Here is a 71,296-nt window from a genome sequence, read left to right on the forward strand (position 1 = left end):
TTGAGTGAGGAGCTCCATGTTAGTTTTGTGTGGGTTCTGAAGCTGCTTGATTCCATCCCACTGGGCTCAATGGGCATGGGACCGGAAGTGACCCAACAGGGTTTCCTAGATAGCTGCCAGGACAGCTGATGGTATGTGAAGTTCATGAGGCAGTTGGAGTTGTTTTGGCAGTGGAAGAGCTGTGCTGCTGCTTCGGGCAGTTGCCATTCACCAGCACACTCCCTTCCCTAGGTGTCATATCCACTTTCACACATATGTGCTGCCAGAGCACTTGGTTTCCATGGCAGCGGGAAATGGCTTAGGCACTGAACTTGTCTTTCGCCGTGTAGTTTTGAGCGCCTTGAGTGAGGAGCTCCATGTTCGTTTTGTGTGGGTGCTGAAGCTGCTTGATTCCATCCCACTGGGCTCAATGGGCATGGGACCGGAAGTGACCCAACAGGGTTTCCTAGATAGCTGCCAGGACAGCTGATGGTATGTGAAGTTCATGAGGTAGGTGGAGTTGTTTTTTGCAGTGGAAGAGCTGTGCTGCTGCTTCGGGCAGTTGCCATTCACCAGCACACTCCCTTCCCTAGGTGTCATATCCACTTTCAGACATATGTGCTGCCAGAGCACTTGGTTTCCATGGCAGCGGGAAATGGCTTGGGCACTGAACTTGTCTTTGGCTGTGGAGTTTTGAGCGCCTTGAGTGAGGAGCTCCATGTTCGTTTTGTGTGGGTGCTGAAGCTGCTTGATTCCATCCCACTGGGCTCAATGGGCATGGGACCGGAAGTGACCCAAAAGGGTTTCCTAGATAGCTGCCAGGACAGCTGATGGTATGTGAAGTTCATGAGGCAGGTGGAGTTGTTTTGGCAGTGGAAGAGCTGTGCTGCTGCTTCGGGCAGTTGCCATTCACCAGCACACTCCCTTCCCTAGGTGTCATATCCACTTTCAGACATATGTGCTGCCAGAGCACTTGGTTTCCATGGCAGCGGGAAATGGCTTGTGCACTGAACTTGTCTTTGGCTGTGGAGTTTCTAGGGCCTTGAGTGAGGAGCTCCATGTTCGTTTTGTGTTTGTGATCAAGCTGCTTGATTCCATCCCACTGGGCTCAATGGGCATGGGACCGGAAGTGACCCAACAGGGTTTCCTAGATAGCTGCCAGGACAGCTGATGGTATGTGAAGTTCATGAGGCAGGTGGAGTTGTTTTGGCAGTGGAAGAGCTGTGTTGCTGCTTCGGGCAGTTGCCATTCACCAGCACACTCGCTTCCCTAGGTGTCATATCCACTTTCAGACATATGTGCTGCCAGAGCACTTGGTTTCCATGGCAGCGGGAAATGGCTTGGGCACTGAACTTGTCTTTGGCTGTGGAGTTTCTAGGGCCTTGAGTGTGGAGCTCCATGTTCGTTTTGTGTGGGTGCTCAAGCTGCTTGATTCCATCCCACTGGGCTCAATGGGCATGGGAACGGAAGTGACCCAACAGGGTTTCCTAGATAGCTGCCAGGACAGCTGATGGTATGTGAAGTTCATGAGGCAGGTGGAGTTGTTTTGGCAGTGGAAGAGCTGTGCTGCTGCTTCAGGCAGTTGCCATTCACCAGCACATTCCCTTCCCTAGGTGTCATATCCACTTTCAGACATATGTGCTGCCAGAGCACTTGGTTTCCATGGCAGCGGGAAATGGCTTGGGCACTGAACTTGTCTTTGTCTGTGGAGCTTCTCGCGCCTTGAGTGAGGAGCTCCATGTTCGTTTTGTGTGGGTGCTGAAGCTGCTTGATTCCATCCCACTGGGCTCAATGGGCATGGGACCGGAAGTGACCCAACAGGGTTTCCTAGATAGCTGCCAGAACAGCTGATGGTATGTGAAGTTCCTGAGGTAGGTGGAGTTGTTTTGGCAGTGGAAGAGCTGTGCTGCTGCTTCGGGCAGTTGCCATTGACCACCACACTCCCTTCCCTAGGTGTGATATCCACTTTCAGACATATGTGCTGCCAGAGCACTTGGTTTCCATGGCAGCGGGAATTGGCTTGGCCACTGAACTAGTCTTTGGCCGTGGAGTTTTGAGCGCCTTGAGTGAGGAGCTCCATGTTCGTTTTGTGTGGGTGCTGAAGCTGCTTGATTCCATCCCACTGGGCTCAATGGGCATGGGACCGGAAGTGACCCAACAGGGTTTCCTAGATAGCTGCCAGGACAGCTGATGGTATGTGAAGTTCATGAGGTAGGTGGAGTTGTTTTGGCAGTGGAAGAGCTGTGCTGCTGCTTCTGACAGTTGCCATTCACCAGCACACTCCCTTCCCTAGGTGTCATATCCACTTTCAGACATATGTGCTGCCAGAGCACTTGGTTTCCATGGCAGCGGGAAATGGCTTGGGCACTGAACTTGTCTTTCGCCATGTAATTTTGAGTGCCTTGAGTGAGGAGCTCGATGTTAGTTTTGTGTGTGTGCTGAAGCTGCTTGATTCCATCCCACTGGGCTCAATGGGCATGGGACCGGAAGTGACCCCACAGGGTTTCCGAGATAGCTGCCAGGACAGCTGATGGTATGTGAAGTTCATGAGGCAGGTTGAATTGTTTGGCAGTGGAAGAGCTGTGCTGCTGCTTCGGGCAGTTGCCATTCACCAGCACACTCCCTTCCCTAGGTGTCATATCCACTTTCAGACATATGTGCTGTCAGAGCACTTGGTTTCCATGGCAGCGGGAAATGGCTTGGGCACTGAACTTGTCTTTGGCCGTGTAGCTTTGAGCGCCTTGAGTGAGGAGCTCCATGTTCGTTTTGTGTGGGTGCTGAAGCTGCTTGATTCCATCCCACTGGGCTCAATGTTCATGGGACCGGAAGTGACCCAACAGGGTTTCCTAGATAGCTGCCAGGACAGCTGATGGTATGTGAAGTTCATGAGGTAGGTGGAGTTGTTTTGGCACTGGAAGAGCTGTGCTGCTGCTTCGGGCAGTTGCCATTCACCAGCACACTCCCTTCCCTAGGTGTCATATCCACTTTCAGACATATGTGCTGCCAGAGCACTTGGTTTCCATGGCAGCGGGAAATGGCTTGTGCACTGAACTTGTCTTTGGCTGTGGAGTTTCTAGGGCCTTGAGTGAGGAGCTCCATGTTCGTTTTGTGTTTGTGATCAAGCTGCTTGATTCCATCCCACTGGGCTCAATGGGCATGGGACCGGAAGTGACCCAACAGGGTTTCCTAGATAGCTGCCAGGACAGCTGATGGTATGTGAAGTTCATGAGGCAGGTGGAGTTGTTTTGGCAGTGGAAGAGCTGTGTTGCTGCTTCGGGCAGTTGCCATTCAGCAGCACACTCCCTTCCCTAGGTGTCATATCCACTTTCAGACATATGTGCTGCCAGAGCACTTGGTTTCCATGGCAGCGGGAAATGGCTTGGGCACTGAACTTGTCTTTGGCTGTGGAGTTTCTAGGGCCTTGAGTGTGGAGCTCCATGTTCGTTTTGTGTGGGTGCTCAAGCTGCTTGATTCCATCCCACTGGGCTCAATGGGCATGGGAACGGAAGTGACCCAACAGGGTTTCCTAGATAGCTGCCAGGACAGCTGATGGTATGTGAAGTTCATGAGGCAGGTGGAGTTGTTTTGGCAGTGGAAGAGCTGTGCTGCTGCTTCAGGCAGTTGCCATTCACCAGCACATTCCCTTCCCTAGGTGTCATATCCACTTTCAGACATATGTGCTGCCAGAGCACTTGGTTTCCATGGCAGCGGGAAATGGCTTGGGCACTGAACTTGTCTTTGTCTGTGGAGCTTCTCGCGCCTTGAGTGAGGAGCTCCATGTTCGTTTTGTGTGGGTGCTGAAGCTGCTTGATTCCATCCCACTGGGCTCAATGGGCATGGGACCGGAAGTGACCCAACAGGGTTTCCTAGATAGCTGCCAGAACAGCTGATGGTATGTGAAGTTCATGAGGTAGGTGGAGTTGTTTTGGCAGTGGAAGAGCTGTGCTGCTGCTTCGGGCAGTTGCCATTGACCACCACACTCCCTTCCCTAGGTGTGATATCCACTTTCAGACATATGTGCTGCCAGAGCACTTGGTTTCCATGGCAGCGGGAATTGGCTTGGCCACTGAACTAGTCTTTGGCCGTGGAGTTTTGAGCGCCTTGAGTGAGGAGCTCCATGTTCGTTTTGTGTGGGTGCTGAAGCTGCTTGATTCCATCCCACTGGGCTCAATGGGCATGGGACCGGAAGTGACCCAACAGGGTTTCCTAGATAGCTGCCAGGACAGCTGATGGTATGTGAAGTTCATGAGGTAGGTGGAGTTGTTTTGGCAGTGGAAGAGCTGTGCTGCTGCTTCTGACAGTTGCCATTCACCAGCACACTCCCTTCCCTAGGTGTCATATCCACTTTCAGACATATGTGCTGCCAGAGCACTTGGTTTCCATGGCAGCGGGAAATGGCTTGGGCACTGAACTTGTCTTTCGCCATGTAATTTTGAGTGCCTTGAGTGAGGAGCTCGATGTTAGTTTTGTGTGTGTGCTGAAGCTGCTTGATTCCATCCCACTGGGCTCAATGGGCATGGGACCGGAAGTGACCCCACAGGGTTTCCGAGATAGCTGCCAGGACAGCTGATGGTATGTGAAGTTCATGAGGCAGGTTGAATTGTTTGGCAGTGGAAGAGCTGTGCTGCTGCTTCGGGCAGTTGCCATTCACCAGCACACTCCCTTCCCTAGGTGTCATATCCACTTTCAGACATATGTGCTGTCAGAGCACTTGGTTTCCATGGCAGCGGGAAATGGCTTGGGCACTGAACTTGTCTTTGGCCGTGTAGCTTTGAGCGCCTTGAGTGAGGAGCTCCATGTTCGTTTTGTGTGGGTGCTGAAGCTGCTTGATTCCATCCCACTGGGCTCAATGGGCATGGGACCGGAAGTGACCCAACAGGGTTTCCTAGATAGCTGCCAGGACAGCTGATGGTATGTGAAGTTCATGAGGTAGGTGGAGTTGTTTTGGCAGTGGAAGAGCTGTGCTGCTGCTTCGGGCAGTTGCCATTCACCAGCACACTCCCTTCCCTAGGTGTCATATCCACTTTCAGACATATGTGCTGCCAGAGCACTTGGTTTCCATGGCAGCGGGAAATGGCTTGTGCACTGAACTTGTCTTTGGCTGTGGAGTTTCTAGGGCCTTGAGTGAGGAGCTCCATGTTCGTTTTGTGTTTGTGATCAAGCTGCTTGATTCCATCCCACTGGGCTCAATGGGCATGGGACCGGAAGTGACCCAACAGGGTTTCCTAGATAGCTGCCAGGACAGCTGATGGTATGTGAAGTTCATGAGGCAGGTGGAGTTGTTTTGGCAGTGGAAGAGCTGTGTTGCTGCTTCGGGCAGTTGCCATTCAGCAGCACACTCCCTTCCCTAGGTGTCATATCCACTTTCAGACATATGTGCTGCCAGAGCACTTGGTTTCCATGGCAGCGGGAAATGGCTTGGGCACTGAACTTGTCTTTGGCTGTGGAGTTTCTAGGGCCTTGAGTGTGGAGCTCCATGTTCGTTTTGTGTGGGTGCTCAAGCTGCTTGATTCCATCCCACTGGGCTCAATGGGCATGGGAACGGAAGTGACCCAACAGGGTTTCCTAGATAGCTGCCAGGACAGCTGATGGTATGTGAAGTTCATGAGGCAGGTGGAGTTGTTTTGGCAGTGGAAGAGCTGTGCTGCTGCTTCAGGCAGTTGCCATTCACCAGCACATTCCCTTCCCTAGGTGTCATATCCACTTTCAGACATATGTGCTGCCAGAGCACTTGGTTTCCATGGCAGCGGGAAATGGCTTGGGCACTGAACTTGTCTTTGTCTGTGGAGCTTCTCGCGCCTTGAGTGAGGAGCTCCATGTTCGTTTTGTGTGGGTGCTGAAGCTGCTTGATTCCATCCCACTGGGCTCAATGGGCATGGGACCGGAAGTGACCCAACAGGGTTTCCTAGATAGCTGCCAGAACAGCTGATGGTATGTGAAGTTCATGAGGTAGGTGGAGTTGTTTTGGCAGTGGAAGAGCTGTGCTGCTGCTTCGGGCAGTTGCCATTGACCACCACACTCCCTTCCCTAGGTGTGATATCCACTTTCAGACATATGTGCTGCCAGAGCACTTGGTTTCCATGGCAGCGGGAATTGGCTTGGCCACTGAACTAGTCTTTGGCCGTGGAGTTTTGAGCGCCTTGAGTGAGGAGCTCCATGTTCGTTTTGTGTGGGTGCTGAAGCTGCTTGATTCCATCCCACTGGGCTCAATGGGCATGGGACCGGAAGTGACCCAACAGGGTTTCCTAGATAGCTGCCAGGACAGCTGATGGTATGTGAAGTTCATGAGGTAGGTGGAGTTGTTTTGGCAGTGGAAGAGCTGTGCTGCTGCTTCTGACAGTTGCCATTCACCAGCACACTCCCTTCCCTAGGTGTCATATCCACTTTCAGACATATGTGCTGCCAGAGCACTTGGTTTCCATGGCAGCGGGAAATGGCTTCGGCACTGAACTTGTCTTTCGCCATGTAATTTTGAGCGCCTTGAGTGAGGAGCTCGATGTTAGTTTTGTGTGTGTGCTGAAGCTGCTTGATTCCATCCCACTGGGCTCAATGGGCATGGGACCGGAAGTGACCCCACAGGGTTTCCGAGATAGCTGCCAGGACAGCTGATGGTATGTGAAGTTCATGAGGCAGGTTGAATTGTTTGGCAGTTGAAGAGCTGTGCTGCTGCTTCGGGCAGTTGCCATTCACCAGCACACTCCCTTCCCTAAGTGTCATATCCACTTTCAGACATATGTGCTGTCAGAGCACTTGGTTTCCATGGCAGCGGGAAATGGCTTGGGCACTGAACTTGTCTTTGGCCGTGTAGCTTTGAGCGCCTTGAGTGAGGAGCTCCATGTTCGTTTTGTGTGGGTGCTGAAGCTGCTTGATTCCATCCCACTGGGCTCAATGGGCATGGGACCGGAAGTGACCCAACAGGGTTTCCTAGATAGCTGCCAGAACAGCTGATGGTATGTGAAGTTCATGAGGTAGGTGGAGTTGTTTTGGCAGTGGAAGAGCTGTGCTGCTGCTTCGGGCAGTTGCCATTGACCACCACACTCCCTTCCCTAGGTGTGATATCCACTTTCAGACATATGTGCTGCCAGAGCACTTGGTTTCCATGGCAGCGGGAATTGGCTTGGCCACTGAACTAGTCTTTGGCCGTGGAGTTTTGAGCGCCTTGAGTGAGGAGCTCCATGTTCGTTTTGTGTGGGTGCTGAAGCTGCTTGATTCCATCCCACTGGGCTCAATGGGCATGGGACCGGAAGTGACCCAACAGGGTTTCCTAGATAGCTGCCAGGACAGCTGATGGTATGTGAAGTTCATGAGGTAGGTGGAGTTGTTTTGGCAGTGGAAGAGCTGTGCTGCTGCTTCTGACAGTTGCCATTCACCAGCACACTCCCTTCCCTAGGTGTCATATCCACTTTCAGACATATGTGCTGCCAGAGCACTTGGTTTCCATGGCAGCGGGAAATGGCTTGGGCACTGAACTTGTCTTTCGCCATGTAATTTTGAGTGCCTTGAGTGAGGAGCTCGATGTTAGTTTTGTGTGTGTGCTGAAGCTGCTTGATTCCATCCCACTGGGCTCAATGGGCATGGGACCGGAAGTGACCCCACAGGGTTTCCGAGATAGCTGCCAGGACAGCTGATGGTATGTGAAGTTCATGAGGCAGGTTGAATTGTTTGGCAGTGGAAGAGCTGTGCTGCTGCTTCGGGCAGTTGCCATTCACCAGCACACTCCCTTCCCTAGGTGTCATATCCACTTTCAGACATATGTGCTGTCAGAGCACTTGGTTTCCATGGCAGCGGGAAATGGCTTGGGCACTGAACTTGTCTTTGGCCGTGTAGCTTTGAGCGCCTTGAGTGAGGAGCTCCATGTTCGTTTTGTGTGGGTGCTGAAGCTGCTTGATTCCATCCCACTGGGCTCAATGGGCATGGGACCGGAAGTGACCCAACAGGGTTTCCTAGATAGCTGCCAGGACAGCTGATGGTATGTGAAGTTCATGAGGTAGGTGGAGTTGTTTTGGCAGTGGAAGAGCTGTGCTGCTGCTTCGGGCAGTTGCCATTCACCAGCACACTCCCTTCCCTAGGTGTCATATCCACTTTCAGACATATGTGCTGCCAGAGCACTTGGTTTCCATGGCAGCGGGAAATGGCTTGTGCACTGAACTTGTCTTTGGCTGTGGAGTTTCTAGGGCCTTGAGTGAGGAGCTCCATGTTCGTTTTGTGTTTGTGATCAAGCTGCTTGATTCCATCCCACTGGGCTCAATGGGCATGGGACCGGAAGTGACCCAACAGGGTTTCCTAGATAGCTGCCAGGACAGCTGATGGTATGTGAAGTTCATGAGGCAGGTGGAGTTGTTTTGGCAGTGGAAGAGCTGTGTTGCTGCTTCGGGCAGTTGCCATTCAGCAGCACACTCCCTTCCCTAGGTGTCATATCCACTTTCAGACATATGTGCTGCCAGAGCACTTGGTTTCCATGGCAGCGGGAAATGGCTTGGGCACTGAACTTGTCTTTGGCTGTGGAGTTTCTAGGGCCTTGAGTGTGGAGCTCCATGTTCGTTTTGTGTGGGTGCTCAAGCTGCTTGATTCCATCCCACTGAGCTCAATGGGCATGGGAACGGAAGTGACCCAACAGGGTTTCCTAGATAGCTGCCAGGACAGCTGATGGTATGTGAAGTTCATGAGGCAGGTGGAGTTGTTTTGGCAGTGGAAGAGCTGTGCTGCTGCTTCAGGCAGTTGCCATTCACCAGCACATTCCCTTCCCTAGGTGTCATATCCACTTTCAGACATATGTGCTGCCAGAGCACTTGGTTTCCATGGCAGCGGGAAATGGCTTGGGCACTGAACTTGTCTTTGTCTGTGGAGCTTCTCGCGCCTTGAGTGAGGAGCTCCATGTTCGTTTTGTGTGGGTGCTGAAGCTGCTTGATTCCATCCCACTGGGCTCAATGGGCATGGGACCGGAAGTGACCCAACAGGGTTTCCTAGATAGCTGCCAGAACAGCTGATGGTATGTGAAGTTCATGAGGTAGGTGGAGTTGTTTTGGCAGTGGAAGAGCTGTGCTGCTGCTTCGGGCAGTTGCCATTGACCACCACACTCCCTTCCCTAGGTGTGATATCCACTTTCAGACATATGTGCTGCCAGAGCACTTGGTTTCCATGGCAGCGGGAATTGGCTTGGCCACTGAACTAGTCTTTGGCCGTGGAGTTTTGAGCGCCTTGAGTGAGGAGCTCCATGTTCGTTTTGTGTGGGTGCTGAAGCTGCTTGATTCCATCCCACTGGGCTCAATGGGCATGGGACCGGAAGTGACCCAACAGGGTTTCCTAGATAGCTGCCAGGACAGCTGATGGTATGTGAAGTTCATGAGGTAGGTGGAGTTGTTTTGGCAGTGGAAGAGCTGTGCTGCTGCTTCTGACAGTTGCCATTCACCAGCACACTCCCTTCCCTAGGTGTCATATCCACTTTCAGACATATGTGCTGCCAGAGCACTTGGTTTCCATGGCAGCGGGAAATGGCTTCGGCACTGAACTTGTCTTTCGCCATGTAATTTTGAGCGCCTTGAGTGAGGAGCTCGATGTTAGTTTTGTGTGTGTGCTGAAGCTGCTTGATTCCATCCCACTGGGCTCAATGGGCATGGGACCGGAAGTGACCCCACAGGGTTTCCGAGATAGCTGCCAGGACAGCTGATGGTATGTGAAGTTCATGAGGCAGGTTGAATTGTTTGGCAGTTGAAGAGCTGTGCTGCTGCTTCGGGCAGTTGCCATTCACCAGCACACTCCCTTCCCTAAGTGTCATATCCACTTTCAGACATATGTGCTGTCAGAGCACTTGGTTTCCATGGCAGCGGGAAATGGCTTGGGCACTGAACTTGTCTTTGGCCGTGTAGCTTTGAGCGCCTTGAGTGAGGAGCTCCATGTTCGTTTTGTGTGGGTGCTGAAGCTGCTTGATTCCATCCCACTGGGCTCAATGTTCATGGGACCGGAAGTGACCCAACAGGGTTTCCTAGATAGCTGCCAGGACAGCTGATGGTATGTGAAGTTCATGAGGCAGGTGGAGTTGTTTTGGCAGTGGAAGAGCTGTGCTGCTGCTTCGGGCAGTTGCCATTCACCACCACACTCCCTTCCCTAGGTGTCATATCCACTTTCAGACATATGTGCTGCCAGAGCACTTGGTTTCCTTGGCAGCGGGAAATGGCTTGGGCACTGAACTTGTCTTTGGCTGTGGAGTTTTGAGCGCCTTGAGTGAGGAGCTCCATGTTCGTTTTGTGTGGGTGCTGAAGCTGCTTGATTCCATCCCACTGGGCTCAATGGGCATGGGACCGGAAGTGACCCAACAGGGTTTCCTAGATAGCTGCCAGGACAGCTGATGGTATGTGAAGTTCATGAGGCAGGTGGAGTTGTTTTGGCACTGGAAGAGCTGTGCTGCTGCTTCGGGCAGTTGCCATTCACCAGCACACTCCCTTCCCTAGGTGTCATATCCACTTTCAGATATATGTTCTGCCAGAGCACTTGGTTTCCATGGCAGCGGGAAATGGCTCTGGCACTGAACTTGTCTTTGGCCATGGAGTTTTGAGCGCCTTGAGTGAGGAGCTCCATGTTCGTTTTGTGTGGGTGGTGAAGCTGCTTGATTCCATCCCACTGGGCTCAATGGGCATGGGACCGGAAGTGACCCCACAGGGTTTCCGAGATAGCTGCCAGGACAGCTGATGGTATGTGAAGTTCATGAGGCAGGTGGAGTTGTTTTGGCAGTGGAAGAGCTGTGCTGCTGCTTCGGGCAGTTGCCATTCACCAACACACTCCCTTCCCTAGGTGTCATATCCACTTTCAGACATATGTGCTGCCAGAGCACTTGGTTTCCATTGCAGTAGGAAATGGCTTGGGCACTGAACTTGTCTTTGGCCATGGAGTTTTAGCGCCTTGAGTGAGGAGCTCCATCTTAGTTTTGTGTGGGTGCTGAAGCTGCTTGATTCCATCCCACTGGGCTCAATGTGCATGTTACCGGAAGTGACCCAACAGGGTTTCCTAGATAGCTGCCAGGACAGCTGATGGTATGTGAAGTTCATGAGGTAGGTGGAGTTGTTTTGGCAGTGGAAGAGCTGTGCTGCTGCTTCGGGCAGTTGCCATTCACCAGCACACTCCCTTCCCCAGGTGTCATATCCACTTTCAGACATATGTGCTGCCAGAGCACTTGGTTTCCATGGCAGCGGGAAATGGCTTAGGCACTGAACTTGTCTTTGTCTGTGGGGTTTTGAGCGCCTTGAGTGAGGAGCTCCATGTTCGTTTTGTGTGGGTGCTGAAGCTGCTTGATTCCATCCCACTGGGCTCAATGGGCATGGGACCGGAAGTGACTCAACAGGGTTTCCTAGATAGCTGCCAGGACAGCTGATGGTATGTGAAATTCATGAGGCAGGTGGAGTTGTTTTGGCAGTGGAAGAGCTGTGCTGCTGCTTCGGGCAGTTGCCATTCACCAGCACACTCCCTTCCCTAGGTGTCATATCCACTTTCAGACATATGTGCTGCCAGAGCACTTGGTTTCCATGGCAGCGGGAAATGGCTTGGGCACTGAACTTGTCTTTGGCTGTGGAGTTTTGAGCGCCTTGAGTGAGGAGCTCCATGTTAGTTTTGTGTTTGTGCTGAAGCTGCTTGATTCCATCCCACTGGGCTCAATGGGCATGGGACCGGAAGTGACCCAACAGGGTTTCCTAGATAGCTGCCAGGACAGCTGATGGTATGTGAAGTTCATGAGGCAGGTGGAGTTGTTTTGGCAGTGGAAGAGCTGTGTTGCTGCTTCGGGCAGTTGCCATTCACCAGCACACTCCCTTCCCTAGGTGTCATATCCACTTTCAGACATATGTGCTGCCAGAGCACTTGGTTTCCATGGCAACGGGAAATGGCTTGGGCACTGAACTTGTCTTTGGCTGTGGAGTTTCTAGGGCCTTGAGTGAGGAGCTTCATGTTCGTTTTGTGTGGGTGCTCAAGCTGCTTGATTCCATCCCACTGGGCTCAATGGGCATGGGACCGGAAGTGACCCAACAGGGTTTCCTAGATAGCTGCCAGGACAGCTGATGGTATGTGAAGTTCATGAGGCAGGTGGAGTTGTTTTTGCACTGGAAGAGCTGTGCTGCTGCTTCGGGCAGTTGCCATTCACCAGCACACTCCCTTCCCTAGGTGTCATATCCACTTTCACACATATGTGCTGCCAGAGCACTTGGTTTCCATGGCAGCGGGAAATGGCTTGGGCACTGAACTTGTCTTTGGCTGTGGAGTTTTGAGCGCCTTGAGTGAGGAGCTCCATGTTCATTTTGTGTGGGTGCTGAAGCTGCTTGATTCCATCCCACTGGGCTCAATGGGCATGGGACCGGAAGTGACCCAACAGGGTTTCCTAGATAGCTGCCAGGACAGCTGATGGTATGTGAAGTTCATGAGGCAGGTGGAGTTGTTTTGGCAGTGGAAGAGCTGTGCTGCTGCTTCGGGCAGTTGCCATTCACCACCACACTCCGTTCCCTAGGTGTCATATCCACTTTCAGACATATGTGCTGCCAGAGCACTTGGTTTCCATGGCAGCGGGAAATGGCTTGGGCACTGAACTTGTCTTTGGCTGTGGAGTTTTGAGCGCCTTGAGTGAGGAGCTCCATGTCCATTTTGTGTGGGTGCTGAAGCTGCTTGATTCCATCCCACTGGGCTCAATGGGCATGGGACCGGAAGTGACCCAACAGGGTTTCCTAGATAGCTGCCAGGACAGCTGATGGTATGTGAAGTTCATGAGGCAGGTGGAGTTGTTTTGGCAGTGGAAGAGCTGTGCTGCTGCTTCGGGCAGTTGCCATTCACCACCACACTCCCTTCCCTAGGTGTCATATCCACTTTCAGACATATGTGCTGCCAGAGCACTTGGTTTCCTTGGCAGCGGGAAATGGCTTGGGCACTGAACTTGTCTTTGGCTGTGGAGTTTTGAGCGCCTTGAGTGAGGAGCTCCATGTTCGTTTTGTGTGGGTGCTGAAGCTGCTTGATTCCATCCCACTGGGCTCAATGGGCATGGGACCGGAAGTGACCCAACAGGGTTTCCTAGATAGCTGCCAGGACAGCTGCTGGTATGTGAAGTTCATGAGGCAGGTGGAGTTGTTTTGGCAGTGGAAGAGCTGTGCTGCTGCTTCGGGCAGTTGCCATTCACCAGCACACTCCCTTCCCTAGGTGTCATATCCACTTTCAGATATATGTTCTGCCAGAGCACTTGGTTTCCATGGCAGCGGGAAATGGCTCTGGCACTGAACTTGTCTTTGGCCATGGAGTTTTGAGCGCCTTGAGTGAGGAGCTCCATGTTCGTTTTGTGTGGGTGGTGAAGCTGCTTGATTCCATCCCACTGGGCTCAATGGGCATGGGACCGGAAGTGACCCAACAGGGTTTCCTAGATAGCTGCCAGGACAGCTGATGGTATGTGAAGTTCATGAGGCAGGTGGAGTTGTTTTGGCAGTGGAAGAGCTGTGCTGCTGCTTCGGGCAGTTGCCATTCACCAACACACTCCCTTCCCTAGGTGTCATATCCACTTTCAGACATATGTGCTGCCAGAGCACTTGGTTTCCATTGCAGTAGGAAATGGCTTGGGCACTGAACTTGTCTTTGGCCATGGAGTTTTAGCGCCTTGAGTGAGGAGCTCCATCTTAGTTTTGTGTGGGTGCTGAAGCTGCTTGATTCCATCCCACTGGGCTCAATGTGCATGGGACCGGAAGTGACCCAACAGGGTTTCCTAGATAGCTGCCAGGACAGCTGATGGTATGTGAAGTTCATGAGGTAGGTGGAGTTGTTTTGGCAGTGGAAGAGCTGTGCTGCTGCTTCGGGCAGTTGCCATTCACCAGCACACTCCCTTCCCTAGGTGTCATATCCACTTTCAGACATATGTGCTGCCAGAGCACTTGGTTTCCATGGCAGCGGGAAATGGCTTAGGCACTGAACTTGTCTTTGTCTGTGGGGTTTTGAGCGCCTTGAGTGAGGAGCTCCATGTTCGTTTTGTGTGGGTGCTGAAGCTGCTTGATTCCATCCCACTGGGCTCAATGGGCATGGGACCGGAAGTGACCCAACAGGGTTTCCTAGATAGCTGCCAGGACAGCTGATGGTATGTGAAATTCATGAGGCAGGTGGAGTTGTTTTGGCAGTGGAAGAGCTGTGCTGCTGCTTCGGGCAGTTGCCATTCACCAGCACACTCCCTTCCCTAGGTGTCATATCCACTTTCAGACATATGTGCTGCCAGAGCACTTGGTTTCCATGGCAGCGGGAAATGGCTTGGGCACTGAACTTGTCTTTGGCTGTGGAGTTTTGAGCGCCTTGAGTGAGGAGCTCCATGTTAGTTTTGTGTTTGTGCTGAAGCTGCTTGATTCCATCCCACTGGGCTCAATGGACATGGGACCGGAAGTGACACAACAGGGTTTCCTAGATAGCTGCCAGGACAGCTGATGGTATGTGAAGTTCATGAGGCAGGTGGAGTTGTTTTGGCAGTGGAAGAGCTGTGTTGCTGCTTCGGGCAGTTGCCATTCACCAGCACACTCCCTTCCCTAGGTGTCATATCCACTTTCAGACATATGTGCTGCCAGAGCACTTGGTTTCCATGGCAACGGGAAATGGCTTGGGCACTGAACTTGTCTTTGGCTGTGGAGTTTCTAGGGCCTTGAGTGAGGAGCTTCATGTTCGTTTTGTGTGGGTGCTCAAGCTGCTTGATTCCATCCCACTGGGCTCAATGGGCATGGGACCGGAAGTGACCCAACAGGGTTTCCTAGATAGCTGCCAGGACAGCTGATGGTATGTGAAGTTCATGAGGCAGGTGGAGTTGTTTTTGCACTGGAAGAGCTGTGCTGCTGCTTCGGGCAGTTGCCATTCACCAGCACACTCCCTTCCCTAGGTGTCATATCCACTTTCAGACATATGTGCTGCCAGAGCACTTGGTTTCCATGGCAGCGGGAAATGGCTTGGGCACTGAACTTGTCTTTGGCTGTGGAGTTTTGAGCGCCTTGAGTGAGGAGCTCCATGTTCATTTTGTGTGGGTGCTGAAGCTGCTTGATTCCATCCCACTGGGCTCAATGGGCATGGGACCGGAAGTGACCCAACAGGGTTTCCTAGATAGCTGCCAGGACAGCTGATGGTATGTGAAGTTCATGAGGCAGGTGGAGTTGTTTTGGCAGTGGAAGAGCTGTGCTGCTGCTTCGGGCAGTTGCCATTCACCACCACACTCCGTTCCCTAGGTGTCATATCCACTTTCAGACATATGTGCTGCCAGAGCACTTGGTTTCCATGGCAGCGGGAAATGGCTTGGGCACTGAACTTGTCTTTGGCTGTGGAGTTTTGAGCGCCTTGAGTGAGGAGCTCCATGTTCGTTTTGTGTGGGTGCTGAAGCTGCTTGATTCCATCCCACTGGGCTCAATGGGCATGGGACCGGAAGTGACCCAACAGGGTTTCCTAGATAGCTGCCAGGACAGCTGCTGGTATGTGAAGTTCATGAGGCAGGTGGAGTTGTTTTGGCAGTGGAAGAGCTGTGCTGCTGCTTCGGGCAGTTGCCATTCACCAGCACACTCCCTTCCCTAGGTGTCATATCCACTTTCAGATATATGTTCTGCCAGAGCACTTGGTTTCCATGGCAGCGGGAAATGGCTCTGGCACTGAACTTGTCTTTGGCCATGGAGTTTTGAGCGCCTTGAGTGAGGAGCTCCATGTTCGTTTTGTGTGGGTGGTGAAGCTGCTTGATTCCATCCCACTGGGCTCAATGGGCATGGGACCGGAAGTGACCCAACAGGGTTTCCTAGATAGCTGCCAGGACAGCTGATGGTATGTGAAGTTCATGAGGCAGGTGGAGTTGTTTTGGCAGTGGAAGAGCTGTGCTGCTGCTTCGGGCAGTTGCCATTCACCAACACACTCCCTTCCCTAGGTGTCATATCCACTTTCAGACATATGTGCTGCCAGAGCACTTGGTTTCCATTGCAGTAGGAAATGGCTTGGGCACTGAACTTGTCTTTGGCCATGGAGTTTTAGCGCCTTGAGTGAGGAGCTCCATCTTAGTTTTGTGTGGGTGCTGAAGCTGCTTGATTCCATCCCACTGGGCTCAATGGGCATGGGACCGGAAGTGACACAACAGGGTTTCCTAGATAGCTGCCAGGACAGCTGATGGTATGTGAAGTTCATGAGGCAGGTGGAGTTGTTTTGGCACTGGAAGAGCTGTGTTGCTGCTTCGGGCAGTTGCCATTCACCAGCACACTCCCTTCCCTAGGTGTCATATCCACTTTCAGACATATGTGCTGCCAGAGCACTTGGTTTCCATGTCCGCGGGAAATGGCTTGGGCACTGAACTCGTCTTTCGCTGTGGAGTTTTGAGCGCCTTGAGTGAGGAGCTCCATGTTCGTTTTGTGTGGGTGCTGAAGCTGCTTGATTCCATCCCACTGGGCTCAATGGGCATGGGACCGGAAGTGACCCAACAGGGTTTCCTAGATAGCTGCCAGGACAGCTGATGGTATGTGAAGTTCATGAGGCAGGTGGAGTTGTTTTGGCACTGGAAGAGCTGTGCTGCTGCTTCGGGCAGTTGCCATTCACCAGCACACTCCCTTCCGTAGGTGTCATATCCACTTTCAGACATATGTGCTGCCAGAGCACTTGGTTTCCATGGCAGCGGGAAATGGCTTGGGCACTGAACTTGTCTTTGGCCGTGGAATTTTTAGCGTCTTGAGTGAGGAGCTCCATGTTCGTTTTGTGTGGGTGCTGAAGCTGCTTGATTCCATCCCACTGGGCTCAATGGGCATGGGACCGGAAGTGACCCAACAGGGTTTCCTAGATAGCTGCCAGGACAGCTGATGGTATGTGAAGTTCATGAGGCAGTTGGAGTCGTTTTGGCAGTGGAAGAGCTGTGCTGCTGCTTCGGGCAGTTGCCATTCACCAGCACACTCCCTTCCCTAGGTGTCATATCCACTTTCAGATATATGTTCTGCCAGAGCACTTGGTTTCCATGGCAGCGGGAAATGGCTTGGGCACTGAACTTGTCTTTGGCTGTGGAGTTTTGAGCGTCTTGAGGGAGGAGCTCCATGTTCGTTTTGTGTGGGTGCTGAAGCTGCTTGATTCCATCCCACTGGGCTCAATGGGCATGGGACCGGAAGTGACCCAACAGGGTTTCCTAGATAGCTGCCAGGACAGCTGATGGTATGTGAAGTTCATGAGGCAGGTGGAGTTGTTTTGGCAGTGGAAGAGCTGTGCTGCTGCTTCGGGCAGTTGCCATTCACCAGCACACTCCCTTCCCTAGGTGTCATATCCACTTTCAGACATATGTGCTGCCAGAGCACTTGGTTTCCATGTCCGCGGGAAATGGCTTGGGCACTGAACTTGTCTTTCCCCATGTAGTTTTGAGCGTCTTGAGTGAGGAGCTCCATGTTCGTTTTGTGTGGGTGCTGAAGCTGCTTGATTCCATCCCACTGGGCTCAATGGGCATGGGACCGGAAGTGACCCAACAGGGTTTCCTAGATATCTGCCAGGACAGCTGATGGTATGTGAAGTTCATGAGGCAGGTGGAGTTGTTTTGGCAGTGGAAGAGCTGTGCTGCTGCTTCGGGCAGTTGCCATTCACCAGCACACTCCCTTCCCTAGGTGTCATATCCACTTTCAGACATATGTGCTGCCAGAGCACTTGGTTTCCATGGCAGCGGGAAATGGCTTGGGCACTGAACTTGTCTTTCGCCATGTAGTTTTGAGCGTCTTGAGTGAGGAGCTCCATGTTCGTTTTGTGTTTGTGCTGAAGCTGCTTGATTCCATCCCACTGGGCTCAATGGGCATGGGACCGGAAGTGACCCAACAGGGTTTCCTAGATAACTGCCAGGACAGCTGATGGTATGTGAAGTTCATGAGGCAGGTGGAGTTGTTTTGGCACTGGAAGAGCTGTGCTGCTGCGTCAGGCAGTTGCCATTCACCAGCACACTCCCTTCCCTAGGTGTCATATCCACTTTCAGATATATGTGCTGCCAGAGCACTTGGTTTCCATGGCAGCGGGAAATGGCTTAGGCACTGAACTTGTCTTTGTCTGTGGAGTTTTGAGCGCCTTGAGTGAGGAGCTCCATCTTAGTTTTGTGTGGGTGCTGAAGCTGCTTGATTCCATCCCACTGGGCTCAATGGGCATGGGACCGGAAGTGACCCAACAGGGTTTCCTAGATAGCTGCCAGGACAGCTGATGGTATGTGAAGTTCATGAGGCAGGTGGAGTTGTTTTGGCAGTGGAAGAGCTGTTGTGCTGCTTCGGGCAGTTTCCTTTCAGCACCAGACTCCCTTCCCTAGGTGTCATATACACTTTCAGACATATGTGCTGCCAGAGCACTTGGTTTCCATGGCAGCGGGAAATGGCTTAGGCACTGAACTTGTCTTTGGCTGTGGAGTTTTGAGCGCCTTGAGTGAGGAGCTCCATCTTAGTTTTGTGTGGGTGCTGAAGCTGCTTGATTCCATCCCACTGGGCTCAATGGGCATGGGACCGGAAGTGACCCAACAGGGTTTCCTAGATAGCTGCCAGGACAGCTGATGGTATGTGAAGTTCATGAGGCAGGTGGAGTTGTTTTGGCAGTGGAAGAGCTGTGCTGCTGCTTCGGGCAGTTGCCATTCACCAGCACACTCCCTTCCCTAGGTGTCATATCCACTTTCAGACATATGTGCTGCCAGAGCACTTGGTTTCCATGGCAGCGGGAAATGGCTTAGGCACTGAACTTGTCTTTGGCCGTGGAATTTTTAGCGTCTTGAGTGAGGAGCTCCATGTTCGTTTTGTGTGGGTGCTGAAGCTGCTTGATTCCATCCCACTGGGCTCAATGGGCATGGGACCGGAAGTGACCCAACAGGGTTTCCTAGATAGCTGCCAGGACAGCTGATGGTATGTGAAGTTCATGAGGCAGTTGGAGTCGTTTTGGCAGTGGAAGAGCTGTGCTGCTGCTTCGGGCAGTTGCCATTCACCAGCACACTCCCTTCCCTAGGTGTCATATCCACTTTCAGACCTATGTGCTGCCAGAGCACTTGGTTTCCATGGCAGCGGGAAATGGCTTGTGCACTGAACTTGTCTTTGGCTGTGGAGTTTTGAGCGTCTTGAGTGAGGAGCTCCATGTTCGTTTTGTGTGGGTGCTGAAGCTGCTTGATTCCATCCCACTGGGCTCAATGGGCATGGGACCGGAAGTGACCCAACAGGGTTTCCTAGATAGCTGCCAGGACAGCTGATGGTATGTGAAGTTCATGAGGCAGGTGGAGTTGTTTTGGCAGTGGAAGAGCTGGGCGGCTGCTTCGGGCAGTTGCCATACATCACCACACTCCCTTCCCTAGGTGTCATATCCACTTTCAGACCTATGTGCTGCCAGAGCACTTGGTTTCCATGGCAGCGGGAAATGGCTTAGGCACTGAACTTGTCTTTCGACATGTAGTTTTGAGCGCCTTGAGTGAGGAGCTCCATGTTCGTTTTGTGTGGGTGCTGAAGCTGCTTGATTCCATCCCACTGGGCTCCATGGACATGGGACCGGAAGTGACCCAACAGGGTTTCCTAGATAGCTGCCAGGACAGCTGATGGTATGTGAAGTTCATGAGGCAGGTGGAGTTGTTTTGGCAGTGGAAGAGCTGTGCTGCTGCTTCGGGCAGTTGCCATTCACCAGCACACTCCCTTCCCTAGGTGTCATATCCACTTTCAGACATATGTGCTGCCAGAGCACTTGGTTTCCATGGCAGCGGAAAATGGCTTGGGCACTGAACTTGTCTTTGGCTGTGGAGTTTTGAGCGCCTTGAGTGAGGAGCTCCATGTTCGTTTTGTGTGGGTGCTGAAGCTGCTTGATTCCATCCCACTGGGCTCAATGGGCATGGGACCGGAAGTGACCCAACAGGGTTTCCTAGATAGCTGCCAGGACAGCTGATGGTATGTGAAGTTCATGAGGCAGGTGGAGTTGTTTTGGCACTGGAACAGCTGTGCTGCTGCTTCAGGCAGTTGCCATTCACCAGCACACTCCCTTCCCTAGGTGTCATATCCACTTTCAGATATATGTGCTGCCAGAGCACTTGGTTTCCATGGCAGCGGGAAATCGCTCTGGCACTGAACTTGTCTTTGTCTGTGGAGTTTTGAGCGCCTTGAGTGAGGAGCTCCATCTTAGTTTTGTGTGGGTGCTGAAGCTGCTTGATTCCATCCCACTGGACTCAATGGGCATGGGACCGGAAGTGACCCAACAGGGTTTCCTAGATAGCTGCCAGGACAGCTGATGGTATGTGAAGTTCATGAGGCAGGTGGAGTTGTTTTGGCACTGGAAGAGCTGTGCTGCTGCTTCGGGCAGTTGCCATTCACCAGCACACTCCCTTCCCTAGGTGTCATATCCACTTTCAGACATATGTGCTGCCAGAGCACTTGGTTTCCATGGCAGCGGGAAATGGCTTGGGCACTGAACTTGTCTTTGGCTGTGGAGTTTTGAGCGCCTTGAGTGAGGAGCTCCATGTTCGTTTTGTGTGGGTGCTGAAGCTGCTTGATTCCATCCCACTGGGCTCAATGGGCATGGGACCGGAAGTGACCCAACAGGGTTTCCTAGATAGCTGCCAGGACAGCTGATGGTATGTGAAGTTCATGAGGCAGGTGGAGTTGGTTTGGCAGTGGAAGAGCTGTGCTGCTGCTTCAGGCAGTTGCCATTCACCAGCACACTCCCTTCCCTAGGTATCATATCCACTTTCACACATATGTGCTGCCAGAGCACTTGGTTTCCATGGAAGCAGGAAATGGCTTGGGCACTGAACTTGTCTTTGGCCGTGGAGTTTTGAGCGCCTTGAGTGAGGAGCTCCATGTTAGTTTTGTGTGGGTGCTCAAGCTGCTTGATTCCATCCCACTGGGCTCAATGGGCATGGGACCGTAAGTGTCCCAACAGGGTTTCCTAGATAGCTGCCAGGACAGCTGATGGTATGTGAAATTCATGAGGCAGTGGGAGTTGTTTTGGCAGTGGAAGAGCTGTGCTGCTGCTTCGGGCAATTGCCATTCACCAGCACACTCCCTTCCCTAGGTGTCATATCCACTTTCAGATATATGTGCTGCCAGAGCACTTGGTTTCCATGGCAGCGGGAAATGGCTTGGGCACTGAACTTGTCTTTGTCTGTGGAGCTTTGAGCGCCTTGAGTGAGGAACTCCATGTTCGTTTTGTGTGGGTGCTGAAGCTGCTTGATTCCACCCCACTGGGCTCAATGGGCATGGGACCGGAAGTGACCCAACAGGGTTTCCTAGATAGCTGCCAGGACAGCTGATGGTATGTGAAGTTCATGAGGCAGGTGGAGTTGTTTTGGCAGTGGAAGAGCTGTGCTGCTGCTTCGGGCAGTTGCCATTCACCAGCACACTCCCTTCCCTAGGTGTCATATCCACTTTCAGACATATGTGCTGCCAGAGCACTTGGTTTCCATGGCAGCAGGAAATGGCTTGGGCACTGAACTCGTCTTTCGCTGTGGAGTTTTGAGCGCCTTGAGTGAGGAGCTCGATGTTTGTTTTGTGTGGGTGCTGAAGCTGCTTGATTCCATCCCACTGGGCTCAATGGGCATGGGACCGGAAGTGACCCAACAGGGTTTCCTAGATAGCTGCCAGGACAGCTGATGGTATGTGAAGTTCATGAGGCAGGTGGAGTTGTTTTGGCAGTGGAAGAGCTGTTGTGCTGCTTCGGGCAGTTGCCATTCACCAGCACACTCCCTTCCCTAGGTGTCATATCCACTTTCAGACATATGTGCTGCCAGAGCACTTGGTTTCCATGGCAGCGGGAAATGGCTTAGGCACTGAACTTGTCTTTGGCTGTGGAGTTTTGAGCGCCTTGAGTGAGGAGCTCCATGTTCGTTTTGTGTGGGTGCTGAAGCTGCTTGATTCCATCCCACTGGGCTCAATGGGCATGGGACCGGAAGTGACCCAACAGGGTTTCCTAGATAGCTGCCAGGACAGCTGATGGTATGTGAAGTTCATGAGGCAGGTGGAGTTGTTTTGGCAGTGGAAGAGCTGTGCTGCTGCTTCGGGCAGTTGCCATTCACCAGCACACTCCCTTCCCTAGGTGTCATATCCACTTTCAGACATATGTGCTGCCAGAGCACTTGGTTTCCATGGCAGCGGGAAATGGCTTGGGCACTGAACTTGTCTTTGGCCATTGAATTTTAAGCGTCTTGAGTGAAGAGCTCCATGTTCGTTTTGTGTGGGTGCTGAAGCTGCTTGATTCCATCCCACTGGGCTCAATGGGCATGGGACCGGAAGTGACCCAACAGGGTTTCCTAGATAGCTGCCAGGACAGCTGATGGTATGTGAAGTTCATGAGGCAGGTGGAGTTGTTTTGGCAGTGGAAGAGCTGGGCTGCTGCTTCGGGCAGTTGCCATACATCACCACACTCCCTTCCCTAGGTGTCATATCCACTTTCAGACATATGTGCTGCCAGAGCACTTGGCTTCCATGGCAGCGGGAAATGGCTTGGGCGCTGAACTTGTCTTTCGCCATGTAGTTTTGATCGCCTTGCGTGAGGAGCTCCATGTTCGTTTTGTGTGGGTGCTGAAGCTGCTTGATTCCACCCCACTGGGCTCAATGGGCATGGGACCGGAAGTGACCCAACAGGGTTTCCTAGATAGCTGCCAGGACAGCTGTTGGTATGTGAAGTTCATGAGGTAGGTGGAGTTGTTTTGGCAGTGGAAGAGCTGTTGTGCTGCTTCGGGCAGTTGCCATTCACCAGCACACTCCCTTCCCTAGGTGTCATATCCACTTTCAGACATATGTGCTGCCAGAGCACTTGGTTTCCATGGCAGCGGGAAATGGCTTGGGCACTGAACTTGTCTTTGGCTGTGGAGTTTTGAGCGCCTTGAGTGAGGAGCTCCATGTTCGTTTTGTGTGGGTGCTGAAGCTGCTTGATTCCATCCCACTGGGCTCAATGGGCATGGGACCGGAAGTGACCCAACAGGGTTTCCTAGATAGCTGCCAGGACAGCTGATGGTATGTGAAGTTCATGAGGCAGGTGGAGTTGTTTTGGCAGTGGAAGAGCTGTGCTGCTGCTTCGGGCAGTTGCCATTCACCAGCACACTCCCTTCCCTAGGTGTCATATCCACTTTCAGACATATGTGCTGCCAGAGCACTTGGTTTCCATGGCAGCGGGAAATGGCTTGGGCACTGAACTTGTCTTTGGCCATGGAATTTTAAGCGTCTTGAGTGAGGAGCTCCATGTTCGTTTTGTGTGGGTGCTGAAGCTGCTTGATTCCATCCCACTGGGCTCAATGGGCATGGGACCGGAAGTGACCCAACAGGGTTTCCTAGATAGCTGCCAGGACAGCTGATGGTATGTGAAGTTCATGAGGCAGGTGGAGTTGTTTTGGCAGTGGAAAAGCTGTGCTGCTGCTTCGGGCAGTTGCCATTCACCAGCACACTCCCTTCCCTAGGTGTCATATCCACTTTCAGACATATGTGCTGCCAGAGCACTTGGTTTCCATGGCAGCGGGAAATGGCTTGGGCACTGAACTCGTCTTTGGCTGTGGAGTTTTGAGCGTCTTGAGTGAGGAGCTCCATCTTAGTTTTGTGTGGGTGCTGAAGCTGCTTGATTCCATCCCACTGGGCTCAATGGGCATGGGACCGGAAGTGACCCAACAGGGTTTCCTAGATAGCTGCCAGGACAGCTGATGGTATGTGAAGTTCATGAGGCAGGTGGAGTGTTTTGGCAGTGGAAGAGCTGTGCTGCTGCTTCGGGCAGTTGCCATTCACCAGCACACTCCCTTCCCTAGGTGTCATATCCACTTTCACACATATGTGCTGCCAGAGCACTTGGTTTCCATGCCAGCGGGAAATGGCATGGGCACTGAACTTGTCTTTGGTTGCGGAGTTTTTAGCACCTTGAGTGAGGAGCTCCATGTTCGTTTTGTGTGGGTGCTCAAGCTGCTTGATTCCATCCCACTGGGCTCAATGGGCATGGGACCGGAAGTGACCCAACAGGGTTTCCTAGATAGCTGCCAGGACAGCTGATGGTATGTGAAGTTCATGAGGCAGGTGGAGTTGTTTTGGCAGTGGAAGAGCTTTGCTGCTGCTTCGGGCAGTTGCCATTCACCAGCACACTCCCTTCCCTAGGTGTCATATCCACTTTCAGACACATATGTGCTGCCAGAGCACTTGGTTTCCATGGCAGCGGGAAATGGCTTCGGCACTGAACTTGTCTTTCGCCATGTAATTTTGAGCGCCTTGAGTGAGGAGCTCGATGTTAGTTTTGTGTGTGTGCTGAAGCTGCTTGATTCCATCCAACTGGGCTCAATGGGCATGGGACCGGAAGTGACCCAACAGGGTTTCCGAGATAGCTGCCAGGACAGCTGATGGTATGTGAAGTTCATGAGGCAGGTTGAATTGTTTGGCAGTGGAAGAGCTGTGCTGCTGCTTCGGGCAGTTGCCATTCACCACCACACTCCCTTCCCTAGGTGTCATATCCACTTTCAGACATATGTGCTGCCAGAGCACTTGGTTTCCATGGCAGCGGGAAATGGCTTGGGCACTGAACTTGTCTTTGGCCATGGAATTTTAAGCGTCTTGAGTGAGGAGCTCCATGTTCGTTTTGTGTGGGTGCTGAAGCTGCTTGATTCCATCCCACTGGGCTCAATGGGCATGGGACCGGAAGTGACCCAACAGGGTTTCCTAGATAGCTGCCAGGACAGCTGATGGTATGTGAAGTTCATGAGGCAGGTGGAGTTGTTTTGGCAGTGGAAGAGCTGTGCTGCTGCTTCGGGCAGTTGCCATTCACCAGCACACTCCCTTCCCTAGGTGTCATATCCACTTTCAGACATATGTGCTGCCAGAGCACTTGGTTTCCATGGCAGCGGGAAATGGCTTGGGCACTGAACTCGTCTTTGGCTGTGGAGTTTTGAGCGTCTTGAGTGAGGAGCTCCATCTTAGTTTTGTGTGGGTGCTGAAGCTGCTTGATTCCATCCCACTGGGCTCAATGGGCATGGGACCGGAAGTGACCCAACAGGGTTTCCTAGATAGCTGCCAGGACAGCTGATGGTATGTGAAGTTCATGAGGCAGGTGGAGTTGTTTTGGCAGTGGAAGAGCTGTGCTGCTGCTTCGGGCAGTTGCCATTCACCAGCACACTCCCTTCCCTAGGTGTCATATCCACTTTCACACATATGTGCTGCCAGAGCACTTGGTTTCCATGCCAGCGGGAAATGGCATGGGCACTGAACTTGTCTTTGGTTGCGGAGTTTTTAGCACCTTGAGTGAGGAGCTCCATGTTCGTTTTGTGTGGGTGCTCAAGCTGCTTGATTCCATCCCACTGGGCTCAATGGGCATGGGACCGGAAGTGACCCAACAGGGTTTCCTAGATAGCTGCCAGGACAGCTGATGGTATGTGAAGTTCATGAGGCAGGTGGAGTTGTTTTGGCAGTGGAAGAGCTTTGCTGCTGCTTCGGGCAGTTGCCATTCACCAGCACACTCCCTTCCCTAGGTGTCATATCCACTTTCAGACACATATGTGCTGCCAGAGCACTTGGTTTCCATGGCAGCGGGAAATGGCTTCGGCACTGAACTTGTCTTTCGCCATGTAATTTTGAGCGCCTTGAGTGAGGAGCTCGATGTTAGTTTTGTGTGTGTGCTGAAGCTGCTTGATTCCATCCAACTGGGCTCAATGGGCATGGGACCGGAAGTGACCCAACAGGGTTTCCGAGATAGCTGCCAGGACAGCTGATGGTATGTGAAGTTCATGAGGCAGGTTGAATTGTTTGGCAGTGGAAGAGCTGTGCTGCTGCTTCGGGCAGTTGCCATTCACCAGCACACTCCCTTCCCTAGGTGTCATATCCACTTTCAGACATATGTGCTGTCAGAGCACTTGGTTTCCATGGCAGCGGGAAATGGCTTGGGCACTGAACTTGTCTTTGGCTGTGGAGCTTTGAGCGCCTTGAGTGAGGAGCTCCATGTTCGTTTTGTGTGGGTGCTGAAGCTGCTTGATTCCATCCCACTGGGCTCAATGTTCATGGGACCGGAAGTGACACAACAGGGTTTCCTAGATAGCTGCCAGGACAGCTGATGGTATGTGAAGTTCATGAGGTAGGTGGAGTTGTTTTGGCAGTGTAAGAGCTGTGCTGCTGCTTCGGGCAGTTGCCATTCACCAGCACAATCCCTTCCCTAGGTGTCATATCCACTTTCAGACATATGTGCTGCCAGAGCACTTGGTTTCCATGGCAGAGGGAAATGGCTTGGGCACTGAACTTGTCTTTGGCCGTGGAGTTTTGAGCGCCTTGAGTGAGGAGCTCCATGTTCGTTTTGTGTGGGTGCTGAAGCTGCTTGATTCCATCCCACTGGGCTCAATGGGCATGGGACCGGAAGTGACCCAACAGGGTTTCCTAGATAGCTGCCAGGACAGCTGATGGTATGTGAAGTTCATGAGGCAGGTGGAGTTGTTTTGACACTTGAAGAGCTGTGCTGCTACTACGGGCAGTTGCCGTTCACCAGCACACTGCCTTCCCTAGGTGTTATATCTACTTTCAGACATATGTGCTTCCAGAGCACTTGGTTTCCATAGCCGCGGGAAATGGCTTGGGCACTGAACTTGTCTTTGGCCATTGAATTTTAAGCGTCTTGAGTGAAGAGCTCCATGTTCGTTTTGTGTGGGTGCTGAAGCTGCTTGATTCCATCCCACTGGGCTCAATGGGCATGGGACCCGAAGTGACCCAACAGGGTTTCCTAGATAGCTGCCAGGACAGCTGATGGTATGTGAAGTTCATGAGGCAGGTGGAGTTGTTTTGGCAGTGGAAGAGCTGTTGTGCTGGTTCGGGCAGTTGCCATTCACCAACACACTCCCTTCCCTAGGTGTCATATCCACTTTCAGACATATGTGCTGCCAGAGCACTTGGTTTCCATGGCAGCGGGAAATGGCTTGGGCACTGAACTTGTCTTTGGCCGTGGAGTTTTGAACGCCTTGAGTGAGGAGCTCCATGTTCGTTTTGTGTGGGTGCTCAAGCTGCTTGATTCCATCAAACTGGGCTCAATGGGCATGGGACCGGAAGTGACACAACAGGGGTTCCTAGATAGCTGCCAGGACAGCTGATGGTATGTGAAGTTCATGAGGCAGGTGGAGTTGTTTTGGCACTGGAAGATTTGTGCTGCTGCTTCGGGCAGTTGCCATTCACCAGCATACTCCCTTCCCTAGGTGTCATATCCACTTTCAGACATATGTGCTGCCAGAGCACTTGGTTTCCATGGCAGCGGGAAATGGCTTGGGCACTGAACTTGTCTTTGGCCGTGGAGTTTTGAGCGCCTTGAGTGAGGAGCTCCATGTTCGTTTTGTGTGGGTGCTCAATGGGCTTGATTCCATCCCACTGGGCTCAATGCTCATGGGACCGGAAGTGACCCAACAGGTTTTCCTAGATAGCTGCCAGGACAGCTGATGGTATGTGAAGTTCATGAGGCAGGTGGAGTTGTTTTGGCAGTGTAAGAGCTGTGCTGCTGCTTCGGGAAGTTGCCATTCACCAACACACTCCCTTCCCTAGGTGCCATATCCACTTTCAGACATATGTGGTGCCAGAGCACTTGAGTTCCATGGCAGCGGGAAATGGCTTGGGCACTGAACTTGTCTTTGGCCATGTACATTTGAGCGCCTTGAGTGAGGAGCTCCATGTTAGTTTTGTGTGGGTGCTGAAGCTGCTTGATTCCATCAAACTGGGCTCAATGCTCATGGGACCGGAAGTGACCCAACAGGGGTTCCTAGATAGCTGCCAGGACAGCTGATGGCATGTGAAGTTCATGAGGCAGGTGGAGTTGTTTTGGCACTGGAAGAGCTGGGCTGCTGCTTTGGGCAGTTGCCATTCACCACCACACTCCCTTCCCTAGGTGTCATATCCACTTTCAGACATATGTGCTGCCAGAGCACTTGGTTTCCATGGCAGAGGGAAATGGCTTGGGCACTGAACTTGTCTTTGGCCGTGGAGTTTTGAGCGCCTTGAGTGAGGAGCTCCATGTTCGTTTTGTGTGGGTGCTGAAGCTGCTTGATTCCATCCCACTGGGCTCAATGGGCATGGGACCGGAAGTGACACAACAGGGGTTCCTAGATAGCTGCCAGGACAGCTGATGGTATGTGAAGTTCATGAGGCAGGTGGAGTTGTTTTGGCAGTGGAAGAGCTGTGCTGCTGCTTCAGGCAGTTGCCATTCACCAACACACTCCCTTCCCTAGGTGTCATATCCACTTTCAGACATATGTGCTGCCAGAGCACTTGGTTTCCATGGCAGCGGGAAATGTCTTCGGCACTGAACTTGTCTTCCGCCATGTACATTTGAGCGCCTTGAGTGAGGAGCTCCATGTTCGTTTTGTGTGGGTGCTGAAGCTGCTTGATTCCATCCTACTGGGCTCAATGGGCATGGGACCAGAAGTGACCCAACAGGGTTTCCTGGATAGCTGCCAGGACAGCTGATGGTATGTGAAGTTCATGAGGCAGGTGGAGTTGTTTTGGCATTGGAAGAGCTGTGCTGCTGCTTCGGGCAGTTGCCATTCACCAACACACTCCCTTCCCTAGGTGTCATATCCACTTTCAGACATATGTGCTGCCAGAGCACTTGGTTTCCATGGCAGCGGGAAATGGCTTGGGCACTGAACTTGTCTTTGGCCGTGGAGTTTTGAGCGCCTTGAGTGAGGAGCTCCATGTTAGTTTTGTGTGGGTGCTGAAGCTTCTTGATTCCATCCCACTGGGCTCAATGGGCATGGGACCGGAAGTGAGCCAACAGGGTTCCTAGATAGCTGCCAGGACAGCTGATGGTATGTGAAGTTCATGAGGCAGGTGGAGTTGTTTTGGCAGTGGAAGAGCTGTGCTGCTACTTCGGGCAGTTGCCATTCACCAGCACACTCCCTTCCCTAGGTGTCATATCCACTTTCAGACATATGTGCTGCCAGAGCACTTGGTTTCCATGGCAGCGGGAAATGGCTTGGGCACTGAACTTGTCTTTGGCCGTAGAGATTTGAGCGCCTTGAGTGAGGAGCTCCATGTTCGTTTTGTGTGGGTGCTGAAGCTGCTTGATTCCATCCCACTGGGCTCAATGGGCATGGGACCGGAAGTGACCCAACAGGGTTTCCTAGATAGCTGCCAGGACAGCTGATGGTATGTGAAGTTCATGAGGCAGGTGGAGTTGTTTTGGCACTGGAAGAGCTGTGCTGCTGCTTCGGGCAGTTGCCATTCACCAGCACACTCCCTTCCCTAGGTGTCATATCCACTTTCAGACATATGTGCTGCCAGAGCACTTGGTTTCCATGGCAGCGGGAAATGGCTTGGGCACTGAACTTGTCTTTGGCTGTGGAGTTTTGAGCGCCTTGAGTGAGGAGCTCCATGTTCGTTTTGTGTGGGTGCTGAAGCTGCTTGATTCCATCCCACTGGGCTCAATGGGCATGGGACAGGATGTGACTCAACAGGTTTTCCTACATAGCTGCCAGGACAGCTGATGGTATGTGAAGTTCATGAGGCAGGTGGAGTTGTTTTGACACTGGAAGAGCTGTGCTGCTGCTTCGGGCAGTTGCCATTCACCAGCACACTCCTTTCCCTAGGTGTCATATCCACTTTCAGACATATGTGCTGCCAGAGCACTTGGTTTCCATTTCAGAGGGAAATGGCTTGGGCACTGAACTTGTCTTTGGCCGTGGAGTTTTGAGCGCCTTGAGTGAGGAGCTCCATGTTCGTTTTGTGTGGGTGCTCAAGCTGCTTGATTCCATCCCACTGGACTCAATGGGCATGGGACCGGAAGTGACCCAACAGGGTTTCCTAGATAGCTGCCAGGACAGCTGATGGTATGTGAAGTTAATGAGGCAGGTGGAGTTGTTTTGGCAGTGGAAGAGCTGTGATGCTGCTTTGGGCAGTTGCCATTCACCAACACGCTCCCTTCCCTAGGTGTCATATCCACTTTCAGACATATGTGCTGCCAGAGCACTTGGTTTCCATGGCAGCGGGAAATGGCTTGTGCACTGAACTTGTCTTCCGCCATGTACATTTGAGCGCCTTGAGTGTGGAGCTCCATGTTCGTTTTGTGTGGGTGCTGAAGCTGCTTGATTCCATCCCACTGGGCTCAATGGGCATGGGACCGGAAGTGACCCAACAGGGTTTCCTAGATAGCTGCCAAGACAGCTGATGGTATGTGAAGTTCATGAGGCAGGTGGAGTTGTTTTGGCACTGGAAGAGCTGTGCTGCTGCTTTGGGCAGTTGCCATTCACCAGCACACTCCCTTCCCTAGGTGTCATATCCACTTTCAGATATATGTGCTGCCAGAGCACTTGGTTTCCATGGCAGAGGGAAATGGCTTGGGCACTGAACTTGTCTTTGGCCATGGAGATTTTAGCGCCTTGAGTGAGGAGCTCCATGTTCGTTTTGTGTGGGTGCTGAAGCTGCTTGATTCCATCCCACTGGGCTCAATGGGCATGGGATCGGAAGTGAGCCAACAGGGTTTCCTAGATAGCTGCCAGGACAGCTGATGGTATGTGAAGTTCATGAGGCAGGTGGAGTTGTTTTGGCAGTGGAAGAGCTGTGCTGCTGCTTCGGGCAGTTGCCATTCACCAGCATACTCCCTTCCCTAGGTGTCATATCCACTTTCAGACATATGTGCTGCCAGAGCACTTGGTTTCCATGGCAGAGGGAAATGGCTTGGGCACTGAACTTGTCTTTGGCCGTGGAGTTTTGAGCGCCTAGAGTGAGGATCTCCGTGTTAGATATATGTGGGTGCTCAAGCTGCTTGTTTCCATCCCACTGGGCTCAATGGGCATGGGACCGGAAGTGACCCAACAGGTTTTCCTAGATAGCTGCCAGAACAGCTGATGGTATGTGAAGTTCATGAGGCAGGTGGAGTTGTTTTGGCACTGGAAGAGCTGTGCTGCTGCTTCGGGCCGTTGCCATTCACCAACACACTCCCTTCCCTAGGTGTCATATCCACTTTCAGACATATGTGCTGCCAGAGCACTTGGTTTCCATGGCAGAGGGGAATGGCTTGGGCACTGAACTTGTCTTTTGTCGTGGAGTTTTGAGCGCCTTGAGTGAGGAGCTCCATGTTCGTTTTGTGTGGGTGCTGAAGCTGCTTGATTCCATCCCACTGGGCTCAATGGGCATGGGACCAGAAGTGACCCAACAGGGGTTCCTAGATAGCTGCCAGGACAGCTAATGGTATGTGAAGTTCATGAGGCAGGTGGAGTTGTTTTGGCACTGGAAGAGCTGTGCTGCTGCTTCGGGCAGTTGCCATTCACCAGCACACTCCCTTCCCTAGGTGTCATATCCACTTTCAGACATATGTGCTGCCAGAGCACTTGGTTTCCATGGCAGCGGGAAACGTCTTCGGCACTGAACTTGTCTTCCGCCATGTAGGTTTGAGCGCCTTGAGTGAGGAGCTCCATGTTCGTTTTGTGTGGGTGCTCAATGGGCTTGATTCCATCCCACTGGGCTCAATGGGCATGGGACCGGAAGTGACCCAACAGGGTTTCCTAGATAGCTGCCAGGACAGCTGATGGTATGTGAAGGTCATGAGGCAGGTGGAGTTGTTTTGGCAGTGGAAGAGCTGTGCTGCTGCTTCAGGCAGTTGCCATTCACCAACACACTCCCTTCCCTAGGTGTCATATCCACTTTCAGACATATGTGCTGCCAGAGCACTTGAGTTCCATGGCAGCGGGAAATGGCTTGGGCACTGAACTTGTCTTTGGCAATGTACATTTGAGCGCCTTGAGTGAGGAGCTCCATGTTCGTTTTGTGTGGGTGCTGAAGCTGCTTGATTCCATCAAACTGGGCTCAATGGGCATGGGACCGGAAGTGACCCAACAGGGGTTCCTAGATAGCTGCCAGGACAGCTGATGGCATGTGAAGTTCATGAGGCAGGTGGAGTTGTTTTGGCACGGGAAGAGCTGTGCTGCTCTTTCGGGCAGTTGCCATTCACCAACACATTCCCTTCCCTAGGTGTCATATCCACTTTCAGACATATGTGCTGCCAGAGCACTTGGTTTCCATGGCAGCGGGAAATGGCTTGGACACTGAACTTGTCTTTGGCCGTGGAGTTTTGAGCGCCTAGAGTGAGGAGCTCCGTGTTAGATATGTGTGGGTGCTCAAGCTGCTTGATTAAATCCCACTGGGCTCAATGGGCATGGGAATGCAAGTGAGCCAACAGGGTTTCCTAGATAGATGCCAGGACAGCTGATGGTATGTGAAGTGCATGAGGCAGGTGGAGTTGTTTTGGCAGTGGAAGATTTGTGCTGCTGCTTCGGGCAGTTGCCATTCACCAGCATACTCCCTTCCCTAGGTGTCATATCCACTTTCAGACATATGTGCTGCCAGAGCACTTGGTTTCCATGGCAGAGGGAAATGGCTTGGGCACTGAACTTGTCTTTGGCCATGGAGATATTAGCGCCTTGAGTGAGGAGCTCCATGTTCGTTTTGTGTGGGTGCTGAAGCTGCTTGATTCCATCCCACTGATCTCAATGGGCATGGGACCGGAAGTGACCCAACAGGGTTTCCTACATAGCTGCCGGGACAGCTGATGGTATGTGAAGTTCATGAGGCAGGTGGAGTTGTTTTGGCAGTGGAAGAGCTGTGCTGCTGCTTCAGGCAGTTGCCATTCACCAACACACTACCTTCTCTAGGTGTCATATCCACTTTCAGACATATGTGCTGCCAGAGCACTTGGTTTCCATGGCAGCGGGAAATGTCTTCGGCACTGAACTTGTCTTTGGCCGTAGATTTTTGAGCGCCTTGAGTGAGGAGCTCCATGTTAGTTTTGTGTGGGTGCTCAATGGGCTTGATTCCATCCCACTGGGCTCAATGGGCATGGGACCGGAAGTGACCCAACAGGGTTCCTAGATAGCTGCCAGGACAGCTGATGGTATGTGAAGTTCATGAGGCAGGTGGAGTTGTTTTGGCAGTGTAAGAGCTGTGCTGCTGCTTCGGGCAGTTGCCATTCACCAACACACTCCCTTCCCTAGGTGCCATATCCACTTTCAGACATATGTGGTGCCAGAGCACTTGGTTTCCATGGCAGCGGGAAATGGCTTGGGCACTGAACTTGTCTTTGGCCGTGGAGTTTTGAGCGCCTTGAGTGAGGAGCTCCATGTTCGTTTTGTGTGGGTGCTGAAGCTGCTTGATTCCATCAAACTGGGCTCAATGCTCATGGGACCGGAAGTGACCCAACAGCGTTTCCTAGATAGCTGTCAGGACAGCTGATGGCATGTGTAGTTCATGAGGCAGGTGGAGTTGTTTTGGCACGGGAAAAGCTGTGCTGCTCTTTCGGGCAGTTGCCATTCACCAATACACTCCCTTCCCTAGGTGTCATATCCACTTTCAGACATATGTGCTGCCAGAGCACTTGGTTTCCATGGCAGCGGGAAATGGCTTGGACACTGAACTTGTCTTTGGCCGTGGAGTTTTGAGCGCCTAGAGTGAGGAGCTCCGTGTTAGATATGTGTGGGTGCTCAAGCTGCTTGTTTCCATCCCACTGGGCTCAATGGGCATGGGACCAGAAGTGTCCCAACAGGGTTTCCTAGATAGCTGCCAGGACAGCTGATGGTATGTGAAGTTCATGAGGCAGGTGGAGTTGTTTTGGCACTGGAAGAGCTGTGCTGCTGCTTCGGGCAGTTGCCATTCACCAACACACTCCCTTTCCTAGGTGTCATATCCACTTTCAGACATATGTGCTGCCAGAGCACTTGGTTTCCATGGCAGCGGGAAATGTCTTCGGCACTGAACTGGTCTTTGGCCGTGGAGTTTTCAGCGCCTTGAGTGAGAAGCTCCATGTTAGATTTGTGTGGATGCTGAAGCTGCTTGATTCCATCCCCCTGGGCTCAATGGGCATGGGACCGGAAGTGAGCCAACAGGGTTTCCTAGATAGCTGCCAGGACAGCTGATGGTATGTGAAGTTCATGAGGCAGGTGGAATTGTTTTGGCAGTGGAAGAGCTGTGCTGCTGCTTCAGGCAGTTGCCATTCACCAACATATGCCCTTCCCTAGGTGTCATATCCACTTTCAGACATATGTGCTGCCAGAGCACTTGGTTTCCATGACAGCGGGAAATGGCTTGGGCACTGAACTTGTCTTCCGCCATGTAGGTTTGAGCGCCTTGAGTGAGGAGCTCCATGTTAGATTTGTGTGGGTGCTGAAGCTGCTTGATTCCATCCCACTGGGCTCAATGGGCATGGGACCGGAAGTGACCCAACAGGGTTTCCTAGATAGCTGCCAGGACAGCTGATGGTATGTGAAGTTCATGAGGCAGGTGGAGTTGTTTTGACACTTGAAGAGCTGTGCTGCTGCTTCTGGCAGTTGTCATTCACCAGCACACTCCCTTCACTAGGTGTCATATCCACTTTCAGACATATGTGCTGCCAGAGCACTTGGTTTCCATGGCAGCGGGAAATGGCTTGGGCACTGAACTTGTCTTTGGCAATGTACATTTGAGCGCCTTGAGTGAGGAGCTCCATGTTAGATCTGTGTGGGTGCTCAAGCTGCTTGATTCCATCCCACTGGGCTCAATGGGCATGGGACCGGAAGTGACCCAACAGGGGTTCCTAGATAGCTGCCAGGACAGCTGATGGTATGTCAAGTTCATGAGGCAGGTGGAGTTGTTTTGGCACTGGAAGAGCTGTGCTGCTGCTTCGGGCAGTTGCCATTCACCAACACACTCCATTCCCTAGGTGTCATATCCACTTTCAGACATATGTGCTGCCAGAGCACTTGGTTTCCATGGCAGCGGGAAATGGCTTGGGCACTGAACTTGTCTTTGGCCGTGGAGTTTTAGCGCCTTGAGTGAGGAGCTCCATGTTTGTTTTGTGTGGGTGCTGAAGCTGCTTGATTCCATCCCACTGGGCTCAATGGGCATGGGACCGGAAGTGACCCAACAGGGGTTCCTAGATAGCTGCCAGGATAGCTGATGGTATGTGAAGTTCATGAGGCAGGTGGAGTTGTTTTGGCACTGGAAGAGCTGTGCTGCTGCTTCGGGCAGTTGCCATTCACCAGCACACTCCCTTCCCTAGGTTTATTATCCACTTTCAGACATATGTGCTGCCAGAGCACTTGGTTTCCATGGCAGCGGGAAATGGCTTGGGCACTGAACTTGTCTTTGGCCATGGATATTTTAGCGCCATGAGTGAGGAGCTCCATGTTCGTTTTGTGTGGGTGCTGAAGCTGCTTGATTCCATCCCACTGGGCTCAATGGGCATGGGACCGGAAATGAGCCAACAGGGTTTCCTTGATATCTGCCAGGACAGCTGATGGTATGTGAAGTTCATGAGGCAGGTGGAGTTGTTTTGACACTTGAAGAGCTGTGCTGCTACTCCAGGCAGTTGCCATTCACCAGCACACTCCCTTCCCTAGGTGTCATATCCACTTTCAGACATATGTGCTGCCAGAGCACTTGGTTTCCATGGCAGCGGGAAATGGCTTGGGCACTGAACTTGTCTTTGGCCGTGGAGTTTTGAACGCCTTGAGTGAAGAGCTCCATGTTCGTTTTGTGTGGGTGCTGAAGCTGCTTGATTCCATCCCACTGGGCTCAATGGGCATGGGACCGGAAGTGACCCAACAGGGTTTCCAAGATAGCTGCCAGGACAGCTGATGGTATATGAAGTTCATGAGGCAGGTGGAGTTGTTTTGGCAGTGGAAGAGCTGTGCTGCTGCTTCAGGCAGTTGCCATTCACCAACATACTCCCTTCCCTAGGTGTCATATCCACTTTCAGACATATGTGCTGCCAGAGCACTTCGTTTCCATGGCAGCGGGAAATGGCATGGGCACTGAACTTGTCTTCCGCCATGTAGGTTTGAGCGCCTTGAGTGAGGAGCTCCATGTTCGTTTTGTGTGGGTGCTGAAGCTGCTTGATTCCATCCCACTGGGCTCAAAGGGCATGGGACCGGAAGTGACCCAACATGGGTTCCTAGATAGCTGCCAGGACAGCTGATGGTATGTGAAGTTCATGAGGCAGGTGGAGTTGTTTTGGCAGTGGAAGAGCTGTGCTGCTGCTTCAGGCAGTTGCCATTCACCAGCACACTCCCTTCCCTAGGTGTCATATCCACTTTCAGACATATGTGCTGCCAGAGCACTTGGTTTCCATGGCAGCGGGAAATGGCTTGGGCACTGAACTTGTCTTCCGCCATGTAGGTTTGAGCGCCTTGAGTGAGGAGCTCCATGTTCGTTTTGTGTGGGTGCTGAAGCTTCTTGATTCCATCCCACTGGGCTCAAAGGGCATGGGACCGGAAGTGACCCAACATGGGTTCCTAGATAGCTGCCAGGACAGCTGATGGTATGTGAAGTTCATGAGGCAGGTGGAGTTGTTTTGGCAGTGGAAGAGCTGTGCTGCTGCTTCGGGCAGTTGCCATTCACCAACGCACTCCCTTCCCTAGGTGTCATATCCACTTTCAGACATATGTGCTGCCAGAGCACTTGGTTTCCATGGCAGAGGGAAATGGCTTGGGCACTGAACTTGTCTTTGGCCGTGGAGTTTTGAGCGCCTTGAGTGAGGAGCTCCATGTTCGTTTTGTGTGGGTGCTGAAGCTGCTTGATTCCATCCCACTGGGCTCAATGGGCATGGGACCGGAAGTGACCCAACAGGGTTTCCTAGATAGCTGCCAGGACAGCTGATGGTATGTGAAGTTCATGAGGCAGGTGGAATTGTTTTGGCAGTGGAAGAGCTGTGCTGCTGCTTCAGGCAGTTGCCATTCACCAACATATGCCCTTCCCTAGGTGTCATATCCACTTTCAGACATATGTGCTGCCAGAGCACTTGGTTTCCATGACAGCGGGAAATGGCTTGGGCACTGAACTTGTCTTCCGCCATGTAGGTTTGAGCGCCTTGAGTGAGGAGCTCCATGTTAGATTTGTGTGGGTGCTGAAGCTGCTTGATTCCATCCCACTGGGCTCAATGGGCATGGGACCGGAAGTGACCCAACAGGGTTTCCTAGATAGCTGCCAGGACAGCTGATGGTATGTGAAGTTCATGAGGCAGGTGGAGTTGTTTTGACACTTGAAGAGCTGTGCTGCTGCTTCTGGCAGTTGTCATTCACCAGCACACTCCCTTCACTAGGTGTCATATCCACTTTCAGACATATGTGCTGCCAGAGCACTTGGTTTCCATGGCAGCGGGAAATGGCTTGGGCACTGAACTTGTCTTTGGCAATGTACATTTGAGCGCCTTGAGTGAGGAGCTCCATGTTAGATCTGTGTGGGTGCTCAAGCTGCTTGATTCCATCCCACTGGGCTCAATGGGCATGGGACCGGAAGTGACCCAACAGGGGTTCCTAGATAGCTGCCAGGACAGCTGATGGTATGTCAAGTTCATGAGGCAGGTGGAGTTGTTTTGGCACTGGAAGAGCTGTGCTGCTGCTTCGGGCAGTTGCCATTCACCAACACACTCCATTCCCTAGGTGTCATATCCACTTTCAGACATATGTGCTGCCAGAGCACTTGGTTTCCATGGCAGCGGGAAATGGCTTGGGCACTGAACTTGTCTTTGGCCGTGGAGTTTTAGCGCCTTGAGTGAGGAGCTCCATGTTTGTTTTGTGTGGGTGCTGAAGCTGCTTGATTCCATCCCACTGGGCTCAATGGGCATGGGACCGGAAGTGACCCAACAGGGGTTCCTAGATAGCTGCCAGGATAGCTGATGGTATGTGAAGTTCATGAGGCAGGTGGAGTTGTTTTGGCACTGGAAGAGCTGTGCTGCTGCTTCGGGCAGTTGCCATTCACCAGCACACTCCCTTCCCTAGGTTTATTATCCACTTTCAGACATATGTGCTGCCAGAGCACTTGGTTTCCATGGCAGCGGGAAATGGCTTGGGCACTGAACTTGTCTTTGGCCATGGATATTTTAGCGCCATGAGTGAGGAGCTCCATGTTCGTTTTGTGTGGGTGCTGAAGCTGCTTGATTCCATCCCACTGGGCTCAATGGGCATGGGACCGGAAATGAGCCAACAGGGTTTCCTTGATATCTGCCAGGACAGCTGATGGTATGTGAAGTTCATGAGGCAGGTGGAGTTGTTTTGACACTTGAAGAGCTGTGCTGCTACTCCAGGCAGTTGCCATTCACCAGCACACTCCCTTCCCTAGGTGTCATATCCACTTTCAGACATATGTGCTGCCAGAGCACTTGGTTTCCATGGCAGCGGGAAATGGCTTGGGCACTGAACTTGTCTTTGGCCGTGGAGTTTTGAACGCCTTGAGTGAAGAGCTCCATGTTCGTTTTGTGTGGGTGCTGAAGCTGCTTGATTCCATCCCACTGGGCTCAATGGGCATGGGACCGGAAGTGACCCAACAGGGTTTCCAAGATAGCTGCCAGGACAGCTGATGGTATATGAAGTTCATGAGGCAGGTGGGGTTGTTTTGGCAGTGGAAGAGCTGTGCTGCTGCTTCAGGCAGTTGCCATTCACCAACATACTCCCTTCCCTAGGTGTCATATCCACTTTCAGACATATGTGCTGCCAGAGCACTTGGTTTCCATGGCAGCGGGAAATGGCTTGGGCACTGAACTTGTCTTCCGCCATGTAGGTTTGAGCGCCTTGAGTGAGGAGCTCCATGTTCGTTTTGTGTGGGTGCTGAAGCTTCTTGATTCCATCCCACTGGGCTCAAAGGGCATGGGACCGGAAGTGACCCAACATGGGTTCCTAGATAGCTGCCAGGACAGCTGATGGTATGTGAAGTTCATGAGGCAGGTGGAGTTGTTTTGGCAGTGGAAGAGCTGTGCTGCTGCTTCGGGCAGTTGCCATTCACCAACGCACTCCCTTCCCTAGGTGTCATATCCACTTTCAGACATATGTGCTGCCAGAGCACTTGGTTTCCATGGCAGAGGGAAATGGCTTGGGCACTGAACTTGTCTTTGGCCGTGGAGTTTTGAGCGCCTTGAGTGAGGAGCTCCATGTTCGTTTTGTGTGGGTGCTGAAGCTGCTTGATTCCATCCCACTGGGCTCAATGGGCATGGGACCGGAAGTGAGCCAACAGGGTTTCCTAGATAGCTGCCAGGACAGCTGATGGTATGTGAAGTTCATGAGGCAGGTGGAATTGTTTTGGCAGTGGAAGAGCTGTGCTGCTGCTTCAGGCAGTTGCCATTCACCAACATATGCCCTTCCCTAGGTGTCATATCCACTTTCAGACATATGTGCTGCCAGAGCACTTGGTTTCCATGACAGCGGGAAATGGCTTGGGCACTGAACTTGTCTTCCGCCATGTAGGTTTGAGCGCCTTGAGTGAGGAGCTCCATGTTAGATTTGTGTGGGTGCTGAAGCTGCTTGATTCCATCCCACTGGGCTCAATGGGCATGGGACCGGAAGTGACCCAACAGGGTTTCCTAGATAGCTGCCAGGACAGCTGATGGTATGTGAAGTTCATGAGGCAGGTGGAGTTGTTTTGACACTTGAAGAGCTGTGCTGCTGCTTCTGGCAGTTGTCATTCACCAGCACACTCCCTTCACTAGGTGTCATATCCACTTTCAGACATATGTGCTGCCAGAGCACTTGGTTTCCATGGCAGCGGGAAATGGCTTGGGCACTGAACTTGTCTTTGGCAATGTACATTTGAGCGCCTTGAGTGAGGAGCTCCATGTTAGATCTGTGTGGGTGCTCAAGCTGCTTGATTCCATCCCACTGGGCTCAATGGGCATGGGACCGGAAGTGACCCAACAGGGGTTCCTAGATAGCTGCCAGGACAGCTGATGGTATGTCAAGTTCATGAGGCAGGTGGAGTTGTTTTGGCACTGGAAGAGCTGTGCTGCTGCTTCGGGCAGTTGCCATTCACCAACACACTCCATTCCCTAGGTGTCATATCCACTTTCAGACATATGTGCTGCCAGAGCACTTGGTTTCCATGGCAGCGGGAAATGGCTTGGGCACTGAACTTGTCTTTGGCCGTGGAGTTTTAGCGCCTTGAGTGAGGAGCTCCATGTTTGTTTTGTGTGGGTGCTGAAGCTGCTTGATTCCATCCCACTGGGCTCAATGGGCATGGGACCGGAAGTGACCCAACAGGGGTTCCTAGATAGCTGCCAGGATAGCTGATGGTATGTGAAGTTCATGAGGCAGGTGGAGTTGTTTTGGCACTGGAAGAGCTGTGCTGCTGCTTCGGGCAGTTGCCATTCACCAGCACACTCCCTTCCCTAGGTTTATTATCCACTTTCAGACATATGTGCTGCCAGAGCACTTGGTTTCCATGGCAGCGGGAAATGGCTTGGGCACTGAACTTGTCTTTGGCCATGGATATTTTAGCGCCATGAGTGAGGAGCTCCATGTTCGTTTTGTGTGGGTGCTGAAGCTGCTTGATTCCATCCCACTGGGCTCAATGGGCATGGGACCGGAAATGAGCCAACAGGGTTTCCTTGATATCTGCCAGGACAGCTGATGGTATGTGAAGTTCATGAGGCAGGTGGAGTTGTTTTGACACTTGAAGAGCTGTGCTGCTACTCCAGGCAGTTGCCATTCACCAGCACACTCCCTTCCCTAGGTGTCATATCCACTTTCAGACATATGTGCTGCCAGAGCACTTGGTTTCCATGGCAGCGGGAAATGGCTTGGGCACTGAACTTGTCTTTGGCCGTGGAGTTTTGAACGCCTTGAGTGAAGAGCTCCATGTTCGTTTTGTGTGGGTGCTGAAGCTGCTTGATTCCATCCCACTGGGCTCAATGGGCATGGGACCGGAAGTGACCCAACAGGGTTTCCAAGATAGCTGCCAGGACAGCTGATGGTATATGAAGTTCATGAGGCAGGTGGGGTTGTTTTGGCAGTGGAAGAGCTGTGCTGCTGCTTCAGGCAGTTGCCATTCACCAACATACTCCCTTCCCTAGGTGTCATATCCACTTTCAGACATATGTGCTGCCAGAGCACTTCGTTTCCATGGCAGCGGGAAATGGCATGGGCACTGAACTTGTCTTCCGCCATGTAGGTTTGAGCGCCTTGAGTGAGGAGCTCCATGTTCGTTTTGTGTGGGTGCTGAAGCTGCTTGATTCCATCCCACTGGGCTCAAAGGGCATGGGACCGGAAGTGACCCAACATGGGTTCCTAGATAGCTGCCAGGACAGCTGATGGTATGTGAAGTTCATGAGGCAGGTGGAGTTGTTTTGGCAGTGGAAGAGCTGTGCTGCTGCTTCGGGCAGTTGCCATTCACCAGCACACTCCCTTCCCTAGGTGTCATATCTACTTTCAGACATATGTGCTGCCAGAGCACTTGGTTTCCATGGCAGCGGGAAATGGCTTGGGCACTGAACTTGTCTTATCCGTGGAGTTTTGAGCGCCTTGAGTGAGGAGCTCCATGTTCGTTTTGTGTGGGTGCTGAAGCTGCTTGATTCCATCCCACTGGGCTCAATGGGCATGGGACCGGAAGTGACCCAACAGGGTTTCCTAGATAGCTGCCAGGACAGCTGATGGTATGTGAAGTTCATGAGGCAGGTGGAGTTGTTTTGACACCTAAAGAACTGTGCTGCTACTTTGGGCAGTTGCCATTCACCAGCACACTCCCTTCCCTAGGTGTCATATCCACTTTCAGACATATGTGCTGCCAGAGCACTTGGTTTCCATGGCAGCGGGAAATGGCTTGGGCACTGAACTTGTCTTTGGCCATGTACATTTGAGCGCCTTGAGTGAGGAGCTCCATGTTCGTTTTGTGTGGGTGCTGAAGCTGCTTGATTCCATCCGACTGGGCTCAATGGGCATGGGACCGGAAGTGACCCAACAGGGTTTCCTAGATAGCTGCCAGGACAGCTGATGGTATGTGAAGTTCATGAGGCAGGTTTAGTTGTTTGGCATTGGAAGAGCTGTGCTGCTGCTTCGGGCAGTTGCCATTCACCAACACACTCCCTTCCCTAGGTGTCATATCCACTTTCAGACATATGTGCTTCCAGAGCACTTGGTTTCCATGGCAGCGGGAAATGGCTTGGGCACTGAACTTGTCTTTGGCCGTGGAGTTTTGAGCGCCTTGAGTGAGGAGCTCCATGTTCGTTTTGTGTGGGTGCTCAAGCTGCTTGATTCCATCCCACTGGGCTCAATGGGCATGGGACCGGAAGTGACCCAACAGGGGTTCCTAGATAGCTGCCAGGACAGCTGATGGTATGTCAAGTTCATGAGGCAGGTGGAGTTGTTTTAGCATTGGAAGAGCCGTGCTGTTTCTTCAGGCAGTTGCCATTCACCAACACTACCTTCCCTAGGTGTCATATACACTTTCAGACATATGTGCTGCCAGAGCACTTGGTTTCCATGGCAACAGGAAATGGCTTGGGCACTGAACTTGTCTTCAGCCATGTAGGTTTGAGCGCCTTGAGTGAGGAGCTCCATGTTAGATTTGTGTGGGTGCTCAAGCTGCTTGTTTCCATCCCACTCGGCTCAATGGGCATGGGGCCGGATGTGAGCCAACAGGGTTTCCTAGATAGCTGCCAGGACAGCTGATGGTATGTGAAGTTCATGAGGCAGGTGGAGTTGTTTTGGCACTGGAAGAGCTGTGCTGCTGCTTCGGGCAGTTGCCATTCACCACCACACTCCCTTCCCTAGGTGTCATATCCAATTTCAGACATATGTGCTGCCAGAGCACTTGGTTTCCATGGCAACGGGAAATGGCTTGGGCACTGAACTTGTCTTCCGCCATGTAGGTTTGAGCGCCTTGAGTGAGGAGCTCCATGTTAGATTTGTGTGGGTGCTCAAGCTGCTTGTTTCCATCCCACTGGGCTCAATGGGCATGGGACAGGATGTGACTCAACAGGGTTTCCTAGATAGCTGCCAGGACAGCTGATGGTATGTGAAGTTCATGAGGCAGGTGGAGTTGTTTTGGCACTGGAAGAGCTGTGCTGCTGCTTCGGGCAGTTGCCATTCACCAGCGCACTCCCTTCCCTAGGTCTCATCTACTTTCAGACATATGTGCTGCCAGAGCACTTGGTTTCCATGGCAGCGGGAAATGGCTTGGGCACTGAACTTGTCTTTGGCTGTGGAGTTTTGAGCGCCTTGAGTGAGGAGCTCCATGTTCGTTTTGTGTGGGTGCTGAAGCTGCTTGATTCCATCACACTGGGCTCAATGGGCATGGGACCCGAAGTGAGCCAACAGTGTTTCCTAGATAGCTGCCAGGACAGCTGATGGTATGTGAAGTTCATGAGGCAGGTGGAGTTGTTTTGACACTGGAAGAGCTGTTCTGCTGCTTCGGGCAGTTGCCATTCACCAGCACACTCCCTTCCCTAGGTGTCATATCCACTTTCAGACATATGTGCTGCCAGAGCACTTGGTTTCCATGGCAGCGGGAAATGGCTTGGGCAGCTAACTTGTCTTTGGCCGTCGAGTTTTGAGCGCCTTGAGTGAGGATCTCCATGTTCGTTTTGTGTGGGTGCTCAAGCTGCTTGATTCCATCCCACTGGGCTCAATGGGCATGGGACCGGAGGTGACGCAACATGGTTTCCTAGATAGCTGCCAGGACAGCTGATGGCATGTGAAGTTCATGAGGCAGGTGGAGTTGTTTTGGCAGTGGAAGAGCTGTGCTGCTGGTTCAGGCAGTTGCCATTCACCAGCACACTCCCTTCCCTAGGTGTCATATCCACTTTCAGACATATGTGCTGCCAGAGCACTTGGTTTCCATGGCAGCGGGAAATGGCTTGGGCACTGAACTTGTCTTTGGCCGTGACGTTTTGAGCGCCTTGAGTGAGGAGCTCCATGTTCGTTTTGTGTGGGTGCTCAAGCTGCATGATTCCATCCCACTGGGCTCAATGGGCATGGGACCGGAAGTGACCCAACAGGGTTTCCTAGATATCTGCCAGGACAGCTGATGGTATGTGAAGTTCATGAGGCAGTTGGAGCTGTTTTGGCAGTGGAAGAGCTGTGCTGCTGCTTCGCGCAGTTGCCATTCACCAGCACAATCCCTTCCCTAGGTGTCATATCCACTTTCAGACATATGTGCTGCCAGAGCACTTGGTTTCCATGGCAGCGGGAAATGGCTTGGGCACTGAACTTGTCTTCCGCCATGTAGGTTTGAGCGCCTTGAGTGAGGAGCTCCATGTTAGTTTTGTGTGGGTGCTGAAGCTGCTTGATTCAATCCCACTGGGCTCAATGGGCATGGGACCGGAAGTGACCCAACAGGGTTTCCTAGATAGCTGCCAGGACAGCTGATGGTATGTCAAGTTCATGAGGCAAGTGGAGTTGTTTTGGCAGTGGAAGAGCTGTGCTGCTGCTTCGGGCAGTTGCCATTCACCAGCACACTCCCTACCCTAGGTGTCATATCCACTTTCAGACATATGTGCTGCCAGAGCACTTGGTTTCCATGGCAGCGGGAAATGGCTTTGGCACTGAACTTGTCTTTGGCCATGTACATTTGAGCGCCTTGAGTGAGGAGCTCCATGTTCGTTTTGTGTGTGTGCTCAAGCTGCTTGATTCCATCCCACTGGGCTCAATGGGCATGGGACCGGAAGTGAGCCAACAGGGTTTCCTAGATAGCTGCCAGGACAGCTGATGGTATGTGAAGTTCATGAGGCAGGTGGAGTTGTTTTGGCACTGGAAGAGCTGTGCTGCTGGTTCGGGCAGTTGCCATTCACCAGCACACTCCCTTCCCTAGGTGTCATATCCACTTTCAGACATATGTGCTGCCAGAGCACTTGGTTTCCATGGCAGCGGGAAATGGCTTGGGCACTGAACTTGTCTTTGGCTGTGGAGTTTTGAGCGCCTTGAGTGAGGAGCTCCATGTTAGTTTTGTGTGGGTGCTGAAGCTACTTGATTCCATCCCACTGGGCTCAATGGGCATGGGACCGGAAGTGAGCCAACAGGGTTTCCTAGATAGCTGCCAGGACAGCTGATGGTATGTGAAGTTCATGAGGCAGGTGGAGTTGTTTTGGCAGTGGAAGAGCTGTGCTGCTGCTTCAGACAGTTGCCATTCACCAGCACACTCCCTTCCCTAGGTGTCATATCCACTTTCAGATATATGTGCTGCCAGAGCACTTGGTTTCCATGGCAGCGGGAAATGTCTTCGGCACTGAACATGTCTTTGGCTGTGGAGCTTTGAGCGCCTTGAGTGAGGAGCTCTGCCGGAGTCCAGCTCCAGCCTGGGTTTCGGAACTCGGGAAGGGTGCGTGGACGAGGCGCAGAAAGAAAGAGACGGATCACTAGGTTTCCATGATGATAGTGGACACGGCAATAAAGCCGTCTGCTTTATTTATACAGAATCAGTTAAACTCTGGCTCAGACTTCCACGTCATGGTCAAGTGGGTGTTTCTAAGGACAACCATGCCATCTGCTTTATCCAAAAACAATAGGAATTCCTGCTACAATTTTTATCCTACAACCTAATCTTGTATTACAAAGAAAAGGAGAACCTAAAGATTAAGGAAAGGATGAAACCCTAAACACAGGTCCCTTGATTAGCATAAGGTCAATGGGGACACCCAAAACAGTAGGAATAATAGAAGGCCCTTTTGTAAGACATTATCATTGACATTAACCTCCAAGTTCACATTGTGTAAAAAGCCAGTCTCACAATAATGAAAATGCCTGGACAGATTAGAATTCTTCCACTGAGCTGGCATAGTAGGCACGGGGAATGTCCAAGTGAAAAGCACACGGAGACCATGGTGGTGGTAGAAGTGCTGGGAGCTGTCTGCTCCAAAGCCTCCTTATTACATATTATCTCCTCTTCCCCCCAAGTCCATTAACAGGACAATAGGACGTCAATGAGTCTGCAAAGGCCAGGTGCTACTGCCTTAGGCCTGATTCCTGAGTGCTCAGCTAAAGCAATGTAAATCAGCTCCACAGCCCACAACATATTCCCCCTTCTGTATTAAAGCAGACTTGAATGCGCCTGTCTTAGGTTGTGGACTCTCAGGTTTAACAGCCTTACCCGTCATGAGGAATCTCCGTAGCATGACGGAGTCCCTGTCTTAGGTCGGTCCATTCCTGTGTCCATCTTACCCGTCACTGGCTGCCTTTGAACGCGTTGTCTGCTGCAGCTGCTCAAACCATACTTGGGGAGGCTGGCAAACCTGTTCCAGGGCTAGGAATGACATCAACTCAGTAGCAATGAGCAAACACCAGTTCCCGGGCTTGAGAAAACAAAGCACTTCACAGGTGAAACATATATAAAAGGCACAATGGGAGACAAGAGGCCATGAACTTAGGAGCAACACAGCTCAGTAGCAATGAGTCGACAGCAGTTCCCAGTCTTGGGAAAACATTTTGCACTTGCATAGATGATACACCAGGAATGCATACAATACAACAGAAAGGCATACGATGGAGTACACGAGGCTTAGACAAAATCTAACAATATCTGCTATTTCTTTTCCAACAAATCAACCCACAGTCACAGCATAAGCATTCTCACCCGCTCATGTTCATCAGTAAAGTCCTGTTGTTCCATAACTCTGGCAGTCTGTTCTGCGACCTTGTTACTGGCTATGATGGTCGCCGTTATGCCAAAGTCTCTTTTATTCTTATTCAGTCCCAACAGGCACAGGCAGGATTCAGGGCAGCTGCAGGATAACAGCAGAATCGTAATTGTCATTCCAGCATGCTGTCAGGGTGCACCGGAACTTGGTGTCATTCACTTCAGAAGTATCTCCTGTACAGTCAAGGGGTCCTTCCACATAACATAACCCTTCTGCTTCTGGTATCCAAGCAAAGGAAGGTGGAGCTGCATCCAGGTGACTGTAGACATCCGCCGGGCCCTGTCTCAATGGGAAGCTCCTTGTGGCCCTGCCTCATTGGAACAATGTCCTCACATCCTTGTGTCTCCCACATCCACTGCACGGACCCCAACATAGCACGGAGGATGACTGGGCCGGAGAACAATACGAAAAGGAGAATAATTAGTGCAATTCCTAAATTTATACAAAATGAAAACAGTAGCAGTATCATATCATAGTTCAGGCAAATTTACAGGTAACATTACATATGAGGACCTTCTCAAGACAACAAAAGTATCAGGCATCAAGTAACAATTAACAATGCACTAGTACAAATTACAGTGTATACAGAACCATCTCAGGGAAGCTGGAAGGAGCTTAAGGCTCCATCTTGTAAGGGAGGAATGTTACTTATCAACAGTCCTTTTGGAAGTGGCTTGAGTTCTGTGCAGAGATGTCTTCCGTGGTAGAAGGTAGTCAGCAGATGTACGCATGACGTGTCCTCATGGCAGGTGTTGATCTTCAGACTCAGCCTTTAAAACAGTTCCGGGTGGAAGTGTCTGTCGATCCCAGCAAGCGTAGCATGGAGGCTAGAGAAGCTCTTTCCGTTGTTATGGCCACAGGGAGGCAAGAAGGAGAGATAGCACCCTGGTACCTAGCTTGCTATTCTTCCTCTGGGCCTCTGGGAAAGTGGGCTGTAGAGGCAATCCTTGGGATTTTAGGTCCATAAGTTAGCCACACCTATATAAACTCTGGAGATCTAACTGTATATTCTGAGAGGCCCTTTGGAGTTTTTGGAGAGGAAGTATAAGAGAAGTGAAGGAAAAGTTAAAATAATTAAAAATAATTATATAGATCACGCTCAGTAACAATATCAGGTGAAAACCATCAAAAAACAGCCTTAGAGAATATTTGCCCAAAGGTCCAATGTTTGCTATAAATTTAAAATAAAGGCACATACCCAAGTAACACATTGAAAAAGGCAATGAGAGTATAACATGAGAAACCTGGCCATAAGTGAACTTAAGCAAAAGGCTATGGCTGACTAAAAAACATTTTCAATGATAGTCTGAGATTTAAATTAAGTGAGCCAAAAAACAATATTAGCTTAGCACAATAAAGTAGCTTCAATAATGATCTAAGAGCTTTAGACATTTAAAATTATAAACTGGTTAGAATTACCCTATTGTTTGTAGTAAAATAAGTTTGCATGGTTATTCAGATGGTTTACAAATATAGAATAGAAAATGGATTATAGTAAAAATTTTACCAAGATGGCTTAGGAAACATATATCAGACAAGTATATCTGTTCTTTAAATAATTTTTGTTACAAAACCTTTAAGAGTTAGTTAAAAGTATAGTATTTCCCAAATAGCAAATGCAGTAATGTATAATAACAATTAAGAACTGTTTTGTAATAACTGTAGCTGGGAAAAAATGGCATAAAACTAAGATCTATCATGTACCCATTTCTCATCTGATCTCAAGGAACATTGAAGACAAACAATAAAACAAACACGCGCACACATATACATTCTCCCTCTTTTTTTTTTTTTTAAACTATAGAGGAGTATAAGAGTAAAATTTCAAACAATTTTAACAAAAAGACGTACAGCAAGACAGACATATGTGGCCACCACACTCACTCAATTTTAAATAGCTAATAAGCCATGACTTCTCATATCCTGACTCAAGAAGTTGTGTTGCATCCAGTCCTCTCAAGTCCCAGATGAGTACTCAAGACAAGCAAATTTGGATGATGAGGTACCTGTATATAGGCAGAGGTCAGTGCAAATCCTGCGAGCCAGGAAGCCAGGACTGGCAGTGGGGCCGTGTTAATCATCACGGTGGCCTCCCCAGACTACTGAGTCAGGCTCTAGAACTCAGGATGGCTACTACCCTCTGACTGAGGCCTCCAAGATGTTACAAAGTGCACAAGAGATCATGTCAGATAAATTTAGGATTAACTAAGGCGCCTTTATAAACCAAGCTTGGTGATAGCATTACCCATTAGAAAATTACTAAGTGAAAGTCAACAATGATAATTCAGTCTGAACTGAAACCCCTGAGAGGAAAAAATTGGTCATTACTGAAGACCCTGATTTTAGCTATCTGAGCAATATAAATTAGCCTAAGAGATAAGCAGTCAACAGCCTAGACATATTTATAAAACCGTAAACATTTATCCTTTTCTGGCTTTTTTGTTGTTAAGCATTACCTGTCCTGGAACTCTTGGAAATACAGAAATTTGAATTAACTTCTGTAAAAAAAAAAATTGTTTTATAGTAGTATATTGATATGACAAAATTTTGCCCCACTTGGTATCTGGCAGTATCTTTAATACAATCCAAATGCTTACTCAGTTGCATCTATTAAATAAAACTTTTGAATTTTTAAAATGCATATCAAGGATGTCAAGATCTATAACATCTAGTTGAAACAGAATCTTTATATAACGCAATATAGATTAGACGTAATTATTGGCATTAAGTGATCTCTTTAAATACCTATAAAATAAGTACATAACTTTTATCAATCTTAAGCAATGTGAGCATATTGAAAGGCAGAAAACACAAAGATTACTTCAATATAGAATCTTATCATATTCTGAGACGCTTCAGCAAGGTCAGATCTGGAGTTCACTGGAGCTAACTAGAAAAATTTGATCATTAATTATATAAAAATAATTAAGATGTTATAATATTTGGTTTTAAAACTTTGTTGTTATGTCAGAGGATCAGATTTTAATTCCATGAATCAATGATGAACGTATTAAAAAACGCTGCAAACAGTATGTTAAAGACTATATCTATAAATATAAAGACTAGCAGATAAATGCATGGGTGCATCCCATACCTGGAAAAAATTTAACAGTGAATTAAATGTTACTTATTTATTCGGTTACAGTTTACATTTGGTGTAAATGTTACACTTTCAAAGCAATGCCTTAAACAATACCTTAATATTTATATTCCTAAGATTCAAAAATTCAATATAAAAGTTTAATAGAGTTAGAAAAGAGATGTCAATTATGAAAAAACATTGTTTATGAAGTACAAGAGGCTAGGTGTTCTTCTGGGGACCCAGTTTAGTTTATCTCCCATCACTCTGCTCTTGGCTAAAAAAGGATGGAGGAATGCTTGACAAAGGAATTAAAACAAAATACCTGCTGAAGAGAAGAGAATTTAACCCTGAAGTTGCTGGGCAGGAAGAGGAACTTCTGTAGAAGATGCTTGCTGTGAAATGGCAGGGGGGTGGAAATGTAAATTGGATAAGATCTAGAGCCCTAGTCAGCAAGTCCAAGCTCTGTGGAAAAAGAAAGCATTCCCTCCTCCAAAAGTTACGAGGAGACCATGTCCTTCCCATTGGCCTGTAAGGACGTTTTCAAAATCTATGATTAAAAAAGTTGTTTTGTTATATGACCATCTGTAAAGACTAAAGAAGCAGGTTAAAGAAACAAAAAAGGTTAAAAACAAAGGAGTTAAGAAACAAATCTTTTGAAATATAACCAAATGACTTTTAACAAAATGTAAGAGAGGATTTTCAGCTAACTAGTTTGAAATTGAATCTACCAGGGTTAAGAGTGCTATTTGTCTTATCTCAACCTTGGGTATTAAAAAAAGTAAGCTGTTTAGAGCTATAAGGAATAATTATTTACATCTTTGCCAAAAAAGCTCCTTATTCTTATGACAGCTCTTTGTAATTAAGGTGGAGCTCAAAGCACAATAAGAAGTAATAATTTTTTATACATGAAAAGAGATGGAGCCACTCTAATAACCCTTGTTGCTACGAGCATCCAGTTGGGATACGAACAGTAGGTAGTATAATTAATTGCCAATAAAAATACCAACTTTTAATTAGCATATCCACAATCAATATCAGGTTTTAAGTCTGTTACTCTTCTACAGGCACAGCTTGGGTAAGATAATGCTGTCTTTTAAACCTCTGATTGTTCAAGGCCCAAGACTGGCCCCGCCACGAGTTTCCTGACCACAGGCGCTGGCCATTATGATCAATTTTAGATTTGCATTTACATACTTTTGCCCAATGATCCTTAGCAGCATAGGTGCCACACTTTTGAGCTAAAAGAGATGCTGTTCGGCATTGCTTTGGAAGGTGGCTGGGTTTCCCACAATTATGACATTTAAATCTATTTTGCTTTAGTCTATTTTGCTTTAACCCATTGCTTAAGGTAGCACTCAACATTTTAGTTTTGTACCTTTCAGAGACAATATCCATACATGACCCTATTACTTGGGGGGCCCAGGACTGGGCCCTCCCGTTTCCCTGCTTCTGAGCCTGTACAGACTGATTACTCAATTTAGATCGACTGCGAGGCAATAGAACTGTTCCATTCTTGTGAAATTTAGACTGACAAGCCTTCTGCCAATGAAATCCCTTCTCACACCGTGGACAGACAGTGCGAGGAATATTTAAATTGGGGCTAGCAATGTCCCTATAAGTTTCTTCCTGTTTGAAATTTTGAGATGAGTTTCTGGCAGGACAACTGTGGCTAAAATGCCCTACTCCACCACAAGAATAGCAATTGTTTCTTTTTTTACGTCTTTGATTGCCTCTTATGTTCTTTAAAATCTGAATCGCAGTTTGACCTTGAAGAGCTGCAGCAATAGTTAACCCTTGAACGTAAGATGGAGTTACCTCGGCACAAGCTCGAACATAGTCTGACAACTTTCCTTTCCTTCTCACTGGCTGAATTAACGTTTGGCAAGTTGGAGTAGCATTTTCAAAAGCTAACTGTTTAACTATAAGATCTGTAGCTGTACTGTTAATTACTGTCCGGCTCACCGCTTCTGTGAGTCGAGCTACAAAATCTTCAAAAGGCTCCTCAGCTTTCTGTTTAACATTTATAAAACCTGAAGACTTTTGATCTGGAGGTGGCAGGCGTTTCCATGCTCCCAATGCGAGGGAGGAGATAAGCTGTAGAGTCTCCTTAGGCAGAGTAAGTTGTTCTGAAATGCCAAGATGAGTGCCCTGTCCTAAAAGCATGTCTAAGGTAAAAGAAGGTTTGCCACACCTCACAGATCCCTGAGACTTTACTTCTGCCTTTGCTAATTCCTCATACTCCATTTTCCACACAAGGAAGTCTCCTCCTGTGAGGCAAGCCTTGGCAGTCTGAAACCAATCATACGGAGTCATCCACTTTGCTCCTAAGCTCTCCACCATTGCCATAGTGTACGGGGAGTTTGGCCCGTAGTCTGAGACAGCATGCTTTAGTTCTTTAATAAGCTTATAAGGCAACGGTTCCCATTCAGGTTCATCCCATTCGTAAATCACAGGAAAACAGAAAAAATCGCCTTCCTTATGAGCTTGCTGCATTGCTCCTTTAAAACCAATCTTTGCTAGATCTAGTCTATCTGGAAACGGCTTGGAATGCTTAGCCGAATACCTTGAAGGCTTGTGATTAACAGCAGGAGACCTTTTATCATGTAATTCAGCCATTTGCCCCTTTTCACAATCTCTAACTCCTGGTTCAAATATTTCTGGTTTAAAAAAATCTTCCTCATCTGTTAAACATTCCTGGTCAGTTTTACAATATTTTACATTATCTTCAGGACAGACACTTTCTATTGAGCCATAACTAAGGTCTAAGCCTCCCTTCTCAGGATCAATAAGGGGAGTATGTTCTCTCCGCTGAGCTGAAGGTGCGGGATAAGGCTCGAGTCCCACATCTAATGCCTGCCTTAAAGCATTCCAAATGGCATATGCAGAGGATGGCATGCCCACTCTTCCATTATTCCGATACCACCTTTTCATATCATTCCCTACCTGATCCCATGTGTGTAAGTCTAAACTGCCCTGCTCAATAAACCACAGGCTAACTTTTTGTACAAATTGTAAAAATTCTAATAATTGCTTTCTGCTAACTTTAATGCTCTTCCTATGTAAGGTATGTTTAATAATATCAGCATATAAACTTCTTTCACTAGAATCACTCTGGCCCATTTTTACAGCACAGAGGGTACAAGACTTCTCAAAAACTGTTCTGACTGTTCACCCCTCCTAACCTGACCTTCTGTCAGGGGGTCTGCAGTGCCCTGGGTGAAGTCCTGTCCACGCCGCAAAGAGAAAGAAAAGACCTACCTTCGTCGAGTCACTCACGTTGGGCGCCACTTGCCGGAGTCCAGCTCCAGCCTGGGTTTCGGAACTCGGGAAGGGTGCGTGGACGAGGCGCAGAAAGAAAGAGACGGATCACTAGGTTTCCATGATGATAGTGGACACGGCAATAAAGCCGTCTGCTTTATTTATACAGAATCAGTTAAACTCTGGCTCAGACTTTCCACGTCATGGTCAAGTGGGTGTTTCTAAGGACAACCATGCCATCTGCTTTATCCAAAAACAATAGGAATTCCTGCTACAATTCTTATCCTACAACCTAATCTTGTATTACAAAGAAAAGGAGAACCTAAAGATTAAGGAAAGGATGAAACCCTAAACACAGGTCCCTTGATTAGCATAAGGTCAATGGGGACACCCAAAACAGTAGGAATAATAGAAGGCCCTTTTGTAAGACATTATCATTGACATTAACCTCCAAGTTCACATTGTGTAAAAAGCCAGTCTCACAATAATGAAAATGCCTGGACAGATTAGAATTCTTCCACTGAGCTGGCATAGTAGGCACGGGGAATGTCCAAGTGAAAAGCACACGGAGACCATGGTGGTGGTAGAAGTGCTGGGAGCTGTCTGCTCCAAAGAATCCTTATTACATATTATCTCCTCTTCCCACCAAGTCCATTAACAGGACAATAGGACGTCAATGAGTCTGCAAAGGCCAGGTGCTACTGCCTTAGGCCTGATTCCTGAGTGCTCAGCTAAAGCAATGTAAATCAGCTCCACAGCCCACAACAGAGCTCCATGTTCGTTTTGTGTGGGTGCTGAAGCTGATTGATTCCATCCCCATGGGCTCAATGGGCATGGGACCAGAAGTGACCCAACAGGGTTTCCTAGATAGCTGCCAGGACAGCTGATAGTATGTGAAGTTCATGAGGCAGGTGGAGTTGTTTTTTCAGTGGAAGAGCTGTGCTGCTGCTTCGGGCAGTTGCCATTCACCAACAGACTCCCTTCCCTAGGTGTCATATCCATTTTCAGACATATGTGCTGCCAGAGCACTTGGTTTCCATGGCAGCGGGAAATGGCTTGGGCACTGAACTTGTCTTTGGCCGTCGAGTTTTGAGAGCCTTGAGTGAGGAGTAGGTGCTGAAGCTGCTTGATTCCATCCCACTGGGCTCAATGGGCATGGGACCGGAAGTGACCCAACAGGGTTTCCTACATAGCTGCCAGGACAGCTGATGGTATGTGAAGTTCATGAGGCAGGTGGAGTTGTTTTGGCAGTGGAAGAGCTGTGCTGCTGCTTCGGGCAGTTGCCATTCACCACCACACTCCCTTCCCTAGGTGTCATATCCAATTTCAGACATATGTGCTGCCAGAGCACTTGGTTTCCATGGCAGCGGGAAATGGCTTGGGCACTGAACTTGTCTTTGGCCGTGGATTTTTGAGCGCCTTGAGTGAGGAGCTCCATGTTCGTTTTGTGTGGGTGCTGAAGCTGCTTGATTCCATCCCACTGGGCTCAATGGGCATGGGACCGGAAGTGACCCAACAGGGTTTCCTAGATAGCTGCCAGGACAGCTGATGGTATGTGAAGTTCATGAGGCAGGTGGAGTTGTTTTGGCAGTGGAAGAGCTGTGCTGCTGCTTCGGGCAGTTGCCATTCACCACCACACTCCCTTCCCTAGGTGTCATATCCACTTTCAGACATATGTGCTGCCAGAGCACTTGGTTTCCATGGCAGCGGGAAATGGCTTGGGCACTGAACTTGTCTTTGGCCGTGGAGTTTAGAGCACCTTGAGTGAGGAGCTCCATGTCGTTTTGTGTGGGTGCTGAAGCTGCTTGATTCCATCCCACTGGGCTCAATGGGCATGGGACCGGAAGTGACCCAACAGGGTTTCCTACATAGCTGCCAGGACAGCTGATGGTATGTGAAGTTCATGAGGCAGGTGGAGTTGTTTTGGCAGTGGAAGAGCTGTGCTGCAGCTTCGGGCAGTTGCCATTCACCAGCACACTCCCTTCCCTAGGTGTCATATCCACTTTCAGACATATGTGCTGCCAGAGCACTTGGTGTCCATGGCAGCAGGAAATGGCTTGGGCACTGAACTTGTCTTTGGCCATGTAGTTTTGAGCGCCTTGAGTGAGGAGCTCCATGTTCGTTTTGTGTGGGTGCTGAAGCTGCTTGATTCCATCCCACTGGGTTCAATGGGCATGGGAACAGAAGTGATCCAACAGGGTTTCCTAGATAGCTGCCAGGACAGCTGATGGTATGTGAAGTTCATGAGGCAGGTGGAGTTGTTTTGGCAGTGGAAGAGCTGTGCTGCTGCTTCGGGCAGTTGCCATTCACCAGCATACTCCCTTCCCTAGGTGTCATATCCACTTTCAGACATACGTGCTGCAAGAGCTCTTGGTTTCCATGGCAGCGGGAAATGGCTTGGGCACTGAACTTGTCTTTGGCTGTGGAGTTTTGAACGCCTTGAGTGAGGAGCTCCATGTTCGTTTTGTGTGGGTGCTGAAGCTGCTTGATTCCATCCCACTGGGCTCAATGGGCATGGGACCGGAAGTGACCCAACAGGGTTTCCTAGATAGCTGCCAGGACAGCTGATGGTATGTGAGGTTCATGAGGCAGGTGGAGTTGTTTTGGCAGTGGAAGAGCTGTGCTGCTGCTTCGGGCAGTTGCCATTCACCAATACCCTTCCTTTCCTAGGTGTCATTTCCACCTGCAGACATATGTGCTGCCAGAGCACTTGGTTTCCATGGCAGCGGGAAATGACTTGGGCACTGAACTTGTCTTTCGTCATGTACATTCGAGCACCTTGAGTGAGGAGCTCCATGTTCGTTTTGTGTGGGTGCTGAAGCTGCTTGATTCCATCCCACTGGGCTCAATGGGCATGGGACCTGAAGTGACCCAACAGGGTTTCCTAGATAGCTGCCAGGACAGCTGATGGCATGTGAAGTTCATGAGGCAGGTGGAGTTGTTTTGGCACTGGAAGAGCTGTGCTGCAGCTTCGGGCAGTTGCCATTCACCAACACCCTCTCTACCCTAGGTGTCATATCCACTTTCAGACATATGTGCTGCCAGAGCACTTGGTTTCCATGGCAGCGGGAAATGGCTTGGGCACTGAACTTGTCTTTGGCCTTTGAGTTTTTAGCGCCTTGAGTGAGGAGCTCCATGTTCGTTTTGTGTGGGTGCTGAAGCTGCTTGAATCTATCCCACTGTTCTCAATTGGCATGGGACCGGAAGTGACCCAACAGGGTTTCCTAGATAGCTGCCAGGACAGCTGATGGTATGTGAAGTTCATGAGGCAGGTGGAGTTGTTTTGGCAGTGCAAGAGCTGTGCTGCTGTTTTGAGCAGTTGCCATTCACCACCACACTCCCTTCCGTAGGTGTCATATCCACTTTCAGACATATGTGCTGCCAGAGCACTTGGTTTCCATGGCAGCGGGAAATGGCTTGGGCACTGAACTTCTCTTTGGCCTTGGAGCTTTGAGCGCCTTGAGTGAGGAGCTCCATGTTCGTTTTGTGTGGGTGCTGAAGCTGCTTGAATCTATCCCACTGGGCTCAATTGGCATGGGACCGGAAGTGACCCAACAGGGTTTCCGAGATAGCTGCCAGGACAGCTGATGGTATGTGAAGTTCATGAGGCAGGTGGAGTTGTTTTGGCAGTGGAAGAGCTGTGCTGCTGCTTCAGGCAGTTGCCATTCACCAACACACTCCCTTCCCTAGGTGTCATATCCACTTTCAGACATATGTGCTGCCAGAGCACTTGGTTTCCATGGCAGCGGGAAATGGCTTGGGCACTGAACTTGTCTTTTGCTGTGTACATTCGAGCGCCTTGAGTGAGGAGCTCCATGTTCGTTTTGTTTGGGTGCTCAAGCTGCTGTATTGTATCCCACTTCGCGCAATGGGCATGGGACCGGAAGTGACCCAACAGGGTTTCCTAGATAGCTGCCAGGACAGCTGAAGGCATGTGAAGTTCATGAGGCAGGTGGAGTTGTTTTGGCACTGGAAGAGCTGTGCTGCAGCTTCGGGCAGTTGCCATTCACCACCACCCTCCCTTCCCTAGGTGTCATATCCACTTTCAGACATATGTGCTGCCAGAGCATTTGGTTTCCATGGCAGCGGGAAATGGCTTGTTCACTGAACTTGTCTTTGGCTGTGGAGTTTTGAGCGCCTTGAGTGAGGAGCTCCATGTTCGTTTTGTGTGGGTGCTGAAGCTGCTTGATTCCATCCCACTGGGCTCAATGGGCATGGGACCGGAAGTGACCCAACAGGGTTTCCTAGATAGGTGCCAGGACAGCTGATGGTATGTGAAGGTCATGAGGCAGGTGGAGTTGTTTTGGTAGCTCAAGAGCTGTACTGCTGCTTCGGGCAGTTGCCATTCACCAGCACACTCCCTTCCCTAGGTGTCATATCCACTTTCAGACATATGTGCTGCCAGAGCACCTGGTTTCCATCGCAGCCGGAAATGGCTTGGGCACTGAACTTGTCTTTGGCTGTGGAGTTTTGAGCGCCTTGAGTGAGCAGCTCCATGTTCGTTTTGTGTGGGTGCTCAAGCTGCTTGATTCCACCCCACAGGGCTCAATGGGCATGGGACCGGAAGTGACCCAACAGGGTTTCCTAAACAGCTGCCAGGACAGCTGATGGTATGTGAAGTTCATGAGGCAGGTGGAGTAGTTTTGGCACTGGTAGAGCTGTGCTGCTGCTTCGGGCAGTTGCCATTCACCAGCACACTCCCTTCCCTAGGTGTCATATCCACTTTCAGACATATGTGGTGCCAGAGCACTTGGTTTCCATGGCAGCGGGAAATGGCTTGGGCACTGAACTTGTCTATGGCCGTGGAGGTTTGAACGCCTTGAGTGAGGAGCTCCATGTTAGATTTGTGTCGGTGCTCAAGCTGCTTGATTCCATCCCACTGGGCTCAATGGGCATGGGACCGGAAGTGACCCAACAGGGTTTCCTAGATAGCTGCCAGGACAGCTGATGGTATGTGAAGTTCATGAGGCAGGTGGAGTTGTTTTGTCAGTGGAAGAGCTGTGCTGCTGCTTCGGGCAGTTGCCATTCACCAACACACTCCCTTCCCTAGGTGTCATATCCACTTTCAGACATATGTGCTGCCAGAGCACTTGGTTTCCATGGCAGCGGGAAATGGCTTGGGCACTGAACTTGTCTTTGGCAGTGGAGTTTTGAGCGCCTTGAGTGAGGAGCTCCATGTTCGTTTTGTGTGGGTGCTCAAGCTGCTTGTTTCCATCCCACTGGGCTCAATGGGCATGGGACCGGAAGTGACCCAACAGGGTTTCCTAGATAGCTGCCAGGACAGCTGATGGCATGTGAAGTTCATGAGGCAGGTGGAGTTGTTTTGGCAGTGGAAGAGCTGTGCTGCTGCTTCCGGCAGTTGTCATTCACCAGCACAGTCCCTTCCCTAGGTGACATATCCACTTTCAGACATATGTGCTGCCAGAGCACTTGGTTTCCATGGCAGCGGGAAATGGCTTGGGCACTGAACTTGTCTTTGGCAGTGGAGTTTTGAGCGCCTTGAGTGAGGAGCTCCATGTTCGTTTTGTGTGGGTGCTGAAGCTGCTTGATTCCATCCCACTGGGCTCAATGGGCATGGGACCGGAAGTGACCCAACAGGGTTTCCTAGATAGCTGCCAGGACAGCTGATGGTATGTGAAGTTCATGAGGCAGGTGGAGTTGTTTTGGCACTGGAAGAGCTGTGCTGCTGCTTCAGGCAGTTGCCATTCACCACCACACTTCCTTCCCTAGGTGTCATATCCACTTTCAGACATATGTGCTGCCAGAGCACTTGGTTTCCATGGCAGCGGGAAATGGCTTGGACACTGAACTTGTCTTTGGCTGTGGAGTTTTGAGCGCCTTGAGTGAGGAGCTCCATGTTCGTTTTGTGTGGGTGTTGAAGCTGCTTGATTCCATCCGACTGGGCTCAATGGGCATGAGACCGGAAGTGAGCCAACAGGGTTTCCTAGATAGCTGCTAGGATAGCTGATGGTATGTGAAGTTCATGAGGCAGGTGGAGTTGTTTTGGCAGTGGAAGAGCTGTGCTGCTGCTTCGGGCAGTTGCCATTCACCAGCACACTCCCTTCCCTAGGTGTCATATCCACTTTCAGACATATGTGCTGCCAGAGCACTTGGTTTCCATGGCAGCGGGAAATGGCTTGGGCACTGAACTTGTCTTTGGCTGTGGAGTTTTGAGCGCCTTGAGTGAGGAGCTCCATGTTCGTTTTCTGTGGGTGCTCAAGCTGCTTGATTCCATCCCACTGGGCTCAATGGGCATGGGACCAAAAGTGACCCAACAGGGTTTCCTACATAGCTGCCAGGACAGCTGATGGTATGTGAAGGTTATGAGGCAGGTGGAGTTGTTTTGGCAGTGGAAGAGCTGTGCTGCTGCTTCAGGCAGTTGCCATTCACCACCAGACTCCCTTCCCTAGGTGTCATATCCACTTTCAGACATATGTGCTGCCAGAGCACTTGGTTTCCATGGCAGAGGGAAATGGCTTGGGCACTGACCTTGTCTTTGGCTGTGGAGTTTTGAGCGCCTTGAGTGAGGAGCTCCATGTTCGTTTTGTGTGGGTGCTGAAGCTGCTTGATTCCATCCCCCTGGGCTCAATGGGCATGGGACCGGATGTGACCCAACAGGGTTTCCTAGATAGCTGCCAGGACAGCTGATGGTATGTGAAGTTCTTGAGGCAGGTGGAGTTGTTTTGGCAGTGGAAGAGCTGTGCTGCTGCTTCGGGCAGTTGCCATTCACCAGCACACTCCCTTCCCTAGGTGTCATATCCACTTTCAGACATATGTGCTGCCAGAGCACTTGGTTTCCATGGCAGCGGGAAATGGCTTGGGCACTGAACTTGTCTTTGGCTGTGGAGTTTTGAGCGCCTTGAGTGAGGAGCTCCATGTTCGTTTTGTGTGGGTGCTGAAGCTGCTTGAATCTATCCCAATTTTCTCAAAGGGCATGGGACCGGAAGTGACCCAACAGCGTTTCCTAGATAGCTGGCAGGACAGCTGATGGTATGTGAAGTTCATGAGGCAGGTGGAGTTGTTTTGGCAGTGGAAGAGCTGTGCTGCTGCTTCGGGCAGTTGCCATTGACCAGCACACTCCCTTCCCTAGGTGTCATATCCACTTTCAGACATATGTGCTGCCAGAGCACTTGATTTCCATGGCAGCGGGAAATGCCTTTGGCACTGAACTTGTCTTTGGCTGTGGAGTTTTGAGCGCCTTGAGTGAGGAGCTCCATGTTCGTTTTGTGTGGGTGCTGAAGCTGCTTGTTTTCATCCCACTGGGATCAATGGGCATGGGACCGGATGTGACTCAACAGGGTTTCCTAGATAGCTGCCAGGACAGCTGATGGTATGTGAAGTTCATGAGGCAGGTGGAGTTGTTTTGGCAGTGGAAGAGCTGTGCTGCTGCTTCGGGCAGTTATCATTCACCAGCACACTCCCTTCCCTAGGTGTCATATCCACTTTCAGACATATGTGCTGCCAGAGCACTTGGTTTCCATGGCAGCGGGAAATGGCTTGGGCACTGAACTTGTCTTTGGCTGTGGAGTTTTGAGTGCCTTGAGTGAGGAGCTCCATGTTCGTTTTGTGTGGGTGCTGAAGCTGTTTGAATCCATCCCACTTTGCTCAAAGGGCATGCCACCGGAAGTGACCCAACAGCGTTTCCTAGATAGCTGGCAGGACAGCTGATGGTATGTGAAGTTCATGAGGCAGGTGGAGTTGTTTTGGCAGTGGAAGAGCTGTGCTGCTGCTTATGGCAGTTGCCATTGACCAGCACACTCCCTTCCCTAGGTGTCATATCCACTTTCAGACATATGTGCTGCCAGAGCACTTGGTTTCCATGGCAGCGGGAAATGGCTTGGGCACTGAACTTGTCTTTGGCAGTGGAGTTTTGAGCGCCTTGAGTGAGGATCTCCATGTTCGTTTTGTGTGGGTGCTGAAGCTGCTTGATTCCATCCTACTGGGCTCAATGCGCATGGGACCAGAAGTGACCCAACAGGGTTTCCTACATAGCTGCCAGGACAGCTGATGGTATGTGAAGTTCATGTGGCAGGTGGAGTTGTTTTGGCAGTGGAAGAGCTGTGCTGCTGCTTCGGGCAGTTGCCATTCACCAGCACACTCCCTTCCCTAGGTGTCTTATCCACTTTCAGACATATGTGCTGCCAGAGCACTTGGTTTCCATGGCAGTGGAAAATGGCTTGGGCACTGAACTTGTCTTTGGCTGTGGAGTTTTGAGCGCCTTGAGTGAGGAGCTCCATGTTAGATTTGTGTGGGTGCTGAAGCTGCTTGATTCCATCCCACTGGGCTCATTGGGCATGGGACCGGAAGTGACCCAACAGCGTTTCCTAGATAGCTGCCAGGAAAGCTGATGGCATGTGAAGTTCATGAGACAGGTGGAGTTGTTTTGGCACTGGAAGAGCTGTGCTGCTGCTTCAGGCAGTTGCCATTCACCACCACACTCCCTTCCCTAGGTGTCATATCCACTTTCAGACATATGTGCTGCCAGAGCACTTGGTTTCCATGGCAGCGGTAAATGGCTTGGGCACTGAACTTGTCTTTGGCTGTGGAGTTTTGAGCGCCTTGAGTGAGGAGCTCCATGTTCGTTTTGTGTGGGTGCTGAAGCTGCTTGATTCCATCCCACTGGGCTCAATGGGCATGGGACCGGAAGTGAGCCAAAAGGGTTTCCTAGATAGCTGCCAGGATAGCTGATGGTATGTGAAGTTCATGAGGCAGGTGGAGTTGTTTTGGCACTGGAAGAGCTGTGCTGCTGCTTCGGGCAGTTGCCATTCACCAGCACACTCCCTTCCCTAGGTGTCATATCCACTTTCAGACATATGTGCTGCCAGAGCACTTGGTTTCCATGGCAGCGGGAAATGGCTTGGGCACTGAACTTGTCTTTGGCCATGGTGTTTTGTTCGCCTTGAGTGAGGAGCTCCACTTTCCCTTTGTGTGGGTGCTGAAGCTGCTGTATTCTATCCCACTGGGCTCAATGCGCATGCGACCGGATGGGACCCAACAGGGTTTCCTAGATAGCTGCCTGGACAGCTGATGGTATGTGAAGTTCATGAGGCAGGTGGAGTTGTTTTGGCAGTGGAAGAGCTGTGCCGCTGCTTCGGGCAGTTGCCATTCACCAGCACACTCCCTTCCCTAGGTTTCATATCCACTTTCAGACATATGTGCTGCCAGAGCACTTGGTTTCCATGGCAGCGGGAAATGGCTTGGGCACTGAACTTGTCTTTGGCTGTGGAGTTTTGAGCGCCTTGAGTGAGGAGCTCCATGTTCGTTTTGTGTGGGTGCTCAAGCTGCTTGATTCCATCCCACTGGGCTCAATGGGCATGTGACCAAAAGTGACCCAACAGGGTTTCCTACATAGCTGCCAGGACAGCTGATGGTATGTGAAGGTTATGAGGCAGGTGGAGTTGTTTTGGCAGTGGAAGAGCTGTGCTGCTGCTTCAGGCAGTTGCCATTCACCACCAGACTCCCTTCCCTAGGTGTCATATCCACTTTCACACATATGTGCTGCCAGAGCACTTGGTTTCCATGGCAGAGGGAAATGGCTTGGGCACTGACCTTGTCTTTGGCTGTGGAGTTTTGAGCGCCTTGAGTGAGGAGCTCCATGTTCGTTTTGTGTGGGTGCTGAAGCTGCTTGATTCCATCCCCCTGGGCTCAATGGGCATGGGACCGGATGTGACCCAACAGGGTTTCCTAGATAGCTGCCAGGACAGCTGATGGTATGTGAAGTTCTTGAGGCAGGTGGAGTTGTTTTGGCAGTGGAAGAGCTGTGCTGCTGCTTCGGGCAGTTGCCATTCACCAGCACACTCCCTTCCCTAGGTGTCATATCCACTTTCAGACATATGTGCTGCCAGAGCACTTGGTTTCCATGGCAGCGGGAAATGGCTTGGGCACTGAACTTGTCTTTGGCTGTGGAGTTTTGAGCGCCTTGAGTGAGGAGCTCCATGTTCGTTTTGTGTGGGTGCTGAAGCTGCTTGAATCTATCCCACTTTGCTCAAAGGGCATGGGACCGGAAGTGACCCAACAGCGTTTCCTAGATAGCTGGCAGGACAGCTGATGGTATGTGAAGTTCATGAGGCAGGTGGAGTTGTTTTGGCAGTGGAAGAGCTGTGCTGCTGCTTCGGGCAGTTGCCATTGACCAGCACACTCCCTTCCCTAGGTGTCATATCCACTTTCAGACATATGTGCTGCCAGAGCACTTGATTTCCATGGCAGCGGGAAATGCCTTTGGCACTGAACTTGTCTTTGGCTGTGGAGTTTTGAGCACCTTGAGTGAGGAGCTCCATGTTCGTTTTGTGTGGGTGCTGAAGCTGCTTGTTTTCATCCCACTGGGATCAATGGGCATGGGACCGGATGTGACTCAACAGGGTTTCCTAGATAGCTGCCAGGACAGCTGATGGTATGTGAAGTTCATGAGGCAGGTGGAGTTGTTTTGGCAGTGGAAGAGCTGTGCTGCTGCTTCGGGCAGTTGTCATTCACCAGCACACTCCCTTCCCTAGGTGTCATATCCACTTTCAGACATATGTGCTGCCAGAGCACTTGGTTTCCATGGCAGCGGGAAATGGCTTGGGCACTGAACTTGTCTTTGGCTGTGGAGTTTTGAGTGCCTTGAGTGAGGAGCTCCATGTTCGTTTTGTGTGGGTGCTGAAGCTGTTTGAATCTATCCCACTTTGCTCAAAGGGCATGCCACCGGAAGTGACCCAACAGCGTTTCCTAGATAGCTGGCAGGACAGCTGATGGTATGTGAAGTTCATGAGGCAGGTGGAGTTGTTTTGGCAGTGGAAGAGCTGTGCTGCTGCTTATGGCAGTTGCCATTGACCAGCACACTCCCTTCCCTAGGTGTCATATCCACTTTCAGACATATGTGCTGCCAGAGCACTTGGTTTCCATGGCAGCGGGAAATGGCTTGGGCACTGAACTTGTCTTTGGCCGTGGAGTTTTGAGCGCCTTGAGTGAGGATCTCCATGTTCGTTTTGTGTGGGTGCTGAAGCTGCTTGATTCCATCCTACTGGGCTCAATGCGCATGGGACCAGAAGTGACCCAACAGGGTTTCCTAGATAGCTGCCAGGACAGCTGATGGTATGTGAAGTTCATGTGGCAGGTGGAGTTGTTTTGGCAGTGGAAGAGCTGTGCTGCTGCTTCGGGCAGTTGCCATTCACCAGCACACTCCCTTCCCTAGGTGTCTTATCCACTTTCAGACATATGTGCTGCCAGAGCACTTGGTTTCCATGGCAGTGGAAAATGGCTTGGGCACTGAACTTGTCTTTGGCTGTGGAGTTTTGAGCGCCTTGAGTGAGGAGCTCCATGTTAGATTTGTGTGGGTGCTGAAGCTGCTTGATTCCATCCCACTGGGCTCAATGGGCATGGGACCGGAAGTGACCCAACAGCGTTTCCTAGATAGTTGCCAGGAAAGCTGATGGCATGTGAAGTTCATGAGACAGGTGGAGTTGTTTTGGCACTGGAAGAGCTGTGCTGCTGCTTCAGGCAGTTGCCATTCACCACCACACTCCCTTCCCTAGGTGTCATATCCACTTTCAGACATATGTGCTGCCAGAGCACTTGGTTTCCATGGCAGCGGTAAATGGCTTGGGCACTGAACTTGTCTTTGGCTGTGGAGTTTTGAGCGCCTTGAGTGAGGAGCTCCATGTTCGTTTTGTGTGGGTGCTGAAGCTGCTTGATTCCATCCGACTGGGCTCAATGGGCATGGGACCGGAAGTGAGCCAAAAGGGTTTCCTAGATAGCTGCCAGGATAGCTGATGGTATGTGAAGTTCATGAGGCAGGTGGAGTTGTTTTGGCACTGGAAGAGCTGTGCTGCTGCTTCGGGCAGTTGCCATTCACCAGCACACTCCCTTCCCTAGGTGTCATATCCACTTTCAGACATATGTGCTGCCAGAGCACTTGGTTTCCATGGCAGCGGGAAATGGCTTGGGCACTGAACTTGTCTTTGGCCATGGTGTTTTGTTCGCCTTGAGTGAGGAGCTCCACTTTCCCTTTGTGTGGGTGCTGAAGCTGCTGTATTCTATCCCACTGGGCTCAATGCGCATGCGACCGGATGGGACCCAACAGGGTTTCCTAGATAGCTGCCTGGACAGCTGATGGTATGTGAAGTTCATGAGGCAGGTGGAGTTGTTTTGGCAGTGGAAGAGCTGTGCCGCTGCTTCAGGCAGTTGCCATTCACCAGCACACTCCCTTCCCTAGGTTTCATATCCACTTTCAGACATATGTGCTGCCAGAGCACTTGGTTTCCATGGCAGCGGGAAATGGCTTGGGCACTGAACTTGTCTTTGGCTGTGGAGTTTTGAGCGCCTTGAGTGAGGAGCTCCATGTTCGTTTTGTGTGGGTGCTCAAGCTGCTTGATTCCATCCCACTGGGCTCAATGGGCATGTGACCAAAAGTGACCCAACAGGGTTTCCTACATAGCTGCCAGGACAGCTGATGGTATGTGAAGGTTATGAGGCAGGTGGAGTTGTTTTGGCAGTGGAAGAGCTGTGCTGCTGCTTCAGGCAGTTGCCATTCACCACCAGACTCCCTTCCCTAGGTGTCATATCCACTTTCACACATATGTGCTGCCAGAGCACTTGGTTTCCATGGCAGAGGGAAATGGCTTGGGCACTGACCTTGTCTTTGGCTGTGGAGTTTTGAGCGCCTTGAGTGAGGAGCTCCATGTTCGTTTTGTGTGGGTGCTGAAGCTGCTTGATTCCATCCCCCTGGGCTCAATGGGCATGGGACCGGATGTGACCCAACAGGGTTTCCTAGATAGCTGCCAGGACAGCTGATGGTATGTGAAGTTCTTGAGGCAGGTGGAGTTGTTTTGGCAGTGGAAGAGCTGTGCTACTGCTTCGGGCAGTTGCCATTCACCAGCACACTCCCTTCCCTAGGTGTCATATCCACTTTCAGACATATGTGCTGCCAGAGCACTTGGTTTCCATGGCAGCGGGAAATGGCTTGGGCACTGAACTTGTCTTTGGCTGTGGAGTTTTGAGCGCCTTGAGTGAGGAGCTCCATGTTCGTTTTGTGTGGGTGCTGAAGCTGCTTGAATCTATCCCACTTTGCTCAAAGGGCATGGGACCGGAAGTGACCCAACAGCGTTTCCTAGATAGCTGGCAGGACAGCTGATGGTATGTGAAGTTCATGAGGCAGGTGGAGTTGTTTTGGCAGTGGAAGAGCTGTGCTGCTGCTTCGGGCAGTTGCCATTGACCAGCACACTCCCTTCCCTAGGTGTCATATCCACTTTCAGACATATGTGCTGCCAGAGCACTTGATTTCCATGGCAGCGGGAAATGCCTTTGGCACTGAACTTGTCTTTGGCTGTGGAGTTTTGAGCGCCTTGAGTGAGGAGCTCCATGTTCGTTTTGTGTGGGTGCTGAAGCTGCTTGTTTTCATCCCACTGGGATCAATGGGCATGGGACCGGATGTGACTCAACAGGGTTTCCTAGATAGCGGCCAGGACAGCTGATGGTATGTGAAGTTCATGAGGCAGGTGGAGTTGTTTTGGCAGTGGAAGAGCTGTGCTGCTGCTTCGGGCAGTTGTCATTCACCAGCACACTCCCTTCCCTAGGTGTCATATCCACTTTCAGACATATGTGCTGCCAGAGCACTTGGTTTCCATGGCAGCGGGAAATGGCTTGGGCACTGAACTTGTCTTTGGCTGTGGAGTTTTGAGCGCCTTGAGTGAGGAGCTCCATGTTCGTTTTGTGTGGGTGCTCAAGCTTCTTGATTCCATCCCACTGGGCTCAATGGGCATGGGACCGGAAGTGACCCAACAGGGTTTCCTAGACAGCTGCCAGGACAGCTGATGGTATGTGAAGTTCATGAGGCAGGTGGAGTTGTTTTGGCAGTGGAAGAGCTGTGCTGCTGCTTCGGGCAGTTGCCATTCACCACCACACTCCCTTCCCTAGGTGTCATATCCACTTTCAGACATATGTGCTGCCAGAGCACTTGGTTTCCATGGCAGAGGGAAATGGCTTGGGCACTGAACTTGTCTTTGGCCGTGGAGTTTTGAGCGCCTTGAGTGAGGAGCTCCATGTTCGTTTTGTGTGGGTGCTGAAGCTGCTTGATTCCATCCCACTGGGCTCAATGGGCATGGGACCGGAAGTGACCCAACAGCGTTTCCTAGATAGCTGCCAGGACAGCTGATGGTATGTGAAGTTCATGAGGCAGGTGGAGTTGTTTTGGCAGTGGAAGAGCTGTGCTGCTGCTTCGGGCAGTTGCCATTCACCAACACACTCCCTTCCCTAGGTGTCATATCCACTTTCAGACATATGTGCTGCCAGAGCACTTGGTTTCCATGGCAGCGGGAAATGGCTTGGGCACTGAACTTGTCTTCCGCCGTGTAGGTTTGAGTGCCTTGAGTGAGGAGCTCCATGTTCGTTTTGTGTGGGTGCTGAAGCTGCTTGATTCCATCCGACAGGGCTCAATGGGCATGGGACCGGAAGTGCCCCAACAGCGTTTCCTAGATAGCTGCCAGAACAGCTGATGGTATGTGAAGTTCATGAGGCAGGTGGAGTTGTTTTGGCAGTGGAAGAGCTGTGCTGCTGCTTAGGGCAGTTGCCATTCACCACCGCACTCCCTTCCCTAGGTGTCATATCCACTTTCAGACATATGTGCTGCCAGAGCACTTGGTTTCCATGGCAGCGGGAAATGGCTTCGGGACTGAACTTGTCTTTGGCCATGGAGTTTTAGGCGCCTTGAGTGAGGAGCTCCATGCTATATTTGTGTGGGTGCTGAAGCGGCTTGTTTTCATCCCACTGGGAACAATGGGCATGGGACCGGATGTGACTCAACAGGGTTTCCTAGATAGCTGCCAGGACAGCTGATGGTATGTGAAGTTCATGAGGCAGGTGGAGTTGTTTTGGCAGTGGAAGAGCTGTGCTGCTGCTTCGGGCAGTTGTCATTCACCAGCACACTCCCTTCCCTAGGTGTCATATCCACTTTCAGACATATGTGCTGCCAGAGCACTTGGTTTCCATGGCAGCGGGAAATGGCTTGGGCACTGAACTTGTCTTTGGCTGTGGAGTTTTGAGCGCCTTGAGTGAGGAGCTCCATGTTCGTTTTGTGTGGGTGCTCAAGCTTCTTGATTCCATCCCACTGGGCTCAATGGGCATGGGACCGGAAGTGACCCAACAGGGTTCCTAGATAGCTGCCAGGACAGCTGATGGTATGTGAAGTTCATGCGGCAGGTGGAGTTGTTTTGGCAGTGGAAGAGCTGTGCTGCTGCTTCAGGCAGTTGCCATTCACCACCACACTCCCTTCCCTAGTTGTCATATCCACTTTCAGACATATGTGCTGCCAGAGCACTTGGTTTCCATGGCAGCGGGAAATGGCTTGGGCACTGAACTTGTCTTTGGCCATGGTGTTTTGTTCGCCTTGAGTGAGGAGCTCCACTTTCCCTTTGTGTGGGTGCTGAAGCTGCTGTATTCTATCCCACTGGGCTCAATGCGCATGCGACCGGATGGGACCCAACAGGGTTTCCTAGATAGCTGCCTGGACAGCTGATGGTATGTGAAGTTCATGAGGCAGGTGGAGTTGTTTTGGCAGTGGAAGAGCTGTGCTGCTGCTTCGGGCAGTTGTCATTGACCAGCACACTCCCTTCCCTAGGTGTCATATCCACTTTCACACATATGTGCTGCCAGAGCACTTGGTTTCCATGGCAGCGGGAAATGGCTTGGGCACTGAACTTGTCTTTGGCTGTGGAGTTTTGAGTGCCTTGAGTGAGGAGCTCCATGTTCGTTTTGTGTGAGTGCTGAAGCTGCTTGATTCCATCCCACTGGGCTCAATGGGCATGGGACCGGAAGTGACCCAACAGGGTTTCCTAGATAGCTGCCAGGACAGCTGATGGTATGTGAAGTTCTTGAGGCAGGTGGAGTTGTTTTGGCAGTGGAAGAGCTGTGCTGCTGCTTCGGGCAGTTGCCATTCACCAGCACACTCCCTTCCCTAGGTGTCATATCCACTTTCAGACATATGTGCTGCCAGAGCACTTGGTTTCCATGGCAGCGGGAAATGGCTTGGGCACTGAACTTGTCTTTGGCTGTGGAGTTTTGAGCGCCTTGAGTGAGGAGCTCCATGTTCGTTTTGTGTGGGTGCTGAAGCTGCTTGAATCCATCCCACTTTGCTCAAAGGGCATGGGACCGGAAGTGACCCAACAGCGTTTCCTAGATAGCCGCCAGGACAGCTGATGGTATGTGAAGTTCATGAGGCAGGTGGATTTGTTTTGGCAGTGGAAGAGCTGTGCTGCTGCTTCGGGCAGTTGCCATTGACCAGCACACTCCCTTCCCTAGGTGTCATATCCACTTTCAGACATATGTGCTGCCAGAGCACTTGATTTCCATGGCAGCGGGAAATGGCTTGGGCACTGAACTTGTCTTTGGCCGTGGAGTTTTGAGCGCCTTGAGTGAGGATCTCCATGTTCGTTTTGTGTGGGTGCTGAAGCTGCTTGATTCCATCCTACTGGGCTCAATGCGCATGGTACCAGAAGTGACCCAACAGGGTTTCCTAGATAGCTGCCAGGACAGCTGATGGTATGTGAAGTTCATGTGGCAGGTGGAGTTGTTTTGGCACTGGAAGAGCTGTGCTGCTGCTTCGGGCAGTTGCCATTCACCACCACACTCCCTTCCCTAGGTGTCATATCCACTTTCAGACATATGTGCTGCCAGAGCACTTGGTTTCCATGGCAGCGGGAAATGCCTTTGGCACTGAACTTGTCTTTGGCTGTGGAGTTTTGAGTGCCTTGAGTGAGGAGCTCAAAGTTCGTTTTGTGTGGGTGCTGAAGCTGCTGTTTTCTATCCCACTGGGCTCAATGGGCATGGGACCGGATGTAACCCAACAAGGGTTCCTAGATAGCTGCCAGGACAGCTGATGGTATGTGAAGGTTATGAGGCAGGTGGAGTTGTTTTGGCAGTGGAAGAGCTGTGCTGCTGCTTAGGGCAGTTGCCATTCACCACCGCACTCCCTTCCCTAGGTGTCATATCCACTTTCAGACCTATGTGCTGCCAGAGCACTTGGTTTCCATGGCAGCGGGAAATGGCTTGGGCACTGAACTTGTCTTAATCATGGAGTATTGAGCGCCTTGAGTGAGGAGCTCCATGTTCCTTTTGTGTGGGTGCTGAAGCTGCTTGATTCCATCCCCCTGGACTCAATGGGCATGGGACCGGAAGTGACCCAACAGGGTTTCCTAGATAGCTGCCAGGACATCTGATGGTATGTGAAGTTCATAAGGAAGGTGGAGTTGTTTTGGCAGTGGAAGAGCTGTGCTGCTGCTTCGGGCAGTTGCCATTCACCACCGCACTCCCTTCCCTAGGTGTCATATCCACTTTCAGACATATATGCTGCCAGAGCACTTGGTTTCCATGGCAGCGGGAAATGGCTTGGGCACTGAACTTGTCTTTGGCCATGGAGTTTTAGGCGCCTTGAGTGAGGAGCTCCATGCTATATTTGTGTGGGTGCTGAAGCTGCTTGTTTTCATCCCACTGGGATCAATGGGCATGGGACCGGATGTGACTCAACAGGGTTTCCTAGATAGCTGCCAGGACAGCTGATGGTATGTGAAGTTCATGAGGCAGGTGGAGTTGTTTTGGCAGTGGAAGAGCTGTGCTGCTGGTTCGGGCAGTTGTCATTCACCAGCACACTCCCTTCCCTAGGTGTCATATCCACTTTCAGACATATGTGCTGCCAGAGCACTTGGTTTCCATGGCAGCGGGAAATGGCTTGGGCACTGAGCTTGTCTTTGGCCGTGGAATTTTGAGCGCCTTGAGTGAGGAGCTCCATGTTCGTTTTGTGTGGGTGCTGAAGCTGCTTGATTCCATCCCACTGGGCTCAATGGGCATGGGACCAGAAGTGACACAACAGGGTTTCATAGATAGCTGCCAGGACAGCTGATGGTATGTGAAGTTCATGAGGCAGGTGGAGTTGTTTTGGCAGTGGAAGAGCTGTGCTGCTGCTTCGGGCAGTTGCCATTCACCAACACACTCCCTTCCCTAGATGTCATATCCATATTCAGACATATGTGCTGCCAGAGCACTTGGTTTCCATGGCAGCGGGAAATGGCTTGGGCACTGAACTTGTCTTTGGCCGTGGAGTTTTGAGCGCCTTGAGTGAGGAGCTCCATGTTCGTTTTGTGTGGGTGCTGAAGCTGCTTGATTCCATCCCACTGGGCTCAATGGGCATGGGACCGGAAGTGACCCAACAGGGTTTCCTAGATAGCTGCCAGGACAGCTGATGGTATGTGAAGTTCATGAGGCAGGTGGAGTTGTTTTAGCAGTGGAAGAGCTGTGCTGCTGCTTCGGGCAGTTGCCATTCACCACCACACTTCCTTCCCTAGGTGTCATATCCACTTTCAGACATATGTGCTGCCAGAGCACTTGGTTTCCATGGCAGCGGGAAATGGCTTGGGCACTGAACTTGTCTTTGGCTGTGGAGTTTTGAGCGCCTTGAGTGAGGAGCTCCATGTTCGTTTTGTGTGGGTGCTGAAGCTGCTTGAATCTATCCCACTTTGCTCAAAGGGCATGGGACCGGAAGTGACCCAACAGGGTTTCCTAGATAGCTGCCAGGACAGCTGATGGTATGTGAAGTTCATGAGGCAGGTGGAGTTGTTTTGGCACTGGAAGAGCTGTGCTGCTGCTTAGGGCAGTTGCCATTCACCACCACACAGAGTTCCCTATGTGTCATATCCACTTTGAAAATATGTGCTGCCAGAGCTCTTAGTTTCCATGGCAGTGGGAAATGGCTTGGGC

This window comes from Ochotona princeps, chromosome 1, assembly GCF_030435755.1.
Source record: "Ochotona princeps isolate mOchPri1 chromosome 1, mOchPri1.hap1, whole genome shotgun sequence".
NCBI classification, from domain to species: domain Eukaryota; kingdom Metazoa; phylum Chordata; class Mammalia; order Lagomorpha; family Ochotonidae; genus Ochotona; species Ochotona princeps.